The sequence below is a fragment of the Nuphar pumila genome, chromosome 4, assembly GCF_984573655.1.
Source record: "Nuphar pumila chromosome 4, dmNupPumi1.hap1.1, whole genome shotgun sequence".
NCBI lineage: Eukaryota > Viridiplantae > Streptophyta > Magnoliopsida > Nymphaeales > Nymphaeaceae > Nuphar > Nuphar pumila.
This window is the reverse complement of record NC_143252.1, coordinates 22,154,871-22,209,983: the sequence shown is the minus strand read 5'-3', so window position 1 is coordinate 22,209,983 and position 55,113 is coordinate 22,154,871. Positions and strand designations below refer to the sequence as shown.

Genomic DNA, 55,113 nt, shown 5'->3' with positions numbered 1-55,113 from the left:
GAGAAAGAAATATAATACAAGAACGATGGTCTTTTGGAATTTCCTCGATATTAAAATAACGAAAATATATTCATTGTTCATTGTTTATGTGTGTTTTCTGTTGTCGCAGAGTGTGAGAGCATATGACATGTTGGCTTTTGTCACCCCTGGCCCTTTCACACCTACGAGCTCCAACTGCAAAAAAACATTTTGTAAGTCATCACCTTTTTACTTTTTCCTTTGCTCTATTTTTTATGTCATTTTGCTTTTGTGCAAGTGTGTTTTCGACATATCACATTCTCTTTTTGTTACCTTCAAATGCATCTTAAGTTAGATCGATTGGTGCTTTTCCCTTTGAAATTGAGTGATGAGGTTAGTTAGAGTAGGTAATAGGCCTAGGCCGCATTTGGTTTTACACGGACCCTCCTCGTGGGGCAAGTTTGTTAGTGATGAAAAGTATGTCTGCTGGCTTAGCCATGTCCCAAAGAATCGGGTACGACTGGACGCTTGACAAAGAGTTTCTGATTCGAGTTTGCGAGTTCTGATCAAAAGCATCATGCATGTCCAAGACATGGAACTTTTAATGTTCAATCAGTAAAAATTACTTTTTTACATTCTAGTGGTATAAGAGTTTAATCTAAAGATTAATATGGTGTCCTTGAGTGTCCAAATCATGTCGGCATATTGGAACGTGTTTGATTCGTGTCCCTCCTAAACAGACGCCCTATGTAGCGTGTCCACTTTTAGTTTATCCACCTAAGTACATGATAGGAACGGAATCTCTTAGTTGAATGGTCATAGCGGTCGATGACGTTATAGTTGACTGCACAGATCTCAAAAAAAAAAGTAGAACATAAAGGCCCGCTGGGCTTCATAAGAGCACTTTTACAGACCGAGAATGCCTCTTATACCTAATATATGCTTAGCTCGCCATCCCTACAAAGCTTATTTTAACTAGAGCATTATCGGTCTAATTACTGTTTTCTCTAAAAAAAAACTATGAGAAAAAAGACTTTCAATAGTTGTTATATGGTAATTTGTTATTTCTTTCAGGCTTTGCCTCAACTAGACGGGATTTGGAATCAGAACGAATTTGAAATCACAGGCTGCTTTAAATCTTATGTTGGGTTGAACATGAGATTTTAAGCTTTTTAGAATCGCAATTCTGTGGGAGCGAACTGAACGTCCCCTAAAACTAGCTCCATTAGTATTTGAGCAAGTGTGACTTTGCTCCTTCTCTCTTCGAGGGAACCACTTCCTCTTGCGTGAATAGTTTTGAGTTTATTGTAAGGGTTTTTAGCAATCGGAGCTGGACCACTCTGATCTGATGGAGCGAGAGAGCTCACATTTAGATACGATTTCAAGAAAGAGGTGGATCCCCAAATTTTGAAAACCAAAAAGAGGGCAGTTTGAAAAAGATGTTGGGTTTGAAAACCGGGTCCAAGTGAGATACGTGGGGTTTGCTCTTTTAAGTTGCATGTCTTTCCTCTTCCAATGAGTGGGGATCAACCGCACAAGAAACTTCGAAAACTTCAATACCCAGGATGTAGCTTTCAAGTGGCTTGTACCACGTACACAAGTCATTAAAAAAAATGAGCTTGATGGTGTGAGTCACTATCAGGTCTTGAAAATCACAAAATAGAAACAAGTATGGTATACATCAGGAAAATTCACACTTTTTATAATAAATAAATATAATAAAAAGAGCACAAAAAATCAAATCTCACCTTAGGCTTAGGTAGCATTTTCCTGTGATGATGACGAACACAATGAGAATCTAGCAGTACCTCCACAGGGCTTGAGCTTAGGGAGGTTCTTGTCCAATAGGATGGACCCTAGGACTGAACCTAGAACTAAGATAGTTGTCTAGTGGGTTCAATAGAGTAGGGTTGACCTAGGATAGGGTGGGCTCTCAACATTGTAGAGTCTTCTTACTATGTTAATAGGTGGCTAAATAGAGGGGCAGGCCTCTATTTATAGCTTTCTAAGTGTGTTTAGATATAAATATCCAGATCTGGCTTTTAATGATGTGGCATAATCTTATTGGTTTGAGGCTTTGTTGTCTCATTATGATTGGTTATAGTTATATAGCTTAAGAAATAAGAAACTTAGATAAAAAAATAGGCAAGATGAGTTTTTAAGATTCTAGAATGTAGTTTAGGTTCAATGAATGGAGTTTTCGAAAGTTTAGGATAGAGACAATAGGTTTATCTCTAGTTGACACGTGAATCTAGACCAAATGAGTTGCTAACGACACACGGTGCTAACAACACATTAAAAAGTGCTAACGACACATTGTGGTTTCCTAACGATAATTCATGGTTTGTTTACCCTCTTAACGACACTCCATAAAACTACTAATGACAATTTAAGAGTTGCTAATGATAATTCATGCACCATTAGCAATTCCTAACTACAATCTCTAATTGTTGTTAGCAACAGAATAAAATATGTCTGACAAGTTAACTTGTTTTGGCCATAACATCCTGTCCGGATGTTAGATCAATGCATGGTTTGATGCATTGAAAATATAACATTGACTACTTTAATTTATCTTTTAAGTAAAATCTGAGTTTAATTTGTTTGTGGTAAAAAAATGTAGTCAAAGTACGGCCCTACTTGAAGAACATGATTTTTACTTAACAAGTCACCTTGTTTTGATTATAACTCTCTACTTTGATGTCGTATTGACCTGATTTTTTTTATTAAAAGATTGGATCCTTTAGTTTAATCTATTTTTTGAAAAAAAAAAACTTAAACATGTAACTTTAGAGGCCAAAAATAAAGTTAGATTTAGAATAATGCCAAAATAGACCAAAGATTGTAGATTTTGGCATATGACTCTTGACACAAAATGATTTAGTCAAAATTGGGGTGTCTATATAAGGATGATTGAATGAGAAGGTGGAAGCCAAGTTGTTGAAGTTCGCCAGCTACACCAAAGATGTTATGACGATGTGTTTCAAATTCATAATCACTTGATTTATATTTTGATTATATTTTTGTAATTTTTTTGAAATTTTAAATGTTTTTATAGTTGTAGATCAGAAGGTACGATATCAAAAAGGTTGCTCTTTTGATGTTTAGGACACAAACCCTATAATGGATTTAGCTTTTGATTTCCTTTTTATGATTTTTGCTTAACATTTATTATTGAAGTGGTTCACTAATTTGAAAACTCAGTTGGTGAATGGTAGACTTGTTTGAGGTTTTCGTAGTGTAGAGGAAAATATATCATCAGATGGAACCAATTATTGTAAACTTTGGTGCTTATATTGATGTGTTTTTTGTTGTTAAATTGTTTATAGGTTGGAGAGTGTGATTTCCTAATTGTAAAATATTTGAAGCCATAATGCAAGAATCAGGCTCGTGTATCTTTACAAAGTAATTTGGTGACACAAAACAAAAAAAATCACCAATGCATACAATGATTTTCTATGTAAAAACAAAAGATAAAGAAAATTGTTGTGATTGTAGCAAATTTTTGTCTAAAGCCCAAAATACAAAAAATTGCTACACAGACAATGATTTTATCTGCTTTATGTGTCCTAAGTCCCGATCACTAGATCTACCCTGGTTCTAACATTTGTCGTCTAGAATGGTGATTTCCTAGCGATAGCGGCCTGGTATGGTGTCGCTTGAGGTTGTTCGTGGAACGTGTTTATGTGTCGTGTTGTTGTTGCATGTTTGAGTTGTGATGTGGCTTTTGTCTGAATTATGTGTAGTGTGCTCATGATTTTTGTATGATTGTTGCGATTACCGTTTAGCGAGCATGGATGTCAGATCTATCGATTGATTGCTATGTCTTTTTGTCATGATAGATGACTTGGAAGACCAGATGCAACAATATTATGGGCATTGTGAACAACCTTGCGGAGGTTGTGCAACAGCAAGTGGTTGCGATGCAACAGATGGGTGCAAACCTTCAGCACGTAGCCCAAGGTGGGCAGAACATAAGTACAGTTACTTATAAGCGATTCATGGAATTGGATCTTCTTGCTTTTGAGGGTAAGACAGACCCTGAAGCTGCCGAGTCGTGGATACGTGAGATAGAACGTATTTTTCGCGTTTTGGATGTCCCAGAACAACAGAAAGTGAATTTTGGTACTTATCGTTTGAAAGACCACACTGAGAAGTGGTGGAACACTGTCTCTTCGGTTAAATTCCAAGACACGAACGTTATGTGGGACGAATTTGTTGAAGTTTTTAACTATGCGTATTTTCCTAAGCATGAACGCAGTAAGAAGATGCAAGAATTCTTAGATCTGCAACAGGGAACGACGACCATGTCTGACTATATTACGAGATTTCGTTGTTTGGAGCGATATTGTCCAAATGTTTATGTCACGGAGAATGATCGAGCAATGAAGTTCGCTCATGGTTTGAGGCCTACTTTGAGAACCAAAGTATTCACAAGCGGGCCAAAGTCGCTCGAAGATGCTATTGAGGTATCTACTCTATTGGATAAAGACCAAGCCGAGCAACATACTCATGTTTTTGCGATTACGAGTAAGAAGAATCCTAGTAGGACGGAGTCTTCGCCACCTACTAGAGAGTGAAAGCATCAGAAAGTATCTCAGAACCGCCAGCGAAGGCAATCCCAACGACTGAATGTTCAGCGAAAGTGTCGACAATGCAACGAAGATCATGGTTTTGGAGCTTGTCCTCTATACGATGGCAAGTGTTTCAAGTGTGGACAACCAGGGCATATTGTGATTTCGAGGACAAAATCCTTTTTAAGGAGGGTAGGATGTAAGACCCGTGAATTTTTCTGAGGAATTCACTGTAGCATAGAGTTGATATATGTATGTTTTCGTGTGTTTATGATCGTATCACGTAATTAAGTATAAATTTGATTATGCTTTGTATTTCATCTTTATGCGCACGACTCGAAATCGCGTAAGTACAGTATATGAATAAGAAGAGCCTAATTCTGGACGAATTAGCTTCTGAAAATTTAAGGGTAAGTTTATAATATATTTGTATAGTTTGTCCCCAAATTTGGGACCTATACGACGAAAAAACTCCGTCAGTGCATGTGAATTACGAGAATTGCTTAACGATGCTACGCAAGTCGTAACGAGCGTATTTCTTGCAAACGAAGGGAAATTTCCTTAAGAAGCTTTGAGCATTTCATCTCAATTGAGATTGTGGATATGAGTATTTGAATTATTCAAGTTAAATTTCAGTTTAAAATTATTAATTAAGCATTTATTTTTAATAATGCATTATCGATCTGGATTTGGATCGGCTAAAGGTGGCCTAAACCCATGTGGCGCCCCTCTAGTGGACGTTTTTGACCATGGTGGACCAGCTGGTCAATAGTTGACCAGCTGGGTGGTGGCATTCTTGCAAAAGAATGCATGGCTTGAAAAGGGAGGGCCTCTATTGGCCAAACCCTTGATTCAAGGCCTCATGATGAGGCTTAGAGCTCATCATGAGGGGTGTGTTTCCAAAGAAGGAAGGCATGGGGCTGCGCCCCATGGCCTTTTTTTAATTATTTCGAAGCATTTCAAATAACTAAAAATGATAGGCTGAAAAGGGTGGCCGCCTTGGGGCTCCCCTTGTAAATATCTCAAGTTTTAAATGCTTTTTCAAACCCCTTTTAATGGCATTTTTGAAAGAGAGTTTTAATCATTTCAAATAATTGGTGTTGATTGGCTATGGAGGGGCGTGTTTCATCCCAGCCCTCTATCCTCTTTAAACAAATCCCAATCGTTCATTTGAGAAACCCTAGGTATTTATGGCATGAAGGATGAGAGAGAAAACCCAAAAAGGGGTGATTTTCCCTCTCTCCTCTCTTGCTCTCCTCTCCTTCCCTCTCTCTCAATCCTTTCTTCTTCTCCAAAATCGTGTGAGAGAAAGAAAGAGAGTGTGGGTGCCAAGTTGAAGCTCACAAGCCTCTCATCTGAAGCTTCCATTTCCACCATTTTCGAAAAGCCTCCATGGTGAGATTTTGACTCTCTTTCCATTTGCATGCCTTCTTGTTTTCAAAGATGCTTATATTCATTCTTTCCTTCTTGATAGCATGAAACCGAATACCTAGTATGCATTGTTATGCATATAGGTCTTTCGTTTGATGGATTAGAGGTTCAATAACTCATGTTGCATGTTTGGGATGTGATTTCTTTTGAATGAGCATCTTTTCCCCTTTATCGTTTCTGAAGTTTGGATTCTCATTTTCTTCATTTGTAGATTTGGGGCTGAGTGTGGTCTGTTGTGTGGCAGCCACCATGCTTGGCGAAGGGGCCGGCAGTGACCTTGCCCCCTTTTATTTTAGTGGGTGTGAACGATGGTTGGGCTCGCACATAGCCCAAACCCATCATTTCCCTCTCTCTCTGTTTTCTCAGTCTGAACCGAGTGGGTTCAGACTGGGCGTTGGCACCCCAGGTCTGAGCACAGGCTCAGACCAGCTGGGGTGGCCTCCGTTTGTGCCCAGGACACGCCGAGTGCTGGAAGAGCACTTGGGTGGTCTGGCTGCGTTGGCGCCCTTGGCGCTAGCCCCCTTTTGGCAGGTGCAGGTTGCAGTGCCCTGCATCACCTCGGTTGGTGCATCCCGCACCCCCCCTCCCCGCTGGTCTGGACACGCTTTGGAACCCCGAAGTTGGCCTCGAGCTTGTAGCAGGCCCGAGTCATGGTTGTTGCACTTGAACTGAATTCGGTTCAGGTGGCGCACTTAGACGAGCATACGGGCAAGTCTGAACCGAAGGTCCAGACTTGCTGTCAGCGTTTTAAGGACCATCTAGTCCTTTGGCATAGGTCCAGGTTTGTACCAGACCTGTAGCCAGCTTTGTGGCACCTGAACCGCGCCTGGTTTAGGTGGTGCGTTGTGCACGCAGACTTGGGGAAGTCTGGACCGAATGTCCAGACTTGCTGCCAAGTGTTTCGGGACCCCATGGTCCAGCTGCATGGGTTTGGACCCTTGTCCAGACCAGTGGGCCAACAAGACCGGTGTGGCTGCAACACCTTTTCGAAGTTTTTGGGAGGCCTCACTTCCGTGTTGCACCTAGAGGCGCGGCTGCAACACTTTGATTGCAATCGAGATTGGTTGTTGTTGTGGTTTGGGGCCAAGGCGTGGCTTTAGTGCAACCAGCTTATGGCGTTGTTGCAGCAGTTTGGGGCAGCAAGCGGTCGGGCCCCATCCTAGTTGTTTCGCGGTTTTCGCGTAGTATGGCTATTTGGTTAGCCACACATCCCAAATGCATGACATAGTTGCCACATCATCTTTTCGCAAATGATCCCCCTTGACGCCACCATGGTAGCGAAAGTATATAGTTAGATATATATTTATCATGCGTACAATGACATGCTACGTGCATCGTAGTTAGCACTTTACACAATTATGTGGTTTGCAAATATGTAAATCAAATTAACACTTATGAAATGATGTGATTCAATGAAAAACAAGGAAACCGCGTGCTTATTGGTTCTTGCACGAAATCAGAATTTATTGGATGCAGTGGTTTGATAATTCGAACACTATGTCTCTCCTTAAGCGTTTATTTCACTCATCCACTTGCACTTTTCCCGATGCACATGGCCCTTGTTGCATAGTTATGGGAATTCTCGGATTTGAGAGATAGCCTTGGGGAAGGGCATGTGACTATGGTTGTGTATGTGTTAGACATGCGTGTGTGTTAGACATGCAAATAAATGGTGTAACCATGTCATAAGAACTCCTTGGCGAGTTATCCTTAGCGATAGACCCACCTCGTGAGACGAGCTCTTTTACGTTAGAGACACATAGCTTTATATGTTTTAACACATCTCGTGTTTTGTTTCTAGAGATGCCTTACCATGGTTAAATATTTCTAACTGCCTTATCTTAATGCACATTGCTTTGGACTATTACATTGCTTGTTCTCGTACTTGTCGTAGAATACACATGTATGTCACACACTCCTGTCATTTACTTGCTTAACTCGTTTAATTGCATGCTATCACTTGATTATTGTCGATTGTTGCTTCTTACGCACTTTCTATTGCCTCTTACTTGCTTATGATATGCTTGTTCGATTATTGTAAATGGATCATCGTGGTTGATTTCTCACCAGCTCGCAAGAGTACTAACCTCGTTTTATGGGGATATAGGTGTTTGCTTCTAGGCGTGCGATGGAGTTCGATGTGCGGCAGAGGATTGAACCCACTCTTCTAAAACATCAAGGATCTTGGCAGTTGGTTTTTGTAAAAGGGAAGGGTTGTATTATTTGTAAAATGTATTAATAAAAGTTGTTTCATAAATGTTGTTGTTTCACCCCTGTGACCCGCCTAGGGTTTTCCACTTGTTTTCCCTTTTGGTATTTCCGCATTTGCGCAATGTTCAAAAAAAAAATACCCTAAATCCAAAGGATTTTTAAGGATTTTCAAAGTCGGGAAATCTCGGGCATCACACTGGTACTGGTTGCTCAAAGTGATTTTGCACCTATTATGTCAATTGTGGCAATTTTTCTTCTTTGTATGTTCAACAAAATGATTTTTTATGCTTTGTGCATGTCACCCACAAAAAAAAAATTTGTGTTTTTGTGAGTTGTGCATTGTGATTCTGAACTTGTGTGGTGGCCAACAACTAGTTACTATGCTTTATATGGGTCGCCCTTAGTGATTTTATGCGCTTTATGTGGTTTGAGTTCAATGTATTTTTTTATCACATACAACCATATGGTTTTACATTTTCAAAATTTTGCATCTTTAATTTTGTTTTGTTTTTGGAAGTTATCCTTTTCAGAATAGCCAAAGAAAAGGATGATTCATATGCATACATGTTTTTTTTATTGACAAATATAGAAACTACAGAGGAAGAAGTTAATATTATACAATCATGATTATGCAAGTTGTTTATATAGAGACAACGAAAGAAGAATAAAAAATTGTGCAGACACGGTGCATTGCAAAAAATTATTGAAGTTTGGGATCAAAACTGACAAAGGTTTTGAATTTTAAATATTGTTACATGTTTTAAGTTTTTTTGTATAGATGCAACTAATACAGTTGAAAGAACTTACAAATGTGTTGGTTTAAAATAATATACAAGATAGTGATCTTGTGATAGTGATACACGGGAGGAGAAATTTCAAATAATCTTCTTTGTGTATTTTGTTGATGTTCTATTGTAAGAAGCTATGGAAAGTGTGAAAGACCTAACTACAATATTAAAGCTAACTACATGTTAATTGTTTTGTTCATCGTAAGTACTTGGTCTGATCACCTAATTACCTCTCCCAAAATTTGATTTTTGTATTAACATGGAACATCAATGCATGCTTTTTGTCTAAAAAAGAGATTCAATGATTAACTGATGATAAACAATCACAAATCCAGTGTGGCATCATTTAAGTACTTTACATGGTACTCAAGCTATGCGAAACTTGCATGTAGAGATTTTCTGTGTTTGTGGTTTACGCTGCCATCTTAACGATTTTATATATTTTTTGGTTTCTCATACCATATAAATAAAATATGTGTGCATACATGTGGTTACATTTTCCTTCATGGTTTCATATTGATGTTGTAGAGAAATGAAGATAACAAAAATATTCATGGAAACAATATAGGATCTAACAAAGGCACAATCAAATCACAACACAAGGGTTTACGTGGTTCGGTCAACATGACCTACATCCACGGGGCACGGAGAGAATAATCCACTATAATAAGAGCAGAGAGTACAACATCCAATAGCTCGCCTAAAGCTAAAGAGAATAATAACAAAGAAATCACAGAAGGAGAGAGATACAAGATTACCTCTTGGGTGCACAACTCGAGACAAAACCCACACCACAACCAACACCTCTTTCTGGGGATCAATGCGTGGTGACAAACCTTCTTCCCTCTTCTTCTTCTCTCTACTCTCTCTCTCTCTCTCGTCTACTTATTTTCTCTCTGCATAATGTCACTCTGCTCACAACACTCTGCACTTGCACACGGCCACTGCACCCCCTTTTATAGATTGCATAGAGCCTTCTAGATGTGAGCCTTCTAGACTCATTCCAGAAATCGAAGGGGTTTTAGCCCATCAACTTCTTCTGCATTAATGGGAAGCAGTGGGTGGTTATTCTACTTCCCCACATTATTAATGGAGGGATAGGGCTGGCCCAACAAATGTCATATGTTTTATCATCACTTTATAGGCATAGACCATTTACATTGTATTGGTTAATACTAAGTAATGAAATTATTTAATCAAAATAACTATAAAACTATGTTCAACAACATAAAAGTTCAGTTTGCTGAAATATGAAATGAGAATGAGAGTACTAATAAAAATACATTACTTAATCTTAAATTTACTAAAAACATTAGATAAGATGAAACCAATTAGGTACACTTCTTCCTAGCACCTTGGCTTGTTGTAGGTATTTGGTAGGCAACTTTGGGTCTCAACATGATGGCATTAAACCTAAATGAATTCAATTTCAATCAATCGGCAGCTAAGAGTCAAAGTCTTGTCATTAACAATTACACATATATTATTAATTATGTTATCCTTGAGTTCTCAAGACATGCATTTCTCTTTTAGCACCCCTGAATCAGAGAGGCGTGTCAACAACATGGAGGCACCTTTACCGAAGGTGTTCTATGCCATCCTCAAAGTGTGCTTTTGAATTGTACATAATCTCCTATATGAAAGGCACATAAAAGACATTAAGGCACCTTTATGGAAGGTGTTCATATATAAAACACATAATATCATTGTTTATGGAATGATTTTCACCTAAACAATAGAATACACTAAGTTTTTTCATACATAAACACATAAAATCACTTTCAGCAACATAATATACATATCAACACATAGATAAAAGTTATTTATAAACAAAACATGTAAAATCACTTTCAATGAAGCGATTTTCACATGTGCAATATAATATATAGATCAGAACACAACGATATAAGTTTTTCATAAGCAAAACATTTAAAATCACTTTCTATGAAGTAATATTTGCCTGAGCAACTACATGCACATATAAAAAAACATCAATTCAAGTTCTTCATATATAAACACTTATAAACACTTTTTATGAAACGTTTTTCACCTAAACAAGAAAATACACATTAAAATACATCAATGCAAGTTTGAACTAATTGGATCTGGATCAAATCCAGTTCAATTGTTGTTTGAGTGGTTTGGATCAAGACAAGGTCCAAACCAAGTTAGTGTTTATCTCAATTGTTGTTTGAGTAGTTTAGATCCATATCAGATCCAAACTAGGCTATTGTTTTTGTGTTTCAATCCAAACCAGATCCAATATGAGTCATCACTTCTGTGTTTGGATATGGACCAGACCTAGTTTGAGTTGTCACTCCATAGGCTAGGTTGTCTCTCCAACACCTGGATCTGGATTTGGATCTGACCTAGATTTGGTCCTAGCTAAGTTGTTGCTCGAATAGTTTGGTTGTCGTTTAGATATGAAAACTGCAATTTCAGATCCAGTTTACATTTGAAAGTTGTTTTGGCTCTTAAAACCTACCAAAAAGCTAGAAACTTTCCCTCAAAACCTTCTAAAATCCAAATGTTAGCTCTCGCATCCTACCAAATCCATTTTACTTAGCCCCTAAGATAAATCTCTAGCCAATTAGATCCAAGCTCCTACATGGCATCTGATTTTGGATCTTTTAGCCCATAATCTCTTAAACCTAGGTCCAAGACGAAGTCTAGGACCTATAAATAGGTGACCTACACCCATTTGTGATATAAATCACTCAACACCCATACTTTATCGATTCAACCCTAGTCTAGTGTACCTATATCACGATTATGATGGAACCTTGGACCATACCTATGTCTCACCTGGCCTTTTAGAGCTTCTCCCTAGCCAAAGCCTTGTTCGTTTGTCACATACTTGTGGATCCCTAAATTTTGAAAACCAAAAAACGTGTTATCTTAAAAGAGTTTTGGATTGAAAACCAAAAAACGTGTTATCTTAAAAGAGTTTTGGATTGAAAAACCAAATCCGAATATAAGATTAGAGAGTTATGGGGTCTGCTCTTGAAGTTATGCCCCTTTCCTCCTTTGTTGAGCAAGTATTAGCCACATCAGGAGCTCAAAACCTTCAACACTAGGCTTTAGCTTGTGAGTGGTCGTACCTCATACGTGGGTCTTAAAAAAGAAATGAGCTTGTTGGTGTGAGCCACTACCAAGACTCTAAAAAATTATGAAACACAAACAAATATATGAAATTTAGAAAATTCATGCTTGGAGTAATAAAATAAATGAAATAAACACACAAAAGATATTAAATCTCACATCAGGCTTAGGTATCCCTTTTCTATGACAGTGACCAGCACGGTGGAACTCTAACAACATTTTGACTAGGTGCAGGCTCTAGGAGGCTAGGTGAGACAAAGGATTTGAGTCTTAGGCTAAGTTAGATAGGCTTAGCTAGGCTAGACCTACTTAAATGAAAGCTAGGGTATTGGGTGCTAGGAGGCTAGGACAAGTAAAAATTTTTGCACAGCAAGGGTGCTTCTAGATCTCCAATTCCAGATCTTGAATTAGGGAGACAACCCCTATTTAGAATTTTTTTAACGGATACATACATCATTCCCACATATTTGGGAACTGGGGATCAAGGTCAATACATACATTAGATGGTGAGATTTGATTGCTTGAGGTCTAGGTGGTCTCTTTCTTATTGGTTGGAGCTTTCCGAGCTTAGGGATTAAGGAAAAGATAAGCACAAAGTAATTTAGGATTATAGGAATGAGGTTGTGGTTCAATGAATCATATCTCATGAGTTTGGGGGATAAGGATAAAGACTTAGGAGGAGGTTTATCTCCATATGATGTGTCTTTTTTGACCAAATGAACTGTTAACGACACATGTTGCTAACACAATCAAGATCGCCTAACCACAATTCATGGTTTCGACTGATTGTTGACGACAATCAATGTGTCATTAGTAACATGCTGACAATATATCCCAGTTTAGGTTGACTGTTAATGACAATTCCTTGTCTGGTAACGATACTTCAGAGTCTGCTAATGACACTTCATGTGTCATTAGGGATTATTGACTTATTTTGGTTATAACTTTTAATTCTGATGCCAGATTGATCTGATTTTTTGCTTATTTGAAAGCTAAGAAGATCCTCTAGTTTAATCCATATTTTGGACAAGATCCTTGAGGATGTCATTTTAAAGGCCAAAAATAGAATTAAAGTTATTATCACTTAAAAATGAGCCAAAAACATTGGATTTTGGCATGATTCTTGTCATGAAATGACTCGGTCAAAATTGAGGTGTCTACAATACTAAATATTATATCATTGAGATCTTGTAATATTATTAAAACCCTATGACTGAGGGGGAGGCCATGCTATGTATAATTCACTATTTTGTATGTTTGTGTAATAAAAACACTGAAATAATGAGAAGTTATCTTGCCTCTTTAACAAGCATTATGACCATAACTGAATACTTTATCTCAGTACCAAATGAGATGCCTAAATGCTAGGCATGTTACGAAATGCATCCAGCCTTCGTGATAGGCATTCTGACCACAACTAAATACTTGCTCTTGGTACCAAATTAGATGCCTAAATTATAGGTATGTTTTGAAACGAATCTCGCCTTTTCAATAGGCGTTTTGACCAGAATTGAATACTTACTCCTGGTATCAAATGAGATGTTGAAATGCTAGGTATGATCTGAAATGCATCGTGCCTTTGTTATAGGCATTCTGACCAGGCTTGAAATCGCTTTTTATGAAGCGTTTTTTACCTGAACATAATACACCAAGTTTTTCATGCACAAAACACATAAAATTGCTTTCTACAATGTGATTTTTCCCTGAGCAACAATATATATATATATATATATATATATATATATATATATATATATATATATATATGCAAATTATTTATAAAGAAAATTCATAAATAACTTTCAATGAAGTGATTTTCACCTAAGCAACATAACATATAGATAAGAACATATTGATGTAAGTTTTTCAAAAACAAAACACATAAAATTTCTTTCTATGAAGCGATCTTCATCTGAGCAACAACATACACATATCAAAAAACATCAATGCAAGTTCTCATATATTAACACATAAAATCACTTTTTATGAAGTGATTTTCACATGAACAACATAATATACATATCAAAATACATCAATGCAAGTTTTTAATATATAAAACATATAAAATTACTTTTTATAAAGCAATTTTCATCGAAGCAATATAATACACATATTAAAACACATTGATACACATGTTTTGATTTTATGTGTAAAACACAAAACACAAAAAATTGCTGCCCACGTGGTGATTTTCTTTGTTTGTGTGGCCGATCTTAGTGATTTTATGTATCTTAAGTGGCATGTGTTCTGTTGTAATTTTTTGACACAGCAAGTACTTGACTCAATCACCTAACTACGTCTCCCCAATATCAATTTTTGCATAAGCAATTTTTCATACACAAAATACAAAAAATGCTTTCTACAAAGTGATTTTCCCCCAAGCAACACAATGTACATATCAAAACACATAGATGCAAGTCATTTATAAAAAAAAAACATATAAAAACACTTTCAAGGAAGCGATTTTCAGCAGATCAACATAGTATATAGATCAAAACACATTGATATAAGTTTTCTTTAAGCAAAACACATAAAATCATTTTCTATGAAGCGATATTCACCAAAGCAACAACATACACAAATAAAAAAACATCAATGCACGTTCTTCATTGATGTGTCCTGGTGGGCCTGGGTTAGTTTTAGAGGGTTAGGTAGGCAAGATTGGGTTTACCGTCAAGTCACAAAGTCAATACAGGTAATAAGTGATGTGGTGCTGAGAGGGTTCGGTATAAAATTTGGTTCTCCCAATTCACAACAGATAAAATGCTGAGAATTTAGGAGGGGCTTCAAAACACATTCAACAAGCTTGGGTAAAAATATCAGAATTTTAGGACTTATCATTTGGGAGATAAAATTATGGGAAATTCTGAGATTTTTTTTAGGAAATGGTTTTGGTTGGATTCTGACAAACCCTGAGAGATTAATTTATTTCTCTCAGAATACCATGAAAAATTATGAGAAAGCTTAGGATAAGCTAAAAAAGGTTTGATTAAAATTTGAGGTTCAGGGTTCTTAATGTCACAGAGATAAAAATAAGGTAACTTAAAAAATGGGTTTGAATTTGGACTAGTTTTGGTAAAAAATGGTTATGGTTTCATATTTAAATTTTTAGACTTGGACTTGGTACCGTTTGGGAAAAACATTAGGTTAAAGTTGGGTTAAATTCTAGAAATCTCAACAACATAATGTTGTTTTTATGTTTGAGTTTAACGGGTCTGGAGGATCCAAAACGTGGTTCAGAGATGAGGTTTGGATTGGGAATTCTTACTAGATATTTATAAGGTTGAGGGAAGGTTCTCCTAAGGTTCGATGGTGGGGAGATTGGTGCAAGCAGGTTGGCTTTGCTGAAGAGAGATGATTCCACCAAGTACTTGATGCAGTGATCATATTGTAGGGTCCAAACTTAGTTCACACTGAGTTTGGTAAGTGGTGACCTAGAAGTGGTCAAGGCTCAAAGAAAGGAACCTTTAGACGAGAGCCTAGGGGCTAGGAGTAGAGGTGAGTGAAATAGGGAGAGAAATGTCACAGAGAGAAGAGCAAAGAAGGATGTCTTTAGAGGGAGAGACGAGTTTGGAGAGAGAGAGACGATTTTTGAGAGAAAAAGTGAGAGCGACTTAATTTTTCTATTTTGCATCTTCATAATTTGAGTCCCTTTTATAATTCAAGGGAACTTTCGCTTAATTATAAAATCCAAAGCAAATAAAAGCAAATAAATCCACTAAGATAATCACTACTTAAATCACTGATGAGGCTCAATAACACATAAGGCTCTTGGGCTCCAAGGCCATAAAGGAGGGAAGCCCAAGGGTCTACACATTTTTGGAGAGACTTAAAGGCCTCTTGGGTGGTGTCAACTAGGTGGGGCCCACTTATCATGAGAGGCTTCTAGAGGGGACACACCATGTGAGTCCCATTTTCCATTGATGAGGGGGCGCCCAAGGGGGTCCCACTTGGATGAGGTAATTGCATGGCTGAGCTGTTTGCATAAATTGGAGCTCAGGTGATGGATCCAGATCGGCTTGGATTGGACCAATTTGCATGATTCAAACCTTTGGAGTTAGATCGAGCTCACGAGGGACTTGGTCTACATCATTCATATATAAACACATAAAATCTCTTTTCATGAAACTATTTCACCTGAAAAACAAAATACATATTAACATATATCCATGAAAGTTCTTTATATATAAACACATAAAATACCTTTTTATGAAATGTTGTTCACCTGAACAACAAAATACATATTAAAATACATTAATGCAAGTTTGAATTGATTAGATCTAAAGCAAATCTAATTCAGTTATTGTTTGAGCAGTTCGGGTCTGGATAAGGTCCAAACCAAGTTGTTGTTTCAGCTCAATTGTCATTTGAGTAGTTTAGATCCAGCTTAGATCTAGTCAAGGTTGCCATTTATGTGTTTGGATCAAAATAAGATCCAATTTGAGTTATCACTATTGTGTTTGGATGTGGACAAACCTAGTTTAACTTGTAACTCTAGAGGCCAAGTTATTGCTCCAACTGTTGGATCTAGATCTGATCCTAGCTAAGTTGTCACTTGAACAATTAGGGTATCGTTTGGACCCAAAAACTAACATTTTGGATCCAATTTGCATTTGAAAGCTGTTTTGGCCCATGTTTGCCATGAAGTTCTTTAACACCATGATTTGATTGTCTCATCCATAACATTTATATTGCAGTCATTCATTCATGTTGTCTCATTTGACCCCATAAAGGTCCACAAGTTAATCCTACATTAGAATTTGTTCTAACAAAATTTTCTATAATCTTTATCAAATTTATCCAAATTGGGTTTTTTACAATGCAAGGATTATTGTCATAGCTTTTGTAAGAAAATTCATTTTGAGTCAATCTTTTAAAAAGATGTCTTTATCTTACTATATTTTATCTTGCTCGGTTTGTCTTGAGACTAATGCTTGGTTGTTGGCAAAATCTCCCACCTTGAACGGCTACTCATTACATCGAAGAGACCATCATATGAAAAATAGTTCATTCTTTGTCTTGAGATCGATGGTTGGTCGTATGCAAGACCCTCCCACCATGAATGGTTGACCATTAAGCCGGAGAGTGATGAATGTCTAGAAATGCATTTTGATAGCATAGTCATTTTTTATAAAAAATGGTGATATTGACTTCAAACAAGCTAATGTTAAGTATCTTCTGCATTATTTTCTCAAAAAGTTGATCTTTTGTGTAATGCCCCAATAATTTGGACTGAAAATTTTGGTTATTATTATTATTATTATTATTTTGAAACAGCGGGATACCAAGTCCACAATTTGGGCGGGTTATAGGGTAACACAGAGAAGTATTCAAGAACATTCAATAGCATTAAAAGTAAAACCATGTCCATTTATTACAATCTCACTAATGCCAAGACAAATAAAATTATCAGAGTTTTAATGCAAGATCATTAAAGACTGAGATCTCATGGCCTCTTCCGTAGTGGCACACGCAATCGCTCCAATCTATTCGCTACCTGAAAAATATTAATTCAGAAGGGGTCAGACTACCCCATCTGAGTAAGAAACATTATATCCATATGCATGTGCTCAGTGTCTTGTGTACAGTATATGTGCAACATTTTTCACATGTTATGAAAATAATAAAAATGTAGGTATTACAACTTGCTAGAAAAGAAATTATTAATAACTAAGCATGCTAACACATGATTTTCAATTTAATAGACAATAATTGAAACATGCTACAATTTTAATGCAGTCACATCCTCACATGAATCATTTGCAGTTGTAAATTTTCAAAACTAAGAACTACAAGTAAGAAGTGTACTAGAAAAGATCTAAAGAAAATGGTCTTTAAGTTTTTCTTGTTACTTACCTTGTGGATATGCATAGGCATTCAACATCGTATTAGACCGAGATCATACGGGGTCCATTATGTCTTTTTTATTTAATTTAATAACGTGTATAACTAGCTGTACGAATATCCAAAGGGCACGGTTCATGACAGAGAGAGTACTCCCCAGTGGCTAGAACTAGAATTAGGATGCACCCCTGATACTTCTGCAGAAGACTTGGATCTACCACCTAAGACACATTGGTAGTCTTGGTCCTCCTAACTCTGAGGACTGGGGACCGGGCGAGACGCCTAGCTCTCACGAAAATAAAATTGTCCCACGAAGCTTGTACCATCTACCCTCTTCAAGGTAGAGCATGTGTCTAGTAACATACACCGTCTTTCAGGTATAGCCAGAGCCCTGAGAAACCGGTAACATATACCATCTTTCAGGTATACCCAGAATCTCAAAATTTTATTATATGTGCATCTATTATCTTTTGTTTGTTTCTTGTGTGATCCATTGCACCACAAGGGATTTTCAGCAATCCCAACTCACGCTCGGGGTGATCTCACTATAAGCACATTGGGCGTATTTGTAATAAAGCATATTGAAGCAATATAAAATGGATAAGAACCTGATTTCGCTGTTGTATGCTCTACACTTAAACATGTTTTATTATCCTCTATTATTGAGGACTCAATTTATATATTGGTTTGACATTACCTTTTTATTGAAGGATGATATACCTGGATTCCACACAGAACTATGCAAAAAATTGATGGAGTTTCTAATTGCAGGAGAGAAAAAAATTCAGTCGGCAATAATACTTAGAAGGCAATGAACGATACGACACCCTAGAAGTAATATGATGTACAAAGGTTTCTAATAGATTTTGTAGACTGTGTATACAAATTTTGTGTGCAAATTTTGTAAGACTGTATACAAATTATTAAATCTCTCTAGGTTGAAATAAAATTTCAATTTTACTAAGCACACGAATAAGTTGGACTCTTATTTGTAGCAAAGGCAAATCGTTGTCAATAAGATAAGTTCAATGATACAAATTGAGTTAACTTCTTAAATACAAATCGATTTTGTTCACAAACACAAATAAAGCCATATCGTTGTCGTTGTAACTTCATAACTACAAATCCACATGATTTACAACCACATTCATTTATAAAAAATATTAGTATTGCAGCCCACGTTCATCACCAGCATGAAACCCACATTCATCGTCGAGTTCATTTTCTGCTACAAAGCGATTCTATGTGTTGTTGAGGATAAATTATGTGCAAGCAAACGAGCTCATTAGTAATTGTAGCGTACTACACCATTTTCCTCACCACTTTTGTGCATTACTTTATAGAGAAGTATGGAGGCATAGCTGACAAAACTGCATAAGTTATAGATGCCAACAGGCAAAGAAGATGAATCTGCATGACTGTAGCATATTTGTCATGAAGTATATCGAAGATTAGGCAAATATTTTTCCAACTACAAATAATATATACAAAGAAGATAACCACCATAATCATCGTCGAAGATTATCCAAATCTTTCCTCACGACGTAAAACAATTAGGATATCGGCATAGGTAAAAGAAACATAGAAGAACAAAGAAGAAAGAAAAATATAAGAGAGAAGAAGGAGAAGAAGAAGAAGAAGAAAAAGATAAAGGTGGAGGAGAAAAAAGGGATTGAAGAAGAAAAAGTTGCGCTGCCACAAAAAAGAGCAAGAGTGATTAAATAAATTAGGGTTTTAGACTTGAAGAACGAGTCGGGTAGGGTTTTACACTGATCTATATTATGGTTTTGCATAGATTAGGGTTTTACGCACGTGTACCTCTTCTTCCTCTTTTTCTTATGTCGTTCTTTTTTCTTCTCTGACTTTTTTATTCTTCATCTTATGTTCAAAACAATTTGTACCATCGTGATTTACATAATGACTGGTAAAAGGCTGAAACGATTTGCACAAGCATTGATAAAAGGCTGAAACACTTTTGTCCTATCGCGATTTGCTATTACGGGATTTGTCTATGTCAACGATATGTTATATAGCGATTTACACAATGACTGATAAAAGATGAAAAAGAGGAAGAAAAAATGAATCGACATGATGTTTATCGGTAAACTATAAATCGATTTACAACTTGATATCGGTTTAATAACAGTTGCAAATCGATTTCACTGTAACGCTTTGTACAACCATGGACATAAAGCGAAAAATATTTATCCTATCACGATTTGCTTTTACGGGCTTTGTCTATGTCAACGATATGTTATATAGCGATTTACACAATGACTGATAAAAGACAAAAAAAAGGAAGGAAAAATGAATTGACACGATGTTTATTGGTAAACTATAAATCGATTTACAACTTGATATCGGTTTAATAACAGTTGCAAATCGATTTCACTATAACGATTTGTATAGCCATGGACATAAAGCGTAGAAGATTTATCCTATCGCGATTTACTTTTACGGGCTTTGTCTATGTCAACGATATATCATATAGCGATTTACACAATGATTGTTAAAAGACGAAAAAAGAAGAATAAAAAATGAATCGACATGATGTTTATTGGTAAACTACAAATCGATTTACAACTTGATACTTGTTTAATAACAGTTGCAAATCAATTTCACTGTAACGATTTGTACAACCATGAACATAAAGTGAAAAAGATTTATCCTATCGTGATTTGCTTTTACGGGCTTTATCTATGTCAATGATATGTTATATAGCGATTTACACAATGACTGTTAAAAGACGAAAAAGAGGAAGGAAAAACAAATTGACACGATGTTTATTGGTAAACTACAAATCGATTTATAACTTTATACTAGTTTAATAAGAGTTGCAAATCGATTTCACTGCAACGATTTATACAACCATGGACATAAAGCAGAAAAGATTTGTCCTATCGCGATTTATATATGACTGATAAAAGATGAACAAGAAGAAGAAAAAACAAATCGCGATGATGTTTATTGATAAACTACAAATCTAGATAACTTGATAAATACAAATGGACTTACAATCAAAATTCTTTAAGTTTCATAGAATAATAGTTTTTGTCCTATCGCGATTTGCTTTTATGATTTATACATGTAAATGATATATATTACAATGATCGAACATGCAGGAAAGATAATCAAATACAATTATGTAGCTGAAGAATTCACACACGATTCCTGTGTTGGACAATTGAAGAATTATGCAACTTAAGAATTCTTATGCATACATAGGCTTCTCCACGTTTCTATGCCAAATCTACAACATGCATAAGTGCCCTACATAGTTGTTGGTAACAGGAGGCTATGTGACACTTTTCATCAACACCAGATGGACTGACATTATCTGTATCCAGCATTTCAATCTTTATTTGTCTCGTTCATCTTTGCATTAAATATGACTCAAGTATTTCTTTTATATTCTCTTGATTAAGTGCCTTTAATGCATGACAACATAAAATACCTTTGAATTCATACGTTTTGCATGTACATTCAACTGTTTTGTTGTCAACATTGAACGTAACATGTGCTTCTTGCCTTTTTTGATGCTCTTCGCCCTCCCATATAATATGACATTCATGCATATTCTGGGTTTGCATATGTTCTTTTATGTTGTATTTCATGACCTGTATAATCTCCTTCTTAATTCATTTAAATACAATTAGTGTATACAGATTTAAAAGTTGCATCAATATTTTTATGCCCAAAGTTACAAAGCGTGTGTTGAAGCATTTCACATCTTGTTCAAGATCATTCTGTCTAAGACTGTCTATAAATAATTCATATTGTTCCATAGAGTGAAACGTTGTTAAACATGAATACAAGGTTTTCTTCAGTGTGACATGCATAGATTAAGCTTTTTATGTGCTTATCATACCTGCACAAAAATATTGTCTTCCATATGCCAATGCCCACTTCTTTTTGTCTGCATATAATTTTTTTAACCACACGCAGTCTTCAAGGTCGTATATCTGAATCATTTCCTCCCAATCAGACATAAAGGTGACCTCATCTATGCTCTCAACTACACACCTTGTAAACTTTTTATCAAACCCTGTATTCCGATTAAATATGTGTCTTATGTTCTTTGCTGCATTTTGAAACATATGCCATAAACATAGCGATGATGTGCATTTAGTCATACATGAGACACTGCAACCGCAATTGCGTGATCACCATCTATAAGTACAGTTTGAGGGTGCTTCCCATTCATTGCCTGTGTAAATACTCTGAACAACCACTCAAAGCTTTTCTTGGTCTGGTCATACAAAGAAGTGTTGCCTAATATGCAACTCTGTGAGTGATGGTTCACTCTAACAAACTACGTAAATGATTACTGTTCAATATTAATCTACACTGTTATATAAAAAACAAACACATCATTGAAGCATTCATAATCTACTATTGACTTTGAATATGCCCAAAACATATTCATCTTCATCTAGTTGCATTGCACTAAAGAAACCAGGGTCATTGCTTGATTTCTTATGTAAGTAATCAACCAAATAACATATTTCTCTTTTCTTCATGTTATCTTTCTTCTTTCTTCTCAAGTGGTTTCTTAGATCCATAGGTGTGAATAGAATATTCTCGTGACCACCTTCTATATGCGCGCACAAATTATATGTCTTCATTGGTATAATGCTGACACTATCAACTATTTCAACAATTGCAGCATGCGCTTCAGTTACTTTACGATATGACCTCAATATAGGACTCATATGTGAACCTGCTAATTCATGGTTATGATCACTGATTAAAGTACAAACTATATATTTTCCATTTGGAAGTCTTTTTAACACCATTCTCACTGGACAACCACATCTTGAATCTAGCTTGCTCCTTGTTGGATTTTCACTTGACTTCTTCCAACCTTCCTTAGAACAAACATATGTCTTTCTCACCATTACATCCTGTGCATTTTTTGACCAAGAATACCTTCTAACACTGAAACCAAGTTTTAAGGCATAATCATTGTAAAATTTATATGCAGCTTCCTCATTATTAAACTATATTCCTTCTATAGGAAAAGAGTCAAGTGTACTATCATGTACATTCCCAGTGCTTGCACCTTTATCAAGTGTACTGTCATGATCGTCTACCTCATTATCGAATTGCATTCCTTATGCTGGAAGATTCAAGTCAAGAGTGAATCCAATGCCTGCACCCTTCTTATTATGTGCATTATTAGTGCACATGTTCACTTCTTCAGGTGAGTCATTAGTACATATGTTCACTTCTCCATAACTTTTCACTGATTAAGATACATCATCTTCACTGCAACCAGATGATAAGCTCACCACTGTCATAAGCAGGATATCAATTTGCGTTAGCCAGCGCATACGTTTACTACGATTTACTCAAGATGCATATAACAACGGATGCAAATTAGTTAAGTAAGTCAAAGAAATGATTGAATAAATCATAGTATTTGCTTATACTAAGCATCAAGTTGTTATTTACTATGCCAATAAAAGAAATGATTTAACGTATATGTGTTGACGACAACGACTTACGTGAGAGCGATTTAATTATATGTACGACACTGTTAAGCGATTTCAATAAAAATCGCTAAAATTAGCAGTGATTTGAATACGCAAATTGCCACTGCAGGTGCGCAATAATGTATTTCTGCATGCACATATTTTTAAATTATATTACAAATATCTTACAAATCGATACTAGAAAACATATAATATCTTACAAATCGATATACATATTGCATAATATATTATAAATCGATACGACAATTCAGCATAACGACTTACAAATTGATACTACAAAATACATAATAGCTTACAAATCGATATACATATCGCATAATATATTATAAATCAATACAAAAAATTAGCATAATAGCTTACAATTCGATATTAACAAATAATACAATATCTCACAAATCGGTATTATGTTACTACACCCGTAATTTGCGTTATATTGCATATACTAAGTGAATGGACGATATCGGATGGGGTAGAGGCCCTTCCTCGCTTTTGTAAACAAGCATTCTTGTCAATAGGTCCCACAATCCTACAAATATCTTTAATTTTCCAACCGTCGAAAATACATTCACCTGCAATAACAAAACAATGCCTTAATGGCACTCACGACGACATACGTTCTTCAACAATAGCATGATGACATGAAAAGGTACTCACGATACCTTAATGACACTTCTTGAAATGTTTGTGTGTCGTTGCTTTTTTCCATACTACCTAACGAAAACGGAGAAGAAGAGAAGACTGTAAAAAGAGATGGCCGACAAATGCCCTTATGAGGACCACCAATGATCGAACCAGTCGATCGATTTATAGTTATCTCCAACAAGTAGGAACGAATCAGGGAATGTTTTGTATCACAAGGCACGAACGAGAAGGCGACAATGTGTTGTAACACAAGCTAAAAACCAAGGTGGGAACCTGGACTCAGTATGACAGCAAAGGGTGCTTCAACGACAACAAATGATGGTAAAGGGTGCTTCGACGGTAGTAAACGATAGTAAATGGTGCATCATCAAATAAAGTTTCTGTAATAACAAATGGTGCGTTGTCAAAGAGTGATCCACTGATAGCATAAAAGTTTATTGCTTAGGGCAAAAACAAAACTTTTGGACTATTTAAAAAGTTAAGATCAGAAATTCTTTTTCTGAATAAAGAACATTTTTGTCATTTTTTTTAATTATCATTTTATGATAAGAATGATGAAAAAATGGTACTTAAGTCTTTACAATAACACTGAACTCTATACTAAGTGATGCAGACACACGTGGGGATACTAGCCCTACGTACTTATATATACCTTACTCTCAACTCTCATTCACTGTAGAAAACCGTGCGTCTTCGGGGGACAACACACAACACCCTTTCAAAAGGACAAAGTGCGATTATTTTGGTCACTTACCAGCACATCACAGGCGACTCCCCGTCCCGACGGTGCCACCGATATAGAGGCAAACCGCAAGATGGGAGTCCTCTCCAGTGAGGAGATTGCCGGAGAAATCCGGGAGTGGAAGGAGGCGGAGGAATGGGCGTGGACTACTACAAGGTACTGCAGCTGGACAGGAATGCCAAGGACGATGATCTCAAGAAGGCTTACAGAAGGCTAGCCATGAAATGGCATCCCGATAAGAACCCAACCAACAAAAAGGGGGCAGAAGCCAAATTCAAGCAAATCTCTGAAGCCTACGAGGTACCCGAAGCCACAATCGCTACCACCCATCTTTTTCTTCCCCATAAGTATGCTTGGTTTTTCTCATTTTCTGTAGTGGTAGACAACAGGAGGGGAAAATTAAAATGCCCATCGTTGTAATTTTCTTTATTTTATTTTGGTTTTCTCGCATTGGATTCGGAAGATAATCCTTTTCGTGTTGTTGGATGGGAGATGGGAAACCATAATGAATAATAAATGCGAATTCCCATCTTTCCTTTGTTCTCCTTTAACTGTTAAGGTGAATGTGTTCCTTCGCTGGAATTTTGGAAGGTTTTGAGTGACTCACAAAAGCGTGCGGTCTATGATCAGTTTGGGGAAGAAGGGTTGAAGGGTCAGGTTCCTCCTCCGGGGGCATCTGGATTCTCGACGTCGTCGGAATCTGGCGGGCCTAACGTGTTCTGGTTCAATCCGACGAGTGCTGAGGATATCTTCTCTGAGTTCTTTGGGTTTTCAAGCCCGTTCGGTGATATGGGTTCTCGAGGTGGTGGCGGGAGGTTTCCTAGAAGCGTCTTTGGGAAGGATACTTTTGCGTCATTTGGCGGAGGAGAAGGTTTGGGCAATGTGCAGAGAAAGGATCCCCCCATTGAGAAGACTCTCACCTGTAGTCTGGAGGAGCTCTACAAAGGGACCACCAAGAAAATGAAGATTTCTAGGGATGTTTTTGATTCAAATGGGTATGGCTTGTTCTCCTTTTATTCCTAAATTTTTTATCGGGAGCATGGTACCTTTTTCTGTTATTGTTTAGTAATTCTGTTGATTTAGAGAGTTGGCTTTATTATGGATGTGGGCACGTTATTGAGAGGATCTCTGTTTGTTTAGCATTTAATGCTTTTTTGTTTCACAAAAAATGCTATAACTATGGCATGCTTGATTTTTCCTGACCCATCTCGTCGTGTATAATCTAGAGTGTTTATGTGATTCCTGATGTCAGCATTTATATTCCAGTATTGCTGTAACCTTCAAGGTTGTTGCGGTGCTATTTTGTTTCTCCATTGATTTCTGTCTGAGGTCCTTGTTTGTTGTGCGTTAATTGTTATTTGACATTACCGAAAGTTTGTTATGGATGGGATAGTGCATATCAATGTATGGTGGAAAGATACCTGTGCAGGGTGCAGGCATGGTGATATCAGTTTTGTACATAGAACAATCACAAAATATAAACACTGATTTAATATTGTACGAGAGGAAACAAATTAAATTAGGAAAATTCTTGTCCCTCTTCATAAATGGTTCTGAACTTGGATGTAGGTGGTATGCAGTCAAAGTTTTGGAATAATTGACATAGATATATCTAACAGCAGAACTTTTGTGAAAAAGGCTAAAAATCTGAACTTAGCTATGACTAAAGTTCGAATCAAAATCTTTCATCTCAATGTCAATATTTACCCATGTAAATAAATGGTCTACGAGGAGAATAGTGAAAAGAGTACCAAATTCCACCTATAATCCCCAACTTGATTATTCTGAATTTGGTCTTATACATATGCAAGGCAAATCAGAAAAAAATAAAAAGAAAGGAAGAAAGAAGAAGCATTCTTCTTTCTTTTCACACAAAGACCAATATTCTATGGACAAAAAACCAATTTTGAAGTGATGCTCAAGCAATCAAAGAGAAGGACTAGATCAAGTAGCATGCTGGAAAATGCTTGAATAAAAACACCAAAATAAAGCTTCGGAAAAGGTATGTGATCTAATAAAATCAACCCTGTGAAAAGAATTGAATCAAATCCAGATGGTAAAGGAACATTTTAGGGAGCCTAAATACAGAAAAAGTTGTGCCCAACGTTAGCATTTCTGAAGATATTTGACAACCATAACAAAAATGTAGTCTTTCTAAAACATGAAAGCTTTTCAAGAAAGAGATGAATTTATATGGAATGGAGAACTTCCAAGCAGTGTTGTGAAAAGCGTTGAGGCGTAGCGAGGCGCTCCACTAAAATTTGAGGCGAGGTGTAAAGCGTAAGCCTCAATTTTTTTTTAAACTTAAAAAAACTATAAAAAACATCTAAAATTATAAATAAATATTTTTTTTTATTGATGAAGCAACAACCAACAAGAAATAAAAAATCTCAAATAAATACTGAAAAAATATGAGATTAACATGTAAAAGTAACATTAATGCTCCATGATTCCATCTTATATCTCTTCTCATTGTTCAACTGCAAACATTAGAAACCAAAATTCTCTTCAATTAAAATGATCTCTTGCCGCATTTGCAGAAAAAAAAAACAGAGCTAAAAAAACATTTATTAAGAACGGTGCATCTATGTAGTAATCAATATGAAAATATGATAAGTGAAAATCAATATTAAAAGTATATCATGTCATTAATATTGTGATCTATGAAGAAAATTAAGGTCATCTGACAACACCTTAGAATGATTTTCATTCAAACAATAAATAACATCCAAACGTGATCTCAATGTCCAAACGAATATTCTAAATCTTAAAGACCATTTAGATGATCCTGTATAAGGAGGAAAGAGGATAAAGACATAGCACGATATAATTTAATGCAACAAGAGTGTTGAGAGTATTAGGCATGTGCCTTTTATATTCTTGTTACTTTAAGCGTAGACAGGGGTAGTTTGTTATTTTCTATTGTTCCCAGGTCTCTATTGTAACTTAGGTTATTTTGGCTAATCTCTATTTAAAGGAGATTAGACTTAATGTTAATGTCAGTTTTTTTTCAGCGTCAAACTGCTCTTCACACACTCATGCAACATGGTATCAGAGCCCTTCTCGATTCTGGATGCCTGAGTCTCCTGCGTCTTCGTCTTCGTCTTCATCCTGAAATCGATCTGGTCGACATCTCAAGGCTGTTTCATCGACTGATTCTGGTGGACGTGGACAAGGGGGACATAAATCAGATATGGCCTCATATCCTTGGTCTGGTTTTATCACCACAAAAAGGATATGATCTGGTGACTAGACTTGGATCCGAAGTCAGATCTTGTTGTTCCTTGTCAAAGAAAAAATTTATCTACAATCTGTTGAAGATGGGTCATCGTGGTTTGGCACGTTGGGTGCAACGAGTTGATATCGTTGGGGTGAAGTCGTGGCGTCGATGCTGTTGCAGTTGGTGATTTAGGGCTTGTTGCATGGGTCATCGTGGTTTGGCAAGTTGGATACAACGAGTCGATATCGTTCGGGTAAAGTCGTGGCGTCAATGCTGTTGCAGTTAGTGATTTAGGGCCTGTTGCATGATGCAGATCATATCAGTCTTCATTGCAGGCCTGCTAATGTTGTTGCTGTGATCTGGTATGATTTGTCGTGAGTTGTTGCTGTTAATGTTGTCGTGGTGTTGGCGATCAACAGTCTTTGAATTGACGTGGGTTGTTGTGGTGCTGTTAAGTTAGTCGTAACTCTTGAAAGTTACTGCTGTTAATGTTGTTGTGGTGTTGGCGATCAACCGTCTTTGAATTGACGTGGGTTGTTGTGGTGCTGTTAAGTTAGTCGTAACTCCTGGAAGTAACGCAACCCAAAGAAAGTTTTTTTTCTTCCGGCAACGTTGATTAGTTTTTTTTTGCTTAAATGGCTGAGTCTCAAAACCACGGCCAGAAGGTGGAGTCATTGCCTGAATACAAAGCATTTGCAAATCCTATTTCTTATGGATCATCTGTCAAATTAGACGAGACAAATTATGCTAGATGGTCTCGTACTTTTATGATGTCTGTTTCACGCCATCGCAGGAAGTATATCTTATTAGAATTTGAACCAAAGGAGAAGACGAGTAAATATTCTACATGGGAAGAAGACAATGACATTGTTATGTCATGGATTATGAATAGCATTCAACCACATATTGTTGATGGTCTCATTTATTACACTACTGCAAAACAAATGTGGGATAACCTTCGAGATACATATTCTCAGGAAACAAATGTAAGTCATATTTTCCAGGTTGAACAAGAAATTTATCAACTTCAACAGGGAGACCAAACCTTAGCACAATATTATGCTTCAGTAAAGGCTGCTTTTGAGAGGTTGAATGCTCATAGACCTCTATGTTGTGACAAATAGAGAGTTCATCAAGAACAGACCATGGTGGCACGATTTTTCACAGGTCTGTCATCAAAATATTCTGTAGCAAAGGTCTAGATGTTGACGAGTTCTGATGTTCCTACTTTGGCTGAAGCATACAGTCGTCTTAGTAGACTCTGGATGTCATTCTCTCAGTCCCAATCTGAATCCCAAACCTTTGCTCATTTTGTGTCGTATAGTCGTGGATGGGGCTCTGTGTTTAACCTTAGAGGGAGAGGTCGTGGTAGAAGTACTGGTGGTAGAGGCAGACTTCAATGTACCTACTGTGGTAGACTTGGACATCTGGAAGATAGATGCTTTGACAAACACAGACGCCCTCCTGTTCCTTCATCCAAGGTTGCTCCTAAAGCCCAAGTTGTCAATGCCAGTGCAGATGCTCCTGCAGATTCTTCAAAGGATACAATTACTCTTAGTCATGCTGAATATGATGAACTAGTTGCTTGTCATCCAACTAATTCCAGCTCTCCCATGGCAAATGTTGCATGTTCAGCAGGTGATGATCTAGCTTGCCAAGGTAGTAGATGGATCATTGACTCTGGAGCGTCTAGACACCTGTGTGGAAACTCTCATGATTTTTCAAACTTAAAACCCATTTCAGATCATCGAAAGGTGGTTCTGGCTGATGGTAGCTCCTCTCCTATTGTTGGTCAGGGAAACATTTCCTTATCTTCCGCTCTTCAATTGACAAATGTGTTCCATGTTCCCTCTTTTCCATAAAATTTAATGTCAGTTGGCCGTATCACCAATGAACTAAATTGTAGGGTGATATTTGATCATGTGTGTTGTATGTTTCAGGACTTGCTGACGGGGAAGAGGATTGGTGGAGGCTACGAGGAAGGTGATGTCTATTATATGCGACAACCAGGCGGAGCAGCCCATGCTGCAATAGAGTCTTCTTCCAGTCCCTTGCTGTGGCATCATCGTCTTGGTCATCTTCCTTTACCTAAACTTCGCAAAGTTATTCCCCAAATTTCTTCATCAGCTATCTTACAGTGTGAAGAATGTCAACTTGGCAAACACCACAGAAGTTCCTTTCCGTCTAGTCAGAGTCGGTCTAGTAATAAATTGTTTGATCTTCTTCATGTAGATGTGTGGGGTCCTAGTCGGTCTAAATGTCGTTATTATCTGGTCATTGTGGATGATTTTTCAAGATTGTCTTGGTTATTCTTAATAAAAGAAAGATCTGAAGTTCCCAATATTCTCTAGTCTTTGATTATTGAAGTTCAAACCCAGTTCGATTCATGTGTCAAAATTGTTCGCACTGATAATGCTCTTGAATTTAAGACTAAAGTCTTGTTACAGTTTTACAAAGACCGTGGGATTAAGCCTCAAACATCTTGTGCCCATACTTCTCAGCAAAATGGGGTGGCTGAACGAAAGCATAGACAAATTTTAAATGTAGCCCGGTGTCTAATGTTACAATTTCATATGCCTGCATCATATTGGGGAGATGCATTCTCAATTGCTGGTTTTCTCATAAACCACATGCCTTCAACCTCTGTAGGGGATCGTATACCTATCCAAATTCTTCATCCAGAGGCTTCTCTTTTCCATATTCCACCGTAAGTGTTCGTGTGTGTGTGTGCTTTGTGCATAGATTGGAACAAAATCGGGACAAGCTGACTGCTCCGTCTACCAAATGTGTTTTCCTTGGGTATCCTCAACACCAAAAGGGGTATCGTTGTTATGATCCAATATCCAAAAAGGAGTATATTAGTGCAGATGTTTCTTTCTTTGAGTCGACTCCCTATTTCTCAAGTGGTCCTCCTCGATTGCAAGTAAGTCAAGGTGATATTTTTCCTCTACCTATTCCTCCTTTTCCTTTGGAGTCTGTTCCCCAAGAGTCTCCTGTTGAGTATCCTTCTGTGCAATGATACCGGGATCCTCCATTGGTGTACACACATCGATCACCACTTGATTGCATGCCTCCATCTTCCCCCTCTCCTGAGGTGAGTATTCCAGATCATCCTGAAACATTTGTTGTAGATGATGATCTGCCTATTGCTTTACGCAAAGGAAAAAGACAGTGCACTCTTCATCCTATTTCTAAGTATGTCACAGATGTGCGCCTTGGAAGGAACATGCGGAATTTCATCTCAGCATTGTCTGCGATATCTGTTCCCGTCAATCATCATCAAGCTCTTCTGGATCCCAATTGGAAGCAGGCAATGCAAGACGAGATGGATGCCTTATTGTCACGTGGTACATGGGATCTAGTTGTTCCGCCCAATGATGCAGATATTGTTGGTAGTAAGTGGGTTTTCTCTCTTAAGTATAATTCAGATGGCTCTCTTGAGCAGTATAAAGCTAGACTGGTAGCCAAAGGTTATACTCAGACCTATGGTATTGATTTCTTTGAAACTTTTTCACCATTGGCTCGTCTTGACACCATCCGATTGGTTTTATCTGTTGCTGTACATGTGAAAATCTCTATAAAAAAGGATTTTGTGTATAAACACAATACTAGAAACACAAAGTGTGCACAAAGGCATAAAAGGAGAACTCTCACAAGTGCACAAAAGCACGGATACAAATGCACAAAGGTAAAAAAATATCAACTTCAATATGTTGGGTCCCAAAAGAGGGCTTTACCAAAGTGTAAGTTACAAGGGGGTAACACCCCATATTTATAATACAAGGGAGAGAGGGAATGAGGGAGTGTTGGGCTCCCAACGGCTCTAAATAGAGCTGTTGGGAGTCCAACAACTCTCTCTACTTTATGCTTTTTGACTTTGGTCAAAAAAGCATAAAGCCAAATAAGTCCAAAAACTAAACTAAAAAAGAAAAAGAAACCTAACCTAGTTAAATAAACTAACCTAATCCTAATTAAGCTTAAAAGTAAACTAAAACTATGAGATTACATATTGAATTATGTTACATTATTTAACACCCCCCCTCAAACTTAGGGTGACATAACCGAAAGTTTGCCAAGAAGGAAGTTAAATCTTGGAGAGCACAACGCTTTGGTGAAGAAGTCTGCTAGTTGGTATTCTGATGTAACATATGGAAGGTCTATAGTTCTTCTTAAGTATTCTTCACGAACATAGTGGCAGTCCATCTCAATGTGCTTCGTGCGCTCATGAAATATGTGATTTTTGGCAATATAAATTGCACTTTTATTATCACAACATAGTTTTGTGGGCCCTTGAACTTGAATATTCATATCTTCCAGCAAGTTGCGAATCCAAACAATCTCCACGGTAGTAGATGCCATGGCTCTATATTCGGCTTCTGTGGATGAAAGTGAGACCTTATGTTGTTTCTCGCATCTCCAAGAAATTAAAGATTCCCCTAAAAAAATACAAAAACCAGTGGTGGAGTGACGGTTATTTGGGTCACCTCCCCAATCAGAGTCAGTATAAGCAATTAAATTCAATTCAGAAGAAGAAGATAGAAATACCCCATTGTTTACTGTACCCTTTATGTATCTGATGATGCGGAGAATGGCACTCATGTGAACTGAAGTAGGTGCATGTTGAAACTGACTAGCAACATGTACAACATGAGAAATATCAGGCCTCGTAATGCTGAGATACGTTAAAGATCCAACCAGTTGCCGGTAAGGTGTGAGATCTTTAGGAGAATCCCATCATCAATCTTCATCTTTGAACCTACTATTTCAGGAGTTTCACAGACCTTGTCATATGTGATTCCTGATCTGTCAAGAATGTCACAAGCAAGTTTAGTTTGAGACAAAAAATAGCCTCTGTGAGAATAGGCAACCTCAATTCCCAAAAAATATGTCAGAAATCCTAAGTCTGACATTTCAAATCTTGAAGTCAGGATAGATTTAATGCTCTTGATTCCTTTGACATCATCACCTGTTATTAACATATCATCAACATATAACAGTAATATAACAATCCCTGCATCAGATTTCTTAACAAACAATGCAGTGTCAGTATAGCATGAAGTAAAACCATTTTCAGTCATTACATTGTTAAACCTATCGTGCCAAGCCTTGGGAGCTTGTTTCAAGCCATAAAGAGCTTTACGAAGACGAAGAACTTTATTTTTAGGAATTTTCATACCAGGTGGAGCATCCATGTAGACTTCTTCATTAAGATCACCATTTAGAAAGGCATTTTTGACATCCATTTGGTAAATATTCCATTTTCTAATGGAAGCAATGGTGACGAGACATCTAACAGTAACCATACGAGCTACTGGAGCAAATGTCTCTTCATAGTCAATCCTGTATTCTTGACTATACCCTTTAGCTACAAGACGAGCTTTATACCTCTCAAGAGATCCATCACTCTTTGTTTTGACTTTGAACACCCATCGGCATCCTATAGTTTTCTTTCCACTGGGAAGCGTTTGAAATTCCCAAGTGTTGGCTTTCCTAAGCGCTTTGAGTTCATTCTCCATGGCTTCTCTCCATTCAATACATCGTTTGGCATCTTCAAAATTTTTTGGTTCAAAATATGAGTGAATGACACTTAAGCAAGCTCGATATTTAGGAGAGAAAGAATCAAAAGATACGAATCTAGAGGGAGTTCTTCTAGTTCTCTCGGTTCTTCTAGGGTTTGAATCATGTGAGGGGATAGATTCGCTAGGTTCACTATATTGCTCAATAACACTTCTAAAGGGGAGTCTATCTCTATGAGTATAGGTGATAGGGTCTCTAGTTATATTTTCTTCTTGAGAGGTAGTAGGGTTAGAGTTATTGTTGATTTCAACCACTTCATTGTCACTGTTATATGTTGATTCATCATCACTAGAGATATCATCATCTTTAGATAAAAGATCAAAGAGAAAGGAATAGTCAGCAATTTCTAAATGAGATTCATTCTTTTCAAAACCACTATCATTTTCTAAAAATGTTACATTCCTTGAGACATATAACTTATCATTTTTAGTATCATAACATCGAAACCCTTTTTGAGTTTCGGAGTAGCCAAGAAAAGCACAAGGAATGGCTTTAGGTGAGAGTTTATCATTCTTATCTGTAAGGACAAAACACTTACAACCAAAAACTCTCAATCTATTATAATCGGGTTCTTTTTCATATAGAGTTTCGAAAGGAGAGATTTTATCTAAATTTTTGGATGGAAGACGATTAATAAGATAAACTGAAGCAAGAGCCGCTTCGGCCCAAATTTTTTTTGGAATACTTTGGGAAATAAGAAGGGTTCTAGTGGTTTCAATGATATGCCTATGCTTCCTTTCGGCTAACCCATTTTGTTGTGGGGTCTTAGGACATGATCTTTGATGGACAATACCATAGTCTTCAAGATATTTCTTAAATTCATTGGAAAGATATTCGCCTCCGGAATCGGTCCTAAAAATCTTTAAATTACTATTAAATTGATTCTTAATTATCATATGATATGATTTAAAACATGAAAACACTTCGTGCTTATGTTTAAGAAAATATATCCAACAATATCGAGAAAAATCATCTACAAAAATCACATAATAGACAAAGCCTCCCTTGGATATGACGGGTGCCGGTCCCCAAACATCCGAATGAACAATTTCAAAAGGTTTTGTGGTAAACATAGATCTTTGTTCAAAAGGCATACTTCTCATTTTTCCAAGAATACAATCATTACAAGAGAAAGTATTTTTACAAAGATTTTTAATAAAATGCAAATAGGATAACTTGGTGATGTTGGTTTGACCAAGTCTTTTGTGCCAAACATTTATGTCTTTATGTTGGGCCACATTACAAAAAGGGGTTTTAGGAATTTGGAGAGAATCCACATAGTACAAGTCTCCCTTCCTAGAGCCTTCCCCAATCAACTTCCCGGACCGGTGATCCTGTATTAAACACTTATTAGATGAAAATTGAATGTCACATCCAAGGTCCGAGAGTTGAGAGACGGAAAGTAAGTTCAAATTCAATTTAGGTATAAATCTAATTTTGGGAATAAAAAAATTTTGAGTTTCAAAGTTTCCAATCCCCTTAATTTCAAGAGAAGTGTCATCCGCAGTTGAAACAAAAGATGGTGATAAACTTTTAGAATATTCAGAAAGAGAAGAGATGTTTGGAGACATATGAAAAGATGCACCCGAATCTAAAAGCCAAGAAGTTTTACCTGGAGGAGAAAGAGTGGATACGGCGGCACCGAAAATAGCTCCCTTAAGAAGAGGTTGAAGAGCTTCCATAATTTGATTTAGAGAGAGAGCTCCACTTGTAGATTCCTCTTTTTGTGATTGAGATGTGGTTGCCATTGCAAGTAGTTTCTTCCATTTAGGACAAACCGGTTTGATGTGACCGGGTTCCTTGCAAAAGTGGCACACAATTTTGCTATTGTCCCTTCTTCCGCCTTGACCACCATTGTATCCTTGATTTTGGTTTTTAAAGTGAGGAGGTTTATATGTCCTCAAGTTGTTGCCAGGCCTAGACACGGCATTAGCTCCATCACATTCATCTTGATTTGTGGGCATTGCAAGAACACTTGGATTTTGCTTGCTAATGCCCATACGAGTTTCCTCTGCACTTAACTTGGTAATAACATCTTCAATGGAAGGAGATGTGAAAGAAGATAGAAGAGAGGACCGAATTTGTTCAAATTCGGGTCGAAGACTATTTAGGAAGTTAAAGAAGTGATCTTCCTCTAATTGCTTGTATCTAAGTTCAATAGCTTCACCACTCCACTTGGGCTCAAGCATGGCAAGCTCATCCCAAATAGAGGATAATTCAGCAAAGTACTCACGAATAGACATCTCATTTTGTTGTAGGGTCAAGGCCCTCTTTTGAAGATAGTACTTGTGAGATAAGTCTCGTGAAGTATACATCTTTTTAAGATAATGCCAAGCTTCGGAGGCTTTCTTGAATTTGATGATATTGGCATTGATCTTGGTTTCAACGGATGAGAAGATCCAAGATAGGATCTTGAAGTTTCTCATTTCCCATTCCTCATGTTTCTTTGAATATTCTTCAAGAGCTTTTTGTCTTTCTTCTCCTTCAAGAATTTTGATTTCTCCTCTTTCAACCATCGTAATTTTTGGTTCGGGTTCCGTTATGGAACCTTGAACATATCCCCAAAGCCCCTTTTCCTTTAATATGAGCTTCCATATTTCCGGCCCATACATGATAATTGGAACCATTGAGCTTAAAGCCAAGAGAGAAATGAGAGTCTTTTTCACCCATTAGAGAGATAAGATGAAGGAGAAAAATACGTACCACAAAGAGATTTTAACTCTTACTTGTTGTAGTAATCTTCCAAAATATTTGATGAAGAGAAGTCTTCACGCCAATCTCGAAAAAATTGAAGGCACGCTTTTCGAGGCACTCAATATTGTGAAGAATCACAAGACTTTCCTTCTCAAGCAACCTTGCTCTGATACCATGTGAAAATCTCTATAAAAAAGATTTTGTGTATAAACACAATACTAGAAACACAAAGTGTGCACAAAGGCATAAAAGGAGAACTCTCACAAGTGCACAAAGGCACGAATACAAATGCACAAAGGTAAAAAAATATCAACTTCAATATGTTGGGTCCCAAAAGAGGGCTTTACCAAAGTGTAAGTTACAAGGGGGTAACACCCCATATTTATAATACAAGGGAGAGAGGGAATGAGGGAGTGTTGGGCTCCCAACGGCTCTAAATAGAGCTGTTGGGAGTCCAACAGCTCTCTACTTTATGCTTTTTGACTTTGGTTAAAAAAGCATAAAGCCAAATAAGTCCAAAAACTAAACTAAAAAAGAAAAAGAAACCTAACCTAGTTAAATAAACTAACCTAGTTAAATAAACTAACCTAATCCTAACTAAGCTTAAAAGTAAACTAAAACTATGAGATTACATATTGAATTATGTTATATTATTTAACAGTACACTATGGTTGGAGCCTTTCTCAGCTTGATGTGAAAAATGCCTTTTTATATGATGATTTAATGAAAACTGTCTACGTGCAACAACCTTCTGGATTCGAGGTTCAGGGGGAGTGTAAGCAACATGTGTGCAGATTGAAGAAGGCCATTTATGGTCTTAAACAAAGCCCTCGTGCGTGGTTCCAGAAGCTTTTTGAGATAGTGTCGGCATTTGGCTTTGTCAGGTCAGCCTCAGATCATTCTCTGCTTATTAAAACATCTTGCTCTGGGATTGTTGTGATGGTATTATATGTAGATGATAGCATACTAACATGCAACAATGCCAAAGAAATTTTAGATACAAAGGCCCATCTTCAAACTCATTTTGTTACTAAAGATCTTGGTCCTTTCAGATATTTCTTGGGAATAGAAGTTTCAAGGAACCGTGAGGGTTTGGTATTGTCCCAACGAAAGTATGTTTTAGATCTTCTTAAGGAAACCAGAATGCTAGGGGCTAAGCCTGCAAGTATTCCTATGGACCCTAAGGGCCATATGTATGATGAGGAATCGGAATCTATAGACAGTAGTAGTTTTCGTTCTCTTGTTGGCAAGTTGTTATTATGTGACAGTGACCAGACTTGACATTTCATTAGCAGTGAGCAAGATAAGTCAATTTATGGACAAAGCTAATAAGGATCACTGACAGGTAGCTATAATGGTTCTTAGGTATTTGAAAGCCTCTCCAAGAAAAGAGTTGTTGTTCAGTCAGACCCCATCATTAGAAATTATTGCTTATTCGGATGCCGACTATGCTGGGTCTGTTAATGACAGAAAGTCGACAACTGGGTTTTATTAAGAGTGTATATGTACATACGGGTCCAGATTGTAATGAAACAAGGTACAATGGAACAATAGTGAAACAAACACAATGCCAACAAAGGGCTTTAATAAACTCACTTGGTCACTAATGGACCAAATACAATCTCAAGAGAGATAAAAATACCAAAACAGCACAAGAGGCATACAAACCTATAAGATGGGAAAAAACTCTAGAAAAAACCCTCAAATGCTTCTTAAAGCATTAAGGAATAACAAGGGAGTGAGACTCTATTTATAGAGCCTCACTCCAACACATGGGAGGCAGTCCAGCTCTTTGGACTGCCTTCCAACAGTCATTATTATGACTGTAGGGTGGCAGTCCAACGTCTAGTTGGACTGCTGCCCAACAGTCATAGATATGACTGTTGTGCTTGAACTGTATGGCAGTTTATTTATTACAATGCTAAATTACATTTCAGTCCTTAGTGGACTGTACTATATGATAAAAAGACAAAAATACCCTTATCGGGTATTTGAATATAATTTTATTTTTAACACTCCTCCTCAAACTTAAAGGGAAATCACCGAAAGTTTGCTAAGAAGCTACAAAAATTGAGGTAGTGGAAGAGCTTTGGTGAAGAAGTCTGCAATCTGAAATTCGGACTGGATATATGGCAACGTAATGGTCCCCTTCAAATATTCTTCGCGAACATAGTGACAATCCATCTCAATGTGTTTTGTTCGTTCGTGAAATGTGTGATTGCTGGCTATATATATGACACTTTTATTATCATAGCATAGCTTTGAAGGTTCTGAGACATCAACACCCATATCGGAAAGTAGTGCTCTCGTCCACACAACTTCAGTGGTTGTGGTAGCCATTGCCCTGTACTCAGCTTCCATAGAGGATAAAGACATTTTTTGTTGTTTTTTGCATCGCCAAGAAATGAGAGAATCACCTAAAAACACACAAAAGCCAGTAGTTGAGTGACAGTTATTGGGATCTCCTCCCTAGTCAGAATCAGTGTAAGAAATAAGACTTAAAGATGAGGAAGAAGATAAGAATAGTCCTTTAGATATAGTTTTCTTGATATATCGAACTATTCTTAATACTATACTCATGTGGACGGTTGTGGGCGCATGTTGAAATTGACTTGCAGAATGTACAACATGCGCAATATCTGGCCTTGTAATGGACAGATACATCAACGATCCAATAAGTTGTCGATAAGGGGTTGGATCATCTAATAATACTCTATCTTCAGCTCACATTTTTGCATTTATTACTTCAGGAGTATCAACATATTTTGTGTCTGTGATTCCTGAACGCTCAACAATATCAGCTGCAAACTTGATTTGAGATAAAATATATCCTCTTGGTGAGTAGGCTACTTCAATTCCTAAAAAGTATCTCAAAAAACCAAGATCAGTCATATCAAAAGACTTTTTAAGTAAAATTTTAATATCTTTAATTTCCTTTTGATCATTCCCTGTGATGATCATATCATCAACATACAAAAGAAGAATGGTCAATGAGGTACCTGTAGATCTCACAAAAAGAGCAGTGTCAGTGTAACAAGATTTAAATCCAAGTTTTAATATCGTACCACTGAACCGATCATACCATGCTTTAGGGGCTTGTTTAAGCCCGTATAGGGCTTTTTGAAGACGAAGGACCATGCATTTTTCAATAGACAGACCAGGGGAAGGATCCATATATACTTCTTCATTTAAGTTTCCGTTCAAGAATGCATTTTTAACATCTAACTGGTATATCGGTCATTTTCGAATGGATGCTATAGCAACTAGAGTTCTGACTGTAGTCATACAAGCTACTGGGGCAAAGGTTTCTTCATAATCTATACCATATTCTTGAGAATATTCTTTTGCAACAAGTCTTGCTTTATATCTCTCAAGAGACCCGTCACTTTTTGTTTTAATTTTAAACACCCATCTACACCCTATTGTCTTCTTTCTGATAGAAAGATGTTGAATTGTCCAAGTGTGAGCCTTGTGTAATGCATCTAATTCAATTTTCATGGCTTCAACCCATTCGTTTATATTTTTGGCCTCGTTATAGTTGGATGGTTCATGATAGGAATGAATAGCTAGAAGATATGCCCTGTAGTTTGGTAAGAAGGATTCATATGAGACAAACCTACTTTTTCGACCTTCTAACCCTAGTTTCTTCAGTATTTGTTAATTGATTATATCTGTCAAGGGCACATGGATGCTCCCCAGTATTTCGTCTAGAGTATTGAAGAAGATCTTGAGATGGTTCACTACTTGAGTCATTAATAGACTCGAAGGTTTTAATATCATTACTAATACCTTTATTGGGTAACAAATCAAATAAGAAAGCATACTCAGATTCTTCCTTAGGAACTTCAAAATCAAATCCACTCTCATTTTTAGAAAGGTAACATTTCTAGAAACATAGAGTTTATCATTTGTTTTATCATAACATCGATATCCTTTTTGATTATCTGCATAACCAAAAAAGACACATTTTATGGCTTTAGGAGAGAGTTTGCTATAATTTTCAAGAAGCACGAAGCATTTACAACCAAATGCCCTTAGCCTTTTTAAATCAGGAGAAATTTTAAAGAGTTTTTCAATAGGAGACTTGTTTTCCAAAGTTTGAGAAGGCATTCTATTTATTAGATAGACTGCGGTTAGGGCAGCTTCAGCCCAAAATTGCTTTGGAATTTCTTTTGAAATAAGTAGGGTTCTAGTAGTTTCAATGATATGATGATGTTTTCTTTCAGAAATCCCATTTTGTTGAGGTGTCCTAGGGCATGATTTTTGATGCACAATTCCATGATTTTTTAGATATAATTGAAATTCATTTGAAAGAAACTCTCCCCCAGAGTCGGAGCAGAAAACTTTAATATTTGTTTTAAATTGATTTTTAACTAGATTGTGAAACAAATATAAGATTATGATGCATAGTGGGGGCAAGGAAAACATCAGGAATAAGAATTTAACCTTTAAAAGTTCTAATAAGAACTTTTCCTACATGAGTGACATAGTGGTGAGATCCATTTCCTATAACAATGGTACCTTTCTCTTGATATGGCATGACATCAAGAAGCTTACCTGCATGATGCACAACTCCAGAGTCAATAAACCATTGGTTCGAAGAGGATGACTGCGGAGGAGAGGCTGGTGGCTGATGATTCATCCAAGCACTCATATTTAAACGAGTCATCTGCGAGGGCTGCATATGCATCTGATTGAATGCAGCAGCAAGATCCTTAAGAATTTGACCTTGAGGCTGGTGTGTGGCTGGATAACATGGCTGTTGTGATGGGGCATGGGGCTGCATATTGGGTGCACCTCTTGGAGACTTGGTGGGAGGCTTAAAAGAAGCATTAAACCTCTAAAAGCAATTGGAAGCAACATGCCAACGTTTCCCACATATTTGACATATAAGAATATTACCATGAGGTGCATAAGATGCACTAGATGACACAAAAGGAGCAGGAGGAAGTCCCTGCCAGATCCAGCTCCTTGATAAGATCCCTTTCCTTTTCCTTTAGAATTTCGTCCCCCACTTATTTTTCCCGAACCAAAAGAAGCAACAAGAACATCGTGTTTCTCTGAATCCTCACCCTTTTTGGATGACAAATCTGAATTCATTCCAAACTATGTCACACAAACTCGTTAAAAAGGCCGCCTCGCCTGTGTCAACGCGACGCGATGTGGGTGCGATCAACCTGCATCACCCAAGGTTATATTTGTATTTGTTCAAAATGAGCTCAGCCATCTTTGATTGAGTCTATTTTGGTCCAATTAAAAAAAAATGAATTTTGATGTGGGGCGGGGGGGAGGGGTTAGGGAACGATCACGCCAACTCCTAACCCTGACTCCTCCCCACTCCCCTCCTCGACTCCTCTTTTGATGGTAGAGACGGTGATGACAAAAGCACCAATGACGACGATGAAGGCAACGACGATGTGAGATAGGTTCGTCTCTCTCTCTCTCTGTTCCTCCTCTTCCTCTTCCTCTCTTCTTCTTCTTCCTTCACCTCCTCCTCTCTTTCCTCTTCCTGCTCTCTTTCTTCTTTTTTCTTCTCCTCCTTCCTCCTCTTCCTCTCGTTGGAGCAAGGGTCGAACCCAGGCCTGCTGGGTTCAGCTCAGGTGAATCCAGGCCTATTGGGTTCGGCTCTGGCGAACCCAAGTCTGGGTTCAGCAGAACCGAACCCAGGCCTGCTCTAAAAGAGGCTCTGGTGAACCTAGGCTTGGGTTCAGTATAACCGAACCTAGGCTTGCTCCAAAAGAGGCTCTGGTGAACCCAAACTTGTGTTCACTAGAACCGAACCTAAGCTTGGGTTCTGAGTTCGGCTAGTTTTTTTTTTATGAATTATATTTTAATACAAATTTTACTTCTTTTCTGCTTGACTTGTTTGATTGTTTCATGTTTTCTTAATTTACTTAGCGTAGCCATAATATATTTAGGTTGATTTAATTATGGTGTTATTTTTTTTTTGATGAGGAACATCAATTATAGATTTTTAATTTGATTTATTGCATGAATTGATGATATGATAATTGTTTTATTTCATTATTGTTAACTTAAATCTCTTAAAAAGACTTGGGGTGCAGGGGTGTGGGGAGGGTATATATATATATATTGTTAAAATATAAAAAATATATAATAATAATATTCATATTATTATTATATATATATATATTTATGTGATTTTATTTTTATTTTTCTGTATTTTTTGCTATTTTCTTTTTAACTTTTTGAGAGTCTAGTTCTAATAGAACTAGACTTATATTATTAGTTAAGTTCCACTTGGAACTTAACTAATAATGTAACCGTTGGACTAGTCCAACAGTTACATTTATAACCCTATAAGGAGAGCTCCTTAAGAGCTCTCCTCTCCCACTTGTATATAAAGGGGTGCATCCCCTCTTGTATTTTATTCCAATGCTTCTAAGCATTTGATGTTTCATATCATTAAAGAATATTTTTTATTTCTTCTTTTGTTTCCCATTATACCCTTTTTAAGGGTTATGCTTTAGTGTCTTTTTAGACACCTTCTCGTGCGGATCTAAGTTCGTGTTCGGAAGATCCTCATTTCATTTCATGGTATCAGAGTAAGGTTCATCCTACATCGTGAAGATTTCTTGCCTCGTTTTTCGTGCCAAGCTTGCAAAGGTATTTTATCACCTTGGTTGGGGTTTTTAAAGCCTCTTTTGAAGGAAGGAGAGAAAAGAAAAGCTCGTTGCATCAAAATATCGTGTTTGCTTTCTCTTACTCTTTCTCTCGTGTTTGCTTCTCTTACTCTCTCTTTCTTTATTTCCTTTTCTCCTTGTTTTATCACCTTTGTAAAAGATGGATGATCAAGATAAAATCACCATCATACCCATGAAGCTAAACGACACAAATTATGTAATGTGGGCTTCAATAATAAAGCACCACATATGGGGAAAAGGGTTGTGGGGATAGTAGATGGTTCCGATTCGGAACCTAAACTTGTTCTCACCAAAATAGAAGGTGATAAGGAAGTTTCCTTGACCGAAGGGGAAAAAAGCAAAGCCTTAGCCAACTATGAAAAGAGTTGGAAAGAATGGAGAATAGGGCATGCTAAAATTATGTCATGGCTAATCAATAGTGTTGACACACAGAAATGTTCTAGTCTTGCCAAGTTTGAGAATGCCGATAAGGCATGGGAATATCTCAAAAATATGTATTCCCTAAAAGATATTGCACATGTGTGCAGTCTTTAAAAAAAGGTTAGATCTATGACCCAAGGTGACAAAACTATATGAGAATACTATAATGAATTATCCGAACTTTGGGGTGAATTGACTATTCTAGAACCAAAATGGTATTGTCTAGAAGATATTGAGCTCTGACAAAAACAACTTGATATAAAACATTTTTATCAATTTGTAAACGGTCTAAGACCGGAATTCGAGTCAACGAAATTGGCTCTTCTTCATCGAGGAAAAGTTTCCTCTATTGTCGACACTATAGAGGAATTAACTATAGAGGAAAAAAAATCAAGAAATATACTCTTAAGGCTGAAGATGATTCTATTCTTGCTGTATCCAGACCAGGGAATCATGTACGATCATATAGACCACCCCATTTTAACCGCCAAGGTGGTGATTATGACAAGAAAAAGGTTATTTGCCATCATTGTCGTGAACCGGGACACTACAGGCCTTAGTGTCCTAAGCTTAAGGAGCTCAGAGAAAAGAGAGTTGTGATTGCTGGATCGAAGCCTAAAGATCAAGATGCACCAGTCTCTATGGCCCAACTAATGAAGATTCTCCAACCTCTCATCAAAGGAGCTTCCTCCTCATCAGAAGCTTCGATTGGGGCAGCTGCTTTATCTTTTTTCGATGCAGGTAACTTCCCTTGGCTTCTTGACTCTGGTGCTTCATTTCATATGACCCAAATGATAAAAGTTTATCCGAATGTGTTAAAAATAAAACAAGTGTGTCAAAAGTTTTTACTGCTAATGGAACTTCTTTTGAAATAGAAGGAATAAGAAATTTTGAAAAAATCCATAAAACTGAGAAATTTTTTGTTCTAGAAGTAAGATTTATTCCCAAACTAAATTTAAATCTATTATCTGTTTCTCAAATATCTGACCATGGTTGTAATATTTCCTTCTCTTCTTATGGTTGTTGGGTACAAGATCACCAGGTAGGAAAGCTGATTGGGGAAGGCCATAGAGAAGGAGGACTCTATTACATGGATTTTTTGAAAATGCCAAAGAAAGCTTTTTGTTATAACATTCAGAAAAATGAGTTGGAGTTGTGGCACAAAAGACTCTGTCATCCTCATATAGTCAAAATCCAACATTTTTCAAATCTAGAAAAATTTTGTAATTTTGAAACATTTACTTATAAAGATTGTATTCTTGGCAAAATGAAACGATTACCATTTCATAATAGAACTTTTGTCTCTCCAAGACCACTTGAATTAGTTCACTCGGATGTTTGGGGTCCCGCACCAATAATTTCTAAAGGCGGATTTGCTTATTATGTTATCTTTGTCGATGATTATTTCAGACATACATGGATTTACTTTCTAAAACTTAAGTCTGAAGTATTTTCATACTTTCAAACATTTCATAATATGGTTAAAAACAAGTTTCAAAATGAAATTTCCATCTTTCGCACAGATTCAGGGGGAGAATTTGTCCACAGATTTTAAAAATTACCTTAACTTGCATGGCATCACACATCAAAGGTCTTGTCCATATACACCCCAACAAAATGGGTTGACAGAATGAAAACATCGCCATATTATGGAAACCATTAGGACTCTATTAATAGCAAATCAAGTCCCAAAATATTTCTGGGCAAAAGCTGCCTTGACTGCCACCTATCTGATTAATCGAATGCCTTCTTCTTCTTTGCAAAATATAACACCAATAAAAAAAACTTGTGAACCTTTCTCCATATTACTCTAGACTAAGAGTATTTGGATGCAAATGTTTCATATTTATGAACAAAAATGATAAACTTTCTCCCCGTGCGATTCCTTGTGCCTTTTTAGGATATTTTGAAAATAAAAAAAGGATATAGGTGTATTGACTTCAAAAATAATAAGTTATATGTATCAAGAAATGTTTCTTTTCTAGAAAAAGAGAACTTCTTTGATTTTGAAAAACCAAAGGAAGTCAGAGAGTACTCCTTTTTGTTAGATCTAACATCAAAATCTGATGAATATGATCATGACTATAACTTTGATGATGATCAAGGTATTATTGACCTTGATTACAATGTTGACAATGAAGAAGTTCATAGAGATACTAGTATACAATATTCAAGACGACGAGAGCCTAATCTTCCATATGCACTTGAAAGATATTCTGAAATTCCAATCAGAAGGTCATCCCGAGTCTCAAGGCCTCCAAAAAAATTTGTGTCATACGAATCTTTCTCTCCCACATATAGGGCAGTTATTGCATTAATTCACTCATATGAAGAATCATGTTCATACTATCAAGCAAAGAATGATGTCAAATAGGTAGAAGCCATGAAAACTGAGTTAGATGCACTTGAAAAGGCTTCTACATGGTCTATTCAAGACCTTCCACTTGGGAAGAAACCTATAGGATGTCGATGGGTTTACAAGGTTAAAACTAGGAGTAATGGTACTCTTGAAAGATATAAAGCCCGTCTTGTGGCCAAAGGTTATGCCCAAGAATATGCCATTGACTACGAAGAGACCTTTGCTCCTGTTGCTCTTATGACAACAGTCAGAACCTTAATTGCCTTAGCTTCCATCAAGAAATGATCCATATTTCAGATGGACGTAAAAAATGCATTTCTAAATGGAAACCTAGTTGGAGAAGTGTACATGGAAGCCCCTCCCGGTCTCAATATTCCTAAGGGTAAAATCCTTCGCTTGAAAAATACTCTTTATGGCCTTAAGCAAGCACCCAAAGCGTGGTATGACAGGTTTAGTCATGTTATGATTGATATTGGTTTTCACTTCTGCTTGACTGACACTGTTTTGTTTATTAAGAGTTCTGATGCAGGGATCATTGTGTTTCTTCTATACGTGGATGATATGATCATCACTGAAAGCGATAAACAGGGAGTTGAAAACATCAAAAACCTTCTTAAATTCCATTTTAAAATGACCGGTTTAGGTTTATTAAGATATTTCTTAGGTATTGAAGTTGCTTACTCTCCTAGGGGTTATCTACTATCTCAAACTAAATTTGCTTATTGTTTTCAGGTCTGGCATTACCGATGATAAGAAAGTAGATACTCCATAAGTTGTCAATGTAAAAATGAAAATTGATGATGGAGAACTCCTTGAAGACCCTACTCCTTACAGACAGCTAGTCGGAGCTCTTTCCTATCTATCCATTACCAGACCAGACATAGCAATGTTGTGCACACAGTAAGTCAATTTCAACATGCTCCCATATCTGTTCATATGGGAGCAGTTTTGCGTATCACCAGATACCTCAAGACCTCTCTTTCGAGAGGGCCCTTTTTGTCTTTTACTTCCTCACTTGATTTAATTGCATACACTGATACTGATTGGGGAGGTGATCCCAACAACCGACACTCAACCACTGGTTTTTGTGTCTTTTTAGGTGAATCTTTGATATCGTGGAGATGCAAAAAGCAGCAGATGGTCTCTCTCTCGTCTATAGAAGCCGAATATCGTGCCATGACAACCACGATCATGAAAGTAGTTTGGCTCAGACGCCTGCTTGCTGATATGGGAGCAGAAGCAACACAAGCTTCACGTATGTGTTGCGACAACAAAAGTGCGATCTACATGAAAAGCAACATAACATTTCATGAACGGACCAAGCACATTGAAATGGATTGTCACTACGTTAGAGAGAAATATCTACATGGGACAATTGATCTGCCATATGTTACCTCAGAATATCAGTTAGCAAACTTCTTTACAAAGCCTCTCGTTGCTCCTAGATTTCACTTTCTCTTAGACAAACTTTCGCTCATTGTACCATAAGTTTGAGGGGGACTGTTAAAATGTAAAATATATATAATAATAATATTCATATTATTATTATATATATTTATGTAATTTTATTTTTATTTTTCTGTATTTTTTGATATTTTCTTTTTAACTTTTTTTGAGAGTCTAGTTCTAATAGAACTAGACTTACATTATTAGTTAAGTTCCACTTGGAACTTAACTAATAATGTAACCGTTAGACTAGTCCAACGGCTACAAGGAGAGCTCCTTAAGAGCTCTCCTCTCCTACTTGTATATAAAGGGGTGCATCCCCTCTTGTATTTTATTCCAATGCTTCTTGAGCATTTGGTGTTTCATATCAATAAAGAATATTTTTTATTTCTTCTTTTGTTTCCCATTATACCCTTTTTAAGGGTTATGCTTTAGTGTCTTTTTAGACACCTTCTCGTGCGGATCTAAGTTCGTGTTTGGAAGATCCTCATTTCATATATATATATATATATATACCCTCCCCGCACCCCTGCACCCAAGTTTTCTTAAAGTGCCGCATCCACACCCGCATCTATGTGACAGATTCCAAACATACCTTCAAAATCAAATAACATAGTGTGAAATTCTTCGAAAGAGGGACAAGGAACATGTCCAGTGACCATAACAGTGAACATCATGTATTCTTCCTCTAGGCCTCTCAGGGTCTGCATATTGATGTCATTATCATTAATTGGACTTCCTATAGCAGCCAATTGATCTGTGATGGTCTTAATGCGGGTGAGATATTGCATGATGGATGAAGATCCTGTAACAACCTTCCCGAACTCATTCTTCAACTGGTAAATTTTTGGACTAGAAATCTGTGCAAACCAATTATGCAAGATGGCCCAAAGTTCGCCTGCTGAAACTCCAGTAGGCAGCAGGGACCTGCAACAAAGCTCACGAGAGAGAGTGGCTGTGATATATGCAACCACGGCTTGGTCATCTTTCTGGATTGCGCTCTTTTGTCTCTTGGCTGCTGCCTCCTTTGGATATAGAGGCAATAATAAACTCATCAGGCATGGGAGTGGACCCATCTGGACTAGATGACCCATGTGATCATGGCTAGAAAGAAAAGGGATAATTTGTTTCTTCAAGTTATAAAATTTGAAGCATCTAAACTTGTCAGAAACAAGCTGATCGAGAAAAGAAGATTGAAGAGTGGATGCCATGACAAAGAAAATAAACAAACGAAATAGAAAGGAGAAATAGAAAAAGATATTAAATAAGAGAGATAAAAAAGGATGCAGAGCAGATTTGAAAAGAGATGCAGAGCAGATCCGCTACCAGAGGTCTGACACAAGCAAGGTACTGCTGATGTCAGCAAGGAACCTTCTTTTTTTGGAGATTGGATAAAAGAAGAGGAAGAAGAAAACTAGGGTATCGACTGCGATATCAGATCTGGAATATAAGTAGATCAAGAAACAAAAAAAAAAGAATATGTCTATAGGCTTAAGAAAAGACAGAAGAATAAAGAATGTTAAGAAAAAGGAGGAGAACAGCAAGGGGTATTCTCCCTCCAATGCTCTTGAATCCTCTCCCATATATATATATATGTGTGTGTGTGTGTGTGTGTGGCTGCATCTGAAACGACCTGGTCAAAAGGACCAAAATGCCCCTGCTCTGACTAGGAATGATGAAAATACCCTTGGGTTCAGATGGTGTAGAATAGAACCAGGATAGCTCCAGACCACATTAGCCATCTTTCTCACAGTTCTAGCCTTTTGTGGGGAAAAATAAATGTTGACTGTAAGAGTTCTTGAATGAATTCCAATGACTAGTAAGTATTAAATGCCATTTTGTTTTCATAGACTTTATGAAAAAGGTTGTGCTTGCTACAGTTATTCATGTGATGGTCGTTCACTATTCTTACTGTTATCATATTCAAGATGGTTTCCATATCAGATGGATAAATTAGTGCTTCTCTTAATATCTGTGAAGAAGTTGAATTGAAAATTTCTTTGCTATAATCATGTCTTTTAACAGGTTTGCAAACTATGTCACATGGGTGCGGGTGCGGGCGCGGGCGCGGGTGCGTGTGCGGGGATTCGGCACTTCCAAAAAACCCGGGTGCGGGGGTGCGGCAGGGGCAAAAATGTAATAAGTAATATATATATATATATATATATATATATATATATATATATATATATATATATATATATATATATATATATATATATATATATATATATATATATATATAAAGGGGGTTGGGGAATAGGCGGGTTTTTTTTTTTAAACTTTGCAGCTGTCAGGCAGCTGCTGTCAGCAGCTGACAGGCAGCTGCTGTCAGCAGCTGACAGGCAGCTGCTGACAGCAGCTGACAGACAGCTGTCAGCAGCTGTGCTGACAGCTGCTGTCAGCAGCTGTGCGTGAAAACTGAAAAACTTACTTTATGCTAGTCTGTCAGCAGCTGACAGACTAACATAAAGTTTTTTAAAAAAAAATTCGAAGCCCATTTGGGCAATTTTTTTTTTTTAAAAATAGACATTAATGATCCTGGGTGCGGTCAACGCACCCAGGATCGAGTTGACCGCACCCGGTGCGGCACCCGCACCCGCGTCGAGTCGCGTCGACGCGGGTGCGGCACCCTCCTAGCCGAATCCCTGTGACATAGTTTGCAAATCATCTTTGTTGGACTGGGGTTACTTTGGTCTCTTTTAAGGATTATGTGGTCCAGTTCTTCCAATAGCAATACATCAAATAAGGATGATATATAAACTACTAAATTTTACAAATTTGTAGCTTGTTATTATGCGAATAGCAAATCCATGATATAAGTTGTAATATAGCCTTATACCTAGAGTATGAAGTGCTGTGGAGATCTTCTCATGTCTAGTCTTTAGTATGCTAGCAAAAGTGGTCCTACATCAAAGGATGAGAAAAGTTGAGAATGCTTTGGTCTATATAAAGAGAGCCTACTGTATCCTTTGTGCATATGTTCTAGCATGATGACAGGCTTGTCTTTTCGGCGGTTCAGAAAAGGGTAACTGGTTAAAAGACCAGATTGCCCTTGAAAAGTGATGCCTTGGTAGGTGGTTCAAAAAAGGGAGTCTGGTTCAAAATGGACGAAATCGTTCATGGATATGTTAATCATGTCAGATGCAGTCAAACCTATGTCACACGGACTCGGCTAAGGAGGCGCCGCACCCGAGTCGACACCCCGACACGGGTGCGGCTTCGGACACAGCCCGGACTCGGTCAATGCCGAGTCGGACTTGGTCAACGAGTCGAGGCTTAGTCCTCCTTGTTTTGGACTCGGTCAACGTTGACCGAGTCTATTTTTGTCCATTTTTATGACAAAAAATGTATAAAAACTAAAAAAAATATATCTTTTTATATACTTCTGTCTTTAGAGAGAAAGACTGTGCAGAGCACAGTCTTTACCCAGATTGTGCTGCACAGTCTTTACCCAGACTGTGCTGAGCACGGGCGCAGATCAGGTCAGGTTTTTGCTCATGCTGACATTGTGGCCGTCTCTTTGCATTTTGGATGAATGCCACGTGGTTTTGTTGACTTTTGAGCTTTTTAAAATGCAAATCAGATGGCCATGATGTCAGCATGAGCAAAAACGCTCATGTTCAACATGAACTGATCCGCTTCCGCTGAGCACAGTCTTTACCAGACTGTGCAGAGCACAATTTTTACCAGACTGTGTAGATATTTTTTTTTAACTGTGCTGAGCACAGTCTTTACCAGACTGTGTAAATATATATATATATATCCGTGTCCCCGTGTCCAAAAATTTTGAAATTCACCCGCACCCGCACCCGCACCCATGTGACATAGAGTCAAACACATGTCCAGAGTGTGTCATGTTGCTAACCGAGTCACACCTTGTGTCCGCATGTGTCATTGAAGACACGAGCCTAACGTGGCTTGTCCCTGTGACATAGTTCTACACCATGTCAATGGCTGGTGAGTATTATTACTGATCAGTCTTCTATGTCAGTTTGAAGCTTCAGATGGTGAACATCTTTCTGGTACTGCATCATAGTAGATAGTGAGTGCTCTATTATTGATTAATCTTTTTTTTTGAAAGGCAAGCTGGGGTTAGGCAGACCCCTACCAGTTATACAATACAACCATACCATTGGGTTTTTGAACCTGCAATGTCCCAACACAAGGTGACATGCACTAGCTGCTCCTATCAGACAAGCAGAGCCCCGGTTGGTTATTATAGATTAATCTTGTTATGACTCATGTTGAGCTCCTTTTCAAATGGCAGCATTAACTATTCTGCACATTTGGTCTACATTGGCTGGAACCTTGCTTTTACTCTCCTTAATATTGGACTTGTGAACCTTTACTGATTGTAGGTTACGGATGGGATCTTAGCAATCAGCATTTGACCACAAGCCTGTGTTTATTCTTCAAACTTGTCTCATTATGATTTAAAAATCATTAAAATGGTCTAAGTATCTGTTAACTAGGTGAAATATCAGTATGATGCTTGCCATCACTGAGATTGTATGCCTTGCATGTTTATTTTAGAATATAGGACTTCTTTTGTTTCTACATGGATTTCTTCTTATATGTTCACTATAGATGATGGTAACTGCACTTTTCATGAGTGAATAAAGCATGTTGAGCTTGATTATCCTTTGGTGCAGTTTTTTAGATGTTCCTTCTGACCTTGAATTGCCTGAATGATTGAAGGGGTCTGTTTCTTCTGAACTGTAGTTGCCTGTAGTTACCTACTCAGTTTCTAGTTGACAAAATCCCATTGGTTACTGGACTTGGTTTGGTTTCAGGGAAGGTAAAGAAGCACTATATTGTAGTGGTTTGTGTTTGTTTTGAGAAAAAGTCTAGGGAATGTTGGCCCATCAAATGGTAGCCATGCTAGTCTTGAGAGAGAGAGAGAGAGAGAGAGAGAGAGAGAGAGAGAGAGAGAGAGAGAGAGAGAGAGAGAGAGAGAGAGAGAGAGATTTCTTGTCCATAGGAAACCAACAACTGTAGAGGAAATCCTGACAATTGAGATCAAGCCTGGTTGGAAGAAAGGTACAAAGATTACCTTCCCAGAGAAAGGCAACGAGCAGAGAAATATGATCCCGTCTGATCTGGTCTTCATTATTGATGAGAAGCCCCATGCCACATTCAAGAGAGACAGCAACGATTTGATAATGACACAAAAAGTCTCACTTGTAGAAGCTCTCACTGGATATGCACTCCAACTAACAACGTTGGATGGTCGCAGTCTCACCATCCCTATCAATTCTGTAATTAGTCCTGGGTATGAAGAAGTTGTTAGAGGTGAAGGTATGCCAATCCCAAAAGAACCCACCAAGAAAGGCAACTTAAGAATCAAGTTCAATATCAAATTCCCTCCCAGGCTTACTGCAGAGCAGACGGCGGGTATCAAGCGATTGTTGTTGTCACCTTGAGCCATGTAACGTTCCTCGTATTTCTCTTTTGTGCCTTTTGTCCTTTCTTATTTTTGTTTGTTTGGCTCACTGTGAGCTGTTTCTTTTATTTGTGTTCCTTTTGTCTAGCTTGAATTTGTAAAATAGAACTAGATGTGTTGAAAATATTTTCATGCAGTTATATTATGTTATTTATAGTTTACTTTCTCCTCCTTTGAAAGTTGCAAGTCTTCAATTAAATGGACGTGCAAAAATGTTGTCTGGTTAGTTCCTCAAGTCGACAGGCATTGCAAAATTTGGCTACAATCAGTTTGTTTGAAGGAAAATATAAGGGATGTTTTACATTATAAGGTTGTAATTTGACTTATGTGAAATAAGCCTGACTTCAGTTTATTGATAAGTTGGATATCTTAATTTGGGAGGAAAAAAAACTTTAACTAGGTTTTCCACCTAATTTTTCATGGTGGATTTTCTACCATATTTGGAGGTCGGTAAGGAAAGCAACTTCTGTTCTCTATTTTTAAAGAAAAGATTGTTTATGCTATTGTTCGGCTGTTAAATTTTGCTTTTATTGGTAGAATAAAATTTTGGTAATTGAATTATTGTAGCACTTTTTGAATTACTTTTGTTTATTTGGGAATTCTGAAAGGAGCAATTGCGATATGATCCCTCTCTCTCTCTCTCTCTCTCTCTCTCCACCTTAACACTACACTCACCTTTATCCCTAGTGCTTACCCCTCATAGCTAGCTTCACTCACCTCGCTATCAAACCTAGCCATCCCTACTTATCCCTTAGCCCTCACCCTACTCGCTATAGCCTCACACCCTCACCACACTCGCTTTAGCCTCACACTCTCACCACCACCTACCCTAGCTTGGCCTAGTTGGTTGTACCTCCTCTTCCTCTCACCGTCACCCTCTCGTTGTTTTGGAAACATCGGAAGCATAATCCCTAAGAGAGTTCTCAGGCTGCATGGCCTCATTATTGAGGTGTAGTTCACGTTAGTGGCATCAAATCATCAGATCGAGATGTGAATGTCTCTTTCTTTCCATGAGTAAGATAATGTTTGCTAAAAATAAACAGAAAATGACCGTACTGTATGTCAAATATGATACGTTTCTCAAAATGCCTCTAAATTTTTGCTATTCTCCTCATGTTCAAAATTGCAAATATCTGGTTTCAAAAAGACCTTTTTTACCTTTTGAACATGCGATTTTTTAAAAAATATGCGAATCTTCTCTCAAATATATGATTGGTTTTTGCACAATAGTTCTTATTCTCATATTTGTATCTCTCTAATTTGATACAAAAAACTTTTGTTTTTACAGTCGTTGAAAAGCTGAGATATAAGCTTATAACTTTCTTCTTTTGATTAAGAATCGAAAATCTCTCTAGGATTACCATTTCTGCATTCCAAAACTAAAATAAAAGTATGCCTTATAGACTGGAACAAACGCGGCTGTGCTTTTTGTGTCTGTTTTATGTTATTTTTCAATCACATGCGTTGAAAATAGAGAAAAAAAAGGACAGAGATAGATTAGGACGTTAGCTTTTCAACACCACTAAGATCTGATGAGTGGTTGAAGAGAAACATCCTCTGGAAGATAGATTGTTCGGTTGTTTCAGTCTGCAAGTCTGCAGAGCATGCTTATATTCCAGTTTTGAAGCTAAAAAATGGGAACCCTGTTGTGGGGCAGATTACGAGATTTAAGTGTCATAGAAGTGTTGTCCTATTACGGGATTCAAACTATAACACAAGGGACAAGTGCACGACCCTTCTAGGAATGTCGATAGAGGATTGGGGTTAATGTATTTCTGGTAGAAGTAATTTTATATCGATGAAAGTTTCTTCTTTTCGTAATAAATGGGAAGGCCGGTCCGCTACATGTGCATTTGAAAGAACTGACAAAGAGTTGCGTGACTTTCTTGTTTATTTTTTTGGACTTACTTTATTTTTGGATTTGTCTGGTTCGAGGTTAAGTTACCTATGGTTGCAGTTCTTAGAAGACTTAGATGAAGTCAACAACTATGTATAGAGTGCTGCTATGCTCGCATATTTGTACAATCAACTTTACCGTGCGAGTAAGGGTATAAAAATCGTCAGAGGGTTTTGGCCATTTGTCTAGGTAATTATTTATTACATATTTGGTAGTTGTAGACTAAGATCGTTAAAGGTTATAGTCTTACTAATACATTGATTTTATAGGCCTGGGCGTGAGAGCATATTGTTGCCTTGCGTCCTCAGTGTCGCCTTGCGATTTATGGTTTTCCCAAGATCGACCAGTGGACTAGAATAAATGTCAAGGAGGATAATGCTAAGTTTATTTTAGATGGTCTGTAATTAAATGAGGTAAGTGGTTTAAAATCATTTCAGCATTTATCATTCATTAGTATAAATTATTGAAATGTTTAGCATTTTTAAGTAATCAACATTGATTTTTTTTTTTGTTAGTACAAATCATTATCGCATTAGCATTCAGTAGTATAAATAGTTCTAATGTTTAACATTCTTAAGTAATGAAGTTGCAGGATTTTGTAT

General features: G+C 37.2%; 1 protein-coding gene across 2 annotated transcripts; it reads left to right on the top strand.

Moving 5' to 3' along the window:
- Window positions 1-24,922: 24,922 nt before the first annotated feature.
- Window positions 24,923-52,594, top strand: LOC149839622 (DNAJ heat shock family protein). 2 transcript variants are annotated; one of them, XM_090002688.1, is made up of 5 exons: window positions 24,923-25,087; window positions 25,379-25,602; window positions 34,069-34,080; window positions 52,153-52,238; window positions 52,347-52,594. In XM_090002688.1, exons 1-5 carry the CDS (start codon window positions 24,923-24,925, stop codon window positions 52,592-52,594), a joined length of 735 nt encoding a protein of 244 aa, XP_089858814.1. The 2 variants fall into 2 exon arrangements, with proteins under 2 accessions (XP_089858814.1, XP_089858813.1); XM_090002687.1 differs by having other exon boundaries at window positions 52,153-52,594.
- Window positions 52,595-55,113: the final 2,519 nt, after the last annotated feature.

Coding starts and splice junctions, on each gene's coding strand:
- LOC149839622 (XM_090002687.1), top strand. CDS start 24,923: ATGGGCGTGGACTACTACAAGGTACTGCAGCTGGACAGGAATGCCAAG. Junction 25,088..25,378: donor AAATCTCTGAAGCCTACGAG/GTACCCGAAGCC, acceptor GAATTTTGGAAG/GTTTTGAGTGACTCACAAAA.